Source organism: Coregonus lavaretus (genome assembly GCF_964263955.1).
Source record: "Coregonus lavaretus genome assembly, chromosome: 4".
In the NCBI taxonomy this organism is placed as follows: Eukaryota; Metazoa; Chordata; class Actinopteri; order Salmoniformes; family Salmonidae; genus Coregonus; species Coregonus lavaretus.
In genome coordinates this window covers 16,238,898-16,310,986 of record NC_139991.1, presented here as the reverse complement: position 1 = coordinate 16,310,986, position 72,089 = coordinate 16,238,898, and the positions used below count along the sequence as shown (strand labels likewise).

Here is a 72,089-nt window from a genome sequence, read left to right as displayed (position 1 = left end):
AAAATACCAGCAACAGTGTGTGAAAACCTTGTGAAGACTTACAGAAAACGTTTGACCTGTGTCATTGCCAACAAAGGGTATATAACAAAGTATTGAGAAACTTTTGTTATTGACCAAATACTTATTTTCCACCATAATTTGCAAATAAATTCATTAAAAATCCTACAATGTGATTTTCTGGATTTTTTTTCCTAATTTTGTCTGTCATAGTTGACATGTACCTATGATGAAAATTACAGGCCTCTCTCATCTTTTTAAGTGGGAGAACATGCACAATTGGTGGCTGACTAAATACTTTTTTTCCCCACTGTACATATAAATACATATACATACATATATATACACATCATGTTTTAAAAATATATTTTCCTTTATTACTTTCCAACCCCACCACTAGTGAACAACAACGCTTAGGCCTCTACTTCCAGCTTATACATACTATATACAGTTTATGGACACAGTCAATTTTACAATAATTATGTTTTGTTTGTTTTTACTCCTGAATGTCCTCTACCCTCAACCTCTCTGATCATTTTCATGATGTCCATCAGGTTTGCTTCTATATGCCATGTCTTTCTAACTGTTCTTTCACAAAAGCATTCACAGACTTGTTAAAATACCTTGCCCTGACCTTATTCCCATCCATTTATAAACCCTGGCTTCATCTTCACACTTTCATTCCACCTGAACCCTGGCCATAGGGGTTATTGCAAGTAGATTTTGACTCCATCTAAATGTATTCTTACTAATGCTGATTGGGGACAGAGCAGCGCTCGCTGGGTGCAGTAGAGGGAATTGGCAGCAACCCGAACCCCCATCCCCACCTGAGAGAGAGAGCAGGAAGCGGAGCACATTCCCATTCAGCTTTAATTGGGGGGAACATGAGGTGCCTCGGCAGCACTCGCTTAGTCTGGTAAAAGCGCCATCCCACTGAGGTCTAAAGATAATTAATAGTTCATTAGAAAATCTTGAAATAAGCAATCTCTCACCAGGAAAACAACCTTGGAGCCATCTTAGTGGAGCTCACTGCTATCTGAGCCAGCTGATGGGGAGGCGGATAGGGAGGTGAACAGTTCACAGTTTTAGACTTTTAGCTTGGGGGGGAAGTAGAGGTTGAGGTATACGTGAGAATCTCTTTCCCCATCTCCTCTCTTTCTGCTCGTCTCATACCGCTGTTTACGTCGACAACAGCGGCGAAGTAAAATGGAGTGTTTGCAAATGATGCTCAGTGGGAGCCTCCGGAAGTTTTTGAAATTGAAATGAAGGCTGCTTCTCACCATAGCAATGGTCCATAGACTAACACTAACAAGCACCTCGCGTTGTATCTGCGTGCCTGGCTGCAAATAAACAGTTTGTCTTAAATGAATATTGCTCTCTGAAAGTCAAGTGATTAGCATTCGAGCCAGGCTGAAATGGAATCGTTTTCTTTTCAAGATCTGAGGAAAGAGAAAAGCATGTTGCATAAAAACAAAAATCTGTTTCATTTCATTGGTATATCCTGCTTTCTAATGAAAACTGGCAGGCCTGGTGGATCCTGGGTAATAAAGGTGAGCTTCAACAGAAGACAAGATAAAGTTGGTCTCGTCATGCTCTTTTTGTTGAGCTAGGAGTTACCAGTGAGATTAGGACTGAGATCAATGGAGCTTGTTGCTGTTGTTGTTGTTGTTGTTGTTGTTGTTGTGAAATAGAGTGGAGAAAGATAGAGAACGAGGGAGATAAGAACAAAGATAGGGATAGGCCAAAGGACTGAGAGAGGTTGGTAGTGATGTGGAGAGAGAGAGAGAGAGAGAGAGAGAGAGAGAGAGAGAGAGAGAGAGAGAGAGAGAGAGAGAGAGAGAGAGAGAGAGAGAGAGAGAGAGAGAGAGAGAGAGAGAGAGAGAGAGAGAGAGAGAGAGAGAGAGAGAGAGAGAGAGAGAGCCCAGATGACCCACCCTCTAGAGGAAAAGTTAAAAAGAGAGTTGCTGAATAAATGGAGGCATATTGAATTCCCCAGGCCCTGATGTTTCCAATTATGGGGGTGGTATGTTTAATTCAGTTAGTGTGTGGCAGGGTCTTAACAGATCCAGCCCTCAATGATTATACTGTTTCCTCATGGTACCAGAGTCACAGAATCATCATCCTCCTGCCATTTCTCTTTCACTCTATCTCCTTCCTTAGTCTGCCCTCACATTCATGTGTATCAGAAGAGCTATGTTGGTTTATTGAGTGGATTGTCCAACTGCTATTGGCTTTGTTTACTGCATGTATACTGTATCTTACCTCTCTTGGTTGTTGTGTATAAGGGTTTGTTGGGGTGGACTGAAGAGGGGTCTCTGGAATCTTCAACGATAAAAAAGTATTGACTCTTGCGATTCTATGCGAAGTCAATAACCCCTCTACCCTCACCTCTCCTCTTCTCCTCTCCTCCAGATCTACAAAGGCCTGCTGTCTGTATTCTATAACTGTCTCTTCTCCTCCAGATCTACCAGGACCTACTGTCTGTCTTCTATAACTGTCTCCTCTCCTCCATATCTAACAGGACCTACTGGCTGTCTTCTATAACTGTCTCCTCTCCTCCAGATCTACCAGGGCCTATTGTCTGTCTTCTATAACTGTCTCCTCTCCTCCAGATCTACCAGGGCCTACTGTCTGTCTTCTATAACTGTCTCCTCTCCTCCAGATCTACCAGGGCCTACTGTCTGTCTTCTATAACTGTCTCCTCTCCTCCATATCTACCAGGGCCTACTGTCTGTCCTCTATAACTGTCTCCACTCCTCCAGATCTACCAGGGCATACTGGCTGTCTTCTATAACTGTCTCCTCTCCTCCAGATCTACCAGGGCCTACTGGCTGTCTTCTATAACCTGGGAGACGGAGACTACAACCTGACACTGCCCTCCTATCGCCTGGACAATGGCGAGTGGCACGAGGTCTACCTAGATCGCCACGACAACGAACTGACCCTGCGTCTGGACGGGGGCGGGGGCAGACGGGAGGCCAGCGTGGCGCCGGGCCGGAGCCGAGAGATCATCACCGACCCCGCAGTGGTGATGCTGGGAAACGCCTTCCCCTCAGGCTCCAACAAGAGCTTCCAGGGTGAGGAGACTGCAGGGAGTGGTGCATGATGGGAAAAGGGCTAGTCTGGGCGTGCGAGGCAGACAGTTAGTGACAGAAGGAGTACAGAGCTTTCTAATAAAGTGCAGCCAGAATTAGGGGCTTTATCAATTCATAATCCCCTTTTTAGTGAGATTACAAAGTATTGTATTGCCGATTATAAATGATTCACATGACTGGTGAATGAATAATTCACACAAATGCATCTTTAGAGTTAGGGGATGATGGCTGCCCTAGGGGAGGTTGGTATGAGACAGATAAAGTGTGAGGCGGCTATGAGAGTGTGCAGTGCAGTGCTCTGCAGTGCTGTGGAAATGGCATGTGACATACAGGGAGAGAGACAGTAGAATGTGCAAATACAAGGGCGGTCAGACAGCTTTGCCTCAGGCAGAAACAGACAGTGTGCGTGTTTATTAAATGGACTTTAAAAGCCTGTAAGGGTGTCAGAGCATGGCAAAGAAAGTAAATGGTGTGTGTTTGTGTGTCAGAGGTTCTTTCTGTGTGTGTGTGTGTATGTGTGTGTGTGTATGTGTGTGTGTGTGTGTGTGTGTGTGTATGTACTTGATTATCATTCTGTCCTCTCCTCTCTCTTAAGGTTGCATGCGGGACCTGAGGCTGAATGGTCGATACGTGCCTCTGGATGGCCAGCCCAGAGACGGGGTCTCCGTGGTCAGCTCCCAGGGGCTCTCCATCGGTTGCTCCTCCGACTCCTGCAAGAGGAACCAATGTAGCCCCCCCTTCACCTGTGTTGACCTCTGGAGAGTCCATGAGTGCAGGTATGCACACTCAAACACAATTATCAGATCTCTCTCTATATCTTATACAAACACACTGAGGCCCTCTCTGTCTTCTTCAAGGACTACAGCCTCAGAAGCCAGTGGCTCATCCTCTCGCAGCCTTTAATCTTAGATAAACATCCACTCATCCCCCATTAGTCACAGAGGCACACTGCAGGGGGCCTGGATAAACCAGGCCCTTTGATACACCTCAGTCCTGCAGGGCTGGCTGTAAACATGCCTGAGTCAAATGTTGACAGGCAGTGTGTGGGCAGCTATTCGACCCAGGCCCCCTGTTCTAGCTCCTCTCTCTGATCATGGTAATGGTGGTGATTTAAGAGGCTGTATAAAGACACAGGGATACATTGTTTTTCAACAGCCTGCAGGCTGCTCATCCTCACTGCTGTTCATCAGCCTGGTTAATGCTCTGTGTGAGTTCTGAAGGAGTCCAACTGGTTTCACATCATACATGTGTATGCCGATGTGTGTCTCTGTGTCTGTGCATATCTGAATCACAGAGCTACCAAAACGTAACACTTGTTTCACAGAAGGAGAAACAAGATAAGGGTAACATGGAAAATAGTCTAAATCACGAGTAACTATTTAACTGAGATACATAGCTTTTGACCAATACACTGTGTTATCCTCAGAATACATTGGAGGACCGAAATAGAATCAGGAAATCAGAAAGGAGAGATCTAACCTCTGTTTTATCTCTCTCTTTTAACCAAAATGTCTAACGTCTCCTCTTGCTCCTCCCTCCATCTTGTTTTTTAGGTGTCCCCCTGGCCACATGGTGAAGGTGAACGGTACGGGGAAGTTCTGCCTCTACACCCTGTGTGCCAGTCGGCCATGCCACCGGGGCACCTGCGTGGCACAGTCGCCCTCCAAGTTCACGTGCCACTGCCCCGAGGGCTACCGGGGGCGCCACTGCGAGGTGGCGCTGGCCATCTACCGAGATGACGTGGGCCTGAGCTTCAGCTCCCTGTTCGCTATTTGCATCTGCTTCATGGCTCTGCTAGGTAGCTATACCAACTACTGCCTGCTCTGGCTCTGGTGACCGACCGCCCGCCTGCCTGCCACCTGTCTGTCTGCCTGTCTGCCTGCCTGTCTGTCTGTCTGTCTGTCTGTCTGTCTGTCTGTCTGTCTGTCTGTCTGTCTGTCTGTCTGTCTGTCTGTCTGTCTGTCTGTCTGTCTGTCTGTCTGTCTGTCTGTCTGTCTGTCTGTCTGTCTGTCTGTCTGCCTGCCTGCCTGCCTGTCTGTCTGCCTGCCTGTCTGTCTGTCTGTCTGTCTGTCTGTCTGTCTGTCTGTCTGTCTGCCACCCGTCCATCCGTCTGTCTCTGTCTGTCTGCTTGTCTGTGTCATCTCGATAGTAACACTGGACATCAAATCCTCACTCTTTACTCATCTCCTCTTCCCATTCAACCTCTTGTCATGTCCATCTCCCCTATCATTCTATCAGCTGAAGTAGAGCACTGTACTGTAAGTCCATTGACAGGTCTAGTAGAAATGCCTGAGTCAAACAGTGACAGTGTGTGGGCAACTTATGGACAATGCTATGGTAGCAAACTTATACTCTAGTCATAACAGGCAATGAAAATGAGTCCCTTTGACCTTTGACCAGTACTCAGTAGTCCACCTTGATACGTGCCTTCTGGTCAATCTAGTGTCAGCCAGTCATAGTCAGTCACTAGATCAGGTGTCAATGTGCTGGCCGTCTCCCGCTGTCCTCTCCTCTATCCTCATTGGGCATTCAGCTTCAGCCGTCTCTCCAAGCAGACCAAAAACAATTGCTAAGCTCAAATGATCATTTCCCCTCTCGTACCTTTGCTTAATTTTAAAGGCAACATGACCTTGGTCATCCACAGCCACTGATGCTTTTTAAGTGTTAATTACTTGATTTGTAGGCGCACAATATGCTGTTTACCGAAGCCCAAGGAAATTGAGATCAATGCACTTGGACTTTAGATAGAATTTCAATTGGCCAAGCATTCCACGCACAGAAACTTAAGTATTGAGAGAGAGGTTTTCTTCCCAGCTGCATTCAATCCAGTTTGGAGTAAATACGAGCAGTTGAATAACTGGGAGTGTAAAGGGCTCTGGATCTCTTGACAGTATGCAGAGCAAAAAGCATCTCATTCTGAAGCTTCCTTTTCTTAATGGTTAATAGGTTTATGGCATGATGTGAATGCTATACGCCTCCACCTCCTCATCCACTCCAATTCCTCCTCTCACCCACCTCCCTCCTCCGCTGGATGTAGAAGGAACCTCTCCACTGTCTCACATGTTCTCAGCTAGCTACAGCTGTGAGGAAATAGCAAGCGGCCTACTCCCCTTGTCCGAAAAATAGATCTCAGTAAAGCTTGCCAAAACCATTTTGGAGAGGGAAGAATTGTATCAGTGAAAATTACCCAATGTTCAGTTTTGCTGAATTATTTTTGTTGGGAATAAGCTGTGCATTTAGACTGCAGTGTGTAGGTGTTCCTTTGTAGGATGGTGGTGCTCGGCTAATTTTAAGGGTCCAGCTTTTAGGTCTTGCTGTTAGATCAATGATCAATGCCTAAATAAAGATGAGTGTGTAGACCTAGAGGACCTGTTCAGGCCCATAGAGCCACAGAGATACTATCAGGTGTAGTGCACCGTGTGTGTGCTGCCAAGGTGTCTTATATTGAGGGGCAGAGAGGACATCTCTCCAGATACCTCCTGATATCTGTGTCATTTCCCCAATGTGAATAGGCAATAATGCCTTGTTTTTTGCAGACTTGCAGCCTCTCCTCTGGCTATGTTTGTTTGTATGTCTCAGTATGTCCCGTAGCCATCTGGCGGACTCTAACCTGTGATTACAGGAGCTTGTGCTCTGGCTTTACACGACTGTGCCAGAGGGCTCGTCATGGGCACCATAAATTAGTACAGTATAATGACCTCATCTACTGTATGAGTATGGTCATCTGTTAGTCTGCAGATGTTTCAAGGTTGTCCAGTGATCTCAATGATAAGAGACAAATGCAAAGGCACAGAGTCCACAATGTACAGAAATCCGAATATACAGAAAGAACCCCCTACATGGTGGAATGTACAGAATAAATCCCTGTTTGACTCCATAGTAGTGGTAGCTGATTGGGTACCAGGCTGTGGTTGCCGGCCTAACCTCTCCATCCGTGAGAAAAGCCTAGCTACCCATTGAGCTGGACTGCTTGGGCCATGTGGTGCCAGGCTCTGTTTGGGGGTTGTGTATCCGTGAAAACACTGATGGTTGCTGATGTGGAAGTGAATTGACGAGCAGTGTCTTACAGCCTCCTCTCCTCCTCACGCCAGGGCTCCTTATATAAACACAGTGAGTCAGAACTCTGAACCAGCCTACCACTGGGTCTGACAGAGAGAGAGATATGGAGAGGCCTCACACTCATCATCCTATTAATGCTAATTAAACCAAATTGCACCTCAAGTCCCTATACTTGAAGCACAATGTGCATGGCAATCCACACAATACAATGCACACAGCGTCTTATCTGAAATAGAGATTGATGTACTTCTCAATACATTATATTAAATGAAGGCATATAGCAAGACACATGTCCAACTGCTACCTGAATCTCTTAGTAAGACATTTATTTTAAAAATGGTGAAAGTGTATTTTAATCAGCGGCATCCCCAAATGGTTATGTCAGTGCGAGGATAAACAAAATGGAGAGGTCAGGGCTGAAATCAGGGAACCAACAAGTGGTTCTGTTTATGCCACTGCCAAATAGCTCAAATGTTGTTGTGACGCAGCTCAAATGTCCCCATACTTGTCAAAAGGCTACCTGTGTAAGGTGTATAGAATTACATTTAAAAAAAAATATATATAAATATGTTGGACGAATGTTAGAGTAGAGTGATACTATTCCATGTACTTTTGAAATTACTAGTGAATTACAAGCATCCTTTTATCCCTATGTAAAGCTCTGTGCCATAAGATATTTTAATCATATTTATAATAAAACACTATTCTCAAAACCCCTTTGTCTTTATCATTTGTTTTCCATACTCATATCCTCCTCTTTCTCTCTCATTTTCATTGTTCTGATTTAACTTTGTTCTTAAGGTTTCTTTGTCTTTAATCAGTAATATTTATGTTGTGTCTTCTTCCTACTTTGTTACTGAACTGCTTGTTGATTGATGTCTGCATAACCTATATTGTTTGTCCAATAATTCACAGTAAACCTGTTATTGACTAAATGTAAAATGTATTGATCTCTAACAAGATACATTATCCATTATCCATCATTAAGCTATAAGGCTACAGAGAGGATGTTTTGGTTGCTAACTACACTGGTACTGAGTGTCGTCTACTAGCTGTGTATAACAACAGGTACATTGATAAGAGATTGTAAACCTGGCAGGTGAGGCTCCACACTGAAAATGCATGGTGAAAGGAATGGAACAGCTTGGTTCTCCACTATTTCAAGCTGTTGATTGAGATTTCTGGATAACTGACTTCCACCATATACACACACACACACACACACACGCACACACACATGCACGTATACACACACACACAGACACACACACACATACACACACTGGGAAGTGAGACTGTACAGTCTGACTTCCCAGTGTGTGTGTGTATGTATGTACAGCGCCTTCGGAAAGTATTCAGACCCCTTGACTTTTTTCAAATGTTGTTAGGTTACAGCCTTATTCTAAAATTGATTAAATTGTTTTTTTCCCTCATCAATCTACACACAATACCCCATAATGACAAAGCAAAACTGGCTGGGCCACTCAAGGACATTCAGAGATTTGTCCGGAAGCCACTCCTGCGTTGTCTTAGCTGTGTGCTTAGGGTCGTGGTCCTGTTGGAAGGTGAACCTTTGCCCCAGCCTGAGGTCCTGAGTGCTCTGGAGCAGGTTTTCATCAAGGATCTCTCTGTACTTTGCTCCGTTCATCTTTGCCTCAATCCTGACTAGTCTCCCAGTCCCTGTCCCAGTCCCTGTCCCAGTCCCCTGCCGCTGAAAAACATCCCCACAGTATGATGCTGCCACCACCTTAGGGATGGTGCCAGGTTTCCTCCAGACGTGACGCTTGGCATTCAGGACAAAGAGTTCAATCTTGGTTTCATCAGACCAGAGAATCTTGTTTCTCGTGGTCTGAGAGTCTTTAGGTGCCTTTTGGCAAACTCCAAGCAAGCTGTCATGTGCCTTTTACGTCTGGTCACTCTACCATAAAGGTAAACATTTCTAAAAAACAGTTTTCGCTTTGTCATTATGGGGTATTGTGTGTAGATTGCTGAAGCTTTTTCTTTATTTAATCCATTTTAGAATAAGGCTGTAACGTAACAAAATGTGGAAAAAGTCAAGGGGTCTGAATACCTTCCGAAGGCACTGTATGTGTGTGTGTGCTTTTGTGTGTGTGTGTGCGTGCATGTGTGTGTGCAGTGTAGGCTCGGCCTAATCCCTTCAGTCCTGCACACGGTTCCAGATTAGATTAGCTTTTCATCCTAAAGTCTGAGTCTGTTGTGAGGTGGGGTTAAAAAAGTAGTCTCAGTCAGAGAGAGGAATACAACTCTAGAAGATATCCCTCTTTTATGTCTCCTCTTTATTGTCCCGCCTGTATCCGGATTAGTTTCCACGGTGACAGGAATAAATAGCACAGCTGTTACACGTTGATGTTGGCTGGAGCCTTTTAAAGGTGTCTCTGGACCTGTCGCTATTCACAATGTTGTCTCTTACAGTGACTGTGAGAGTAGAATATGCACTCATAGAAAAAAGGGTGCTATCCAGAACCTTGAAGGGTAGTTGGCTGTCCCCACACTAGAACCCTTTGAGGAACCCTTTTGGTTCCAGGTAGAACCCTTTCAACAGAGTGTTCTACATGGAGCCCAAAAGGGTTATACTTGGAACCAAAAAGGGTTCTACCTGGATCCTAAAATGGTTCTCCTATGGGGAAAACCGGAAAGAAACTTTTGGAAACCTTTTTTCTAAGAGTGTACACAGTGGGTTTGGAGCCTCAGCTGGCTCTTTGCTAGGGATGGAATGAGAGTTATATGGCAAACCATTTAGCCAGTGAGTGATAACCTGGGACCAATAGAGGTATGAGATGGGCAAAAAGTGGAGCAGAGAGAGAGTCAATGAGAGAGGACAGAAATACAGTGAGAGCGAATGTCAGAGAAACTAGGGATGGCAGGGTGGGAGAGGTACACAGACAGCGAAAGACAGCAAAAGGGATTAGAGGTACAAGGGAGAGAACGAGAGAAAGGGAGAGAGAAATGGAAAGACACACACACATTGAGTAATAGAGGGAGGAATGGAGGGAGCGAGAGCAGGCTTTGCTAGGCTCGCTGCAGTAAACAGCATTATAGTTTGATGGCCTTGAGCCTGCTCATTATTGGCTAGGATTTATTTATTTAGAGATTCTCATCTCCCCATGCTCTCACTACAGGGATGCTCTCACTATGGTGTAACAGAGGAGAGAGGAAAACAGGCTCTTCTTCCTTTATCCACGTTCATATGGGTCTGAGCTAAGAAAAGTCTACTCTATATACTGTCCTCATGCATTACTGTATACAGAATCTAGCTATCATTACACACTATGCTTTAGTGCTGAAATCAGAAATGTAACTGTTTCAGTATTTTGCCATACGGTATGCAAAACAGTATGCTTTGCTGCTGGTTGAATTATACACTGGTCTTATAATTAGGTATTTCATGACTAGTGAATTGCAACCTTTTTCCACTCAAAAAGACCCCAAGTGGTGCAGAAAAAACAAACAAATCATTCTTCAGTGAGATTTTTTTCTACTCCAAATGAATGCATCACAGGACTCAGCATGATGCACATGCCAGTTACAGCATCTATATTGCTTTTGTATTGGTGTGGTACAGACAGAATCAATCATCTTTAGTGATATTCCATAACCTGGTATAGAATGTGTTGTGTGTTAGACATTGGGATGCATGTTGTGTATCTTAGGGTTATGTTAGGTTGTTAGTTGGGTGATGCAATCGATAGTGCAGGCTTTGGTAGGGTTCTGATATGAGAGGAGAAGAGAGGAGGAGAGGAGAGAAAAAAAGTATTGGACGCAGACTGCAGCTAGCCAGCCACTCAGACCTCCTCTGCTTAGTAATCAGAGCAACAGTTCAGCTCCTGGAGAGAACAGACACACATCTCTCAATCGGAGAGGGCTTTTGAAGACAGACAACCCAATAGGGAAGTCTCTATGAGAGCTGACCTGAACTAAATTCAGAGTAATCTTTTTCTTAATCACACAACACTCTCAATCCAAGTGATGACAGACAGTCATACACAAACTCAATTACCTCGACTAACCTGTGCCCCCGCACATTGACTCAGTACTGGTACCCCCTGTATATAGCCTCGTTACGGTTATTTTACTGCTGGTCTTTAATTATTTTATTTATTAATTTTTTAGTTACCTATTTTATATATAACACTTATTTTTCTTAAAACTGCATTGTTGGTTAAGGGCTCGTAAGCATTTCACTGTAAGGTCTACACCTGTTGTATTCGGTGCATGTGACAAATAGAATTTGATTTGATTTGAAACACTGTGTTTTAGAGTTAGAGACGGTGGCCTTGAGATAACACACAGCTAGAACAGAATCATGTGTCAATCTCTGAGACTTTGTTAACACTACTCTCACCTAGATGAACATGTCTTTTCTAAAGACAATTGCAACATTTCACAGGAATAATAGAGTAACAGACAGACATGGGATTGCATATTCCTGTGCAATAGACCCAGCACTACAAAGCCCTCTAAAAGCGACTTCATTTGCTTGTGACACATTGTGTTCATAAATTGATATTGATTTTTTTGCCGGTGTTGCAGCTTGTTTCTGGCTGGGTACACCAGTACCTAACTTCTGAAGAGTGAGAGTTCACTCAGAGATTGCCCTGATAATTGGGAGATTTCAATTCGATCTGTCTCAGCCTGTCGACCTGGTCCCCTTGCTAAATGACACCTTATCAAACTAATGACAAGTGAGCCCACAACATCCAATAGATACAACCAAAACAAATAAGGGCAATTGGCAAAGGAGAGGGATAGCAAAAAGGAATTTGAACAAACTGAAGATGAGAGAGATGCAGGAGGGGGAGGAAGACATCTGAGGAATGATAAAAGCTGAGGTTGAGTCAAATAAGGCATGATGGAAGGGGGAGGGAGGGAGGGAGGGAGGGAGGGAGGGAGGGAGGGAGGGAGGGAGGGAAGGGTACAGTATAGAGAGATTTATGGAGAAGTACTGTATGGGTAGATAATATACTCTAAAGGTCACAGCAGTCTATAGGGGACGATTGATTTTGAGAGCACCACTTGCCGCTCTGCAGAGAGAGCCCTTATTGAGTAGCCGTCCCAGCAGTCAGCCAGCAGTCCGCCTGTCAGGCCTCTCAGCACAGCCATCATGCTGATAATGCAATGTCAAATCAACGCAGTGGAAACGGTTCACGCAGTCACTTCTAATCAAACTGAACTAGGAACTTTCTCTCTCCCTCTGTGTGCGTCTGTCTCTTCCTCCTTCTGTGCTCTCCGGCGCCCCCTAGTGCTGTTGCTGGGCATCTTCCTGTACACCCGCTGGCGCAGCTACAAGGGCCTAAAGGAGGGTGTTTACCACGTGTCAGCTCACAATGACGGCTGGGAGGACATCAGAGAGAACGTGCTCAACTACGATGAGGAAGGAGGAGGAGAGGAGGACCAGGTAAAAGCCAACACATCTACAGTATGTCTCCTACACACTTACAATGGGATACTGTGCATTTTGGTCCCTTGTCACAAATGGTGTCAATTAAGGCAGTTCCAGACTGAATCTGTGAAGTGAAGCAATTCAGGTTGGATTCCAGGCTAGGCATTATGGGTACTACACTAGCTAAAGCACACTCCTCTGAGGCCTACACTGGCTCAAGCACACTCCTCTTCCCCACCATGCCATTGTAACACCTTCTCACTCTGGTTCACCTCCTACTCCAACTAGAAAGAAACTAGTGGAGTGTTTGTATATTCATGATCTCCTTACACACAATGACACATAATGTGATTATCAGATGCTTGGTGATGCTGCAATCCTTTTAAGAGATCTTCTGGTGAATCTTTAGATGTGAGAGCTGCTTCAGCACACAGGCTTTGCACACTTTTCTCATCAGGTAATCAATTACAGAGCACACCCACACGTCATTTACTTCTCCACTCTACCATTCCTCCACCCTCCTTTCCTCCAGGGCCCGGGCTTCCATCTCTCCAGAGTGAAGCGCTGCCGTGGTAACGAGGGTGAATCAGTCTCGCCTGAATCAAATGAATGTTGAAGTGATTATGTGTTATATAAAAATGGATGTTCTCTAGCCCTCGTCCAATATTTTCCTGTGCTCTGTTGAAGTGAAACACTCCCCTCGCCCCCTTCACATTCCCTCAGATTACTTAGTGTACTCGGGTAATACAGTCTGTCAGGTCTCCACTAGCAGAGAATTAATCTGGATTTTGTTCACTAAGGGAGAAAATGAAGACAGAGTGTTAACGTAGCCAGGTAGAGCATACGGAAAATGGGATGATGCTGAGGAAGCTCTGATGTTCTCGTTTGTCTCCTCACTCACCATCACACTCTATGGTGTGATGTTTTATTTCTGTTTCAATCCCGGGAAGAGTAGCTGCTGCCTTGGCAACCGCTAATGTGGATCCTAATAAAATATGAAATACTCTCTATTGCTCCATCTGTCCATTTGTTCCTCCTTTCCATTCTCTATTTTGACATTCCATCCTGTCTCCCTCTGTGTGTGTGTAGAATGCCTATGATATGGCCGAGCTCCAGAAGTCTCTCCAGCCCAGTCCGGCCCAGTCTGTCCAGTACAGCCGCTCCAGAGCCATCCACCAACATCACCACCCCCACACCCAGCACCAACATCCCCAGCCCCAGGACACTCTTAGCAGGCTGGGTGCCAGCACCGCCCCCTCCTCCTTCACCACAACCACCACCCTGCGGAGGGACGTGCCCCCCACCAGGACCCCCGCCCAGGGCCAGAGCAGGCCCCTCCTGCTGGCCAGAAAGAGCCTGTCCTTCTCCAGCCAGGACCTGGCCCGCTACCTGTGTGAGATCATCCGGGACGCTGACCAGGCCCCAGAGACGGCCCCCTTCGACTCCCTGCAGGTGTTCTCCACGGAGGGGGGAGGCTCGCTGGCCGGGTCCCTCAGCTCCTTCAGCTCAGCCGGGTTGGAGGAGGACACGGCTAGGGGCCAAGACTCCCTGAAGGATTGGGGCCCACGTTTCGAGGAACTCAAAGCCCTCTATGAGAAAACCGAGGCCAGCGACCTCTGAACGCTGAGAGAGACAGACCAAGCTACCGTAGTGCAGAGACCACCAAACAGCAGAAAACTACAGAGCTACATGAAACTAATTGGAAGCATAGGAGGAGAGAGAAAAGTGCAGGAAGGAGAGAGAGACTGATGGAGAGCTTGGCCTCTCTCCTCTCTGGGAGTGACTTGTTCTCCACAGGGATTTTCCTCTAAACGGGCCTAGAGCGAGGCTGAGGCTGGGACTGACGTTAACCTAACCGGGCCTATAGCTGAGACTCACTGTTCACTGGATAATGGGAGCTGCCAATCAATGACATGAACAGATTAATGATGGCACTTACCGAGCATGGCACACAGCCCTATTGTAGTGACTTGCGGTTGACAATGATTCGGGTGAAAATGTTATTATATTTGTCAGTGAAATGAATTGCGATGATTGCCTGGCACCTCTTGGACCTTGATATACTGTATTCCGTTCTCTACGTCTGTAATATTTCAGTGTTTTAAAAACTGCTTAGACATTTGATACAGGAAGATTTTTCTGTGGCCTTCCAGTGGGCTATCTTTCTAAAATCACTTTGCTGGGTGTGCAGTCAACAGTTACCAGTTGTGCTCATAAGTTATACTTAAACTTCTCCTTACTTGATTTGGTTTTCTATTCACTCCACTCTCCCCTCCATTCATTGTTATTCACCGGAGGGAGAGAGCTCAGAAATCAAGCTGGAGAGTAGAAAAGAAAGAACGCACATAGGAGCCGAGGAAAGGGCCTTTTCTGTTTCTCAGCTTTAACCTTCTTTCTCAGGAATAACAAACATTCTGAACGCCACCACTCCAGCTGAAGACCATGCTATGAATACAAATGACAAATTCATTGTGAATGGCTGTCCAAGGTGAGAAAAGTACAGAGGGTCCCGCCGAAGCCTCCTACAGAATGAACAGTGGACACCCTCTGCTGTTGTTGCCATGGTGTTGTGATAGTAGAGGCAGCCATAGTTTACTGTATTCATTGATATATGTCTGAAAGGGAATGTTTACCAGTTGTGTTAAAGAGGTGGTGGGGGCTTTCACAGTAAACAGTATGAGCCCAGCAGTTTGAACGATCGAAGGGAAATGATCCAGCTACATGGGTATTCACAGGGGGGTTCAGCTATTTATCTTCCCCAAAGCTGGAGGTTGATGCACCCCCACAAACAGGTCCCTTCCACCATATCAACCAGGACCAATCTGCCCAAACTAAAAACCCTTCAGAAGCCAGCGTTCACTGCATTTGTGTTGTTCACCTCTGCTTTGAGAGAGGAGTGCAGAGTGGAGGTGAAATTAGCCATAGAATGCAGAAGGGAGGAAGAGTGGAAAGGAGGGAGGGTTTGGGCTCATTCAAAGCACCTCTGGGACTCTGAGTTAAATGTGCTTGTGTGAGGAGCTGTGAAGCTCCATGGGGAGTAGAGAAGGGGACGGGAAAGGGTTTTGGAAATGGTTTGTTGCACAGCAAATGGAATAAATAAAAAGTAATGTAACCTCCCTCTGCGATAGACTAAACGCCAACCTTGTATTTCATGTATTTCGAGATAGCATCAGTACACCCTTCTCATTATTTTGATTTAGTTTCTATTTTTTCAGTGCAGAGATACTGCATGTTGAGTGTGACGGCACAACAGTAAAGGGTAGGAGTGTGTTAAAACACATCAGAGCACTAATCCTAATGGGAGTTGATGGCAGCGCTGTCATGCTGTAAACTAAAGGATCATGGGAGTTTTAAAAGTCGATTGAGAAGTCGACATTCTGATTATGGATTTCAAACGTGCCAATTTTCTGAAGGCAGCAACAACATGAGTTTAAAATAGGATTGGGATGTGAGGGTATGGAATGCTGCCGCAATGCAATGCTTTTTTATAGACATCAAAAGCTCCTCGAGGGATGGAGTTATGATTCATCCTCCGAGCACGGTTGGCCAGGAACCTGGCTTATAGAGGAGCTAGTAAAAATAATAATGATTAAAATGTGAAGATTGTGTTTGGGATTCACGGGATTTCTCTGTGTTGGAGAGAAGAGATTCTACTTTAATTTGTATCATAAATGGCTTCAACATTGTCTAATGGATACAGACATATTGTGGCATTTTATGTTTTTACCTCATTTGTATATAGAAAGATAAATTAAGTCATTGCTTTTTTAATGTGTCAATGGAAGAACTATGGATCACGTACTGCTTCTTTAAGAAAAAGTGAACTTATCTTTTTTATCATTATCATGACCAGCTTTGAATATAGATATCTTGGTGTTTTGTATTTGCATCAATCTTTTTTTCTCAATAAAGGTTCATTTATTTGAATCAGTAATTGTCCTGATTGTTTCCATACAGCATGATGTGAGTTTATGGCAGGGTTCCCCAACTGGCGGCCAGCGGGCCAAATTTGGCCTGTGTGTGGTTTTATTTTTGCACCCCAAGTATTCTGAGCAAAAAAATAAATAAAGTGTTGTTGAAATGTCATTTTTTGCCATAAAATACTGTAAAAAATCACCAGAAAATCAGCTCCAAATTATTTTAATTTTAGAAATCTGTACCTAAGTATTCCCACAAATAATAGTCTTTGATCGTATACAAATGTAAGCAAGGTTTGAAATATATCTGTTTGGGCTTCTTGCGGTCAACTTGCAAACTACAAATTATTTGTCATTATGTTCCGGCCCCCCGAGCATCCACTCAAGAAAAAAATAATTGATTCAGCCCGCGGCTGAATCTAGTTGATGATGCCTGGTTTATGGTATACAGGAGTAGGAAAGAGAGTGAAAGCCTCAAGCAAGATTTCTTATTTTTGGACTTGGAATCTCCATCATTGCATTTATTCTGTCTGCCAATTATTTTTTTGGTGTGAACATCAAAAGAATGGACAAATGATGACAGCAGAATACCAAATGTGAAAACTTTTTTTATACAAAGCAACAGAGAAAACAAAGTCCTTTTCGATAAGAACATAGAACACTGATCAATGGCAAACTGCATTCACAAGGAAGATGAAACAACATAAAACAAGATATGCCACACCAACTAGTGCAATTTCTCCATAGGCACATCAAACAGGACCAACCCATTTACTGGGTGAACAGACATACACAGTTAGAACAATAGGAGAGGAAATATCACAAACACCAGATTAGCAGAGGGGTGTCTTTAAGACTAAAGACAGTGTGAAGTAATACAGAAGACTGGGCCATAGAAAATTGTCATCATGACTTTGAATGATTTTCAGATGGTATAAAATCTGATGCGGTCGACAGAATATTGGAAACATGCATGTAAACAGTCTGCATTCAATCGCCAAAATGATGCCCATTTGATATTTAAACCCCCCGTAAGATTTTGCCCTGTAAGGTTTCTCAAGTTGACATAAAGCTTAAATCATGCAGAATACAACTATGAAAATGACATGTGTAAAAAAAATTATTTCCCTTTTCAGCACTGCAAGCAACTGTTAGGTTCAATAACATTAGACACATTTTACATCAACAGAGATGAAAGACAACTTTGAAGGCACTTTCATACTCTAAAGTTGTTAAATGTTTAACTAATACCATGATGCAATCCACATTGCCAATACGCAATAAAATAACACACGAACCATTTACAGTATTGAAGAATTTGACATTACCCTGTTAAGTCTGAATTTGTTTACATCAGGATTCAGACTACAGTGCCTTTCATAAGTATTCACCCCCCCTTGGATTTCTTCACATTTTATTGTGTTACAAAGTGGGATTCAAATGTATTTCATTTTTATTTGTATCTTTACCTTGATTAGATAAGTATTCACCCCCCTGAGTCAATACATGTTTGAAACACCTTTGGCAGCAATTACAGCTGTGAGTCTTCTTGGGGTAAGTCTCTAAGAGCTTTGCACACCTGGATTGAGCACACCTCAATTTTTGTCCATTATTCTTTTCTAAATTCTTCAAGCTCTGTCAAGATGTTGGTTTTCATGGCTAGACAGCAATTTTAAAGTCTAGCCATAGATTTTCAAGCAGATCTAAGGCAAAACTGTAACAGCCACTCAGGAACATTCACTGTTTTCTTGGTAACCAACTCCAGTGTAAATTTGGACTTGTGTTGTAGGTTATTGTCCTGCTGAAAGGTGAATTCCTTTCCCAGTATCTGGTGTAAAGCAGACTGAAGCAGGTTTTCCTCTAGGATTTTGCCTGTGCTTAGCTCCATCCGGTTTCTTTTTATCCTCAAAATTTCCAAAGTCTTTGCTGATGTCAAGCATACCCATACCATGATGAAAATAAGTTACTCAGTGATGTGTTGTGTTGGATTTGCCTCAAACATAAGGCTTTGCATTTAGGCCAAAAAGTGTACTCCTTTGCCATTTTTTGTTGTTGTTGCAGTATTACTATAGTTTTGGAAGAACTGTACTTTTATTATTTTAAAGGGGGGATGATAGTTACTTGAAATGTTACAGATGCTCAACAGACTAGCTACTAACCCTAACCCTTATTCTAAACATAACCCTAACCGTAACATAACCCTAACCGTAACATAATCATAAGCCTAACCGTAACCGCAGTTGCTTATCAACAGATAGTATGACCATGTTTGATAGCATATTGACAGTATGACTGTAGAGCATCTACAGATGGAGTATCCGGACTATCCAAATAAAGTGTGACTATGTTAAAATACCTATCACATTACACATTTAGTAATGACAAATGCATTTGAAACTTCATGCACAGTAAAACATTTGTATGACTTAATACAAATATTTGATCAATAGGAGGAGCGGGGGAAAGGTGTTGATAACCACACCCAAGTAAAAAAATAAAGTATATTTCACACGATAGCCTGCTGAATTTGCTAGATCACTTTTCTTTCATTTTGATTTCGGCACAAATGAAAATATGGCACAGACTTTCCCATGGATTGATGTTTCAGCATTGTCTCAATGAAACATTTGGTGTTTGACTAGCCACGTGCGATTTGCACACGCAGATACAAGCCTGCTAGAGTTAGTGGCAGAAAGACAAGCAATATCACCCATCGTAGTACAGATGAAGCCTGAGCTGGAATGGGAAAGTAACAGAAGCTGGCTAGCTTTAGAAAACCCTGAGTAGATCGACTGTAGTATACCCATCTGGTCTTTGTAGTTGTATCTGTGCTTGAAATTCAATACTTGACTAAGGGACCTTACGAATGTTGTATGTATGGGGGACAGAGGAAGGGGTAGTCATTAAAAACCATGTCAACCCTTATTATTTCACACAGAGTGAGTCCATGTAACTTATGTGATTTGTTAAGCCATATGTTACTCCTGAACTAATTTAGGCATGCCTAAACAAAGGGGGTGAATACTTATATGCAACAACTATATTTTAGTTATTGCATTTTTATTAATCTGTATAAAACAATAAAAAACATTTCACTTTGACATTAGAGAATTTTGTGTAGATCAATGAAAAAAAATCACAATTAAATCAATTTCAATCCCACTTTGTAACGCACCAAAATGTGAAAAAAATCTGCATAGACCAGTTGCCATGAATATGTTAACCATTCACCTAATTCAACATTGGCCAGTGGTCATGGTTTACCCACAATGCAGTTCTACATAATACTGTATTATTCTGTGGTGTTGAGTTTTGAGTGAATACACACAGTTAATGAATGATTTGCTCTAACATTTCCTTATTTCATTTCCATTAAAATACTGTTGGTTTAAATGACCAATGCATCTAAATTGAATTATTAATAAATATGAAAATTAACAATGTCAATGCTCAACAACTACATTAGTATTCACTTATTAGGCAAACATAATGGAATTACTCCTCCCTCGTGGAAGAAACTCTCAGCCAACTCCTAAATTAAACATCCAATTTCAATGCAAGGGAATGAATAAGCAAATACTCTTCACAGTGATATGACTCTTATGAATTACAATGAGAATGGCACTTCCCCTTGATTCACCACAACTGACAACTTATGCAGAACTTTGTGTTTGTGTGAGCGAGTATCAAAAAACGAGTCCTCATTAACAAGTGGAGACGAGACATGGCACGGTTTAAAAATAAGGAAATGGCACAGGGTGCAGCTGTGCAGTCAGGCTGCAGACCCAGCCACCAAAGAGACCAGACTGGCCTTCGCAATAATGACCCACACTGCTCTAGCTTTCAATCAGCCCCCTCTCAAAGGTCCCTCTCCTCTTTCTTCTTTGCTCTGCCTTCAGTCTGGGTGAAAGCCAGAGGGAGCCGTGAATGTTGTTGTGATGCGCCTTCATCCCTCCTCTCCTGTTTAAACATGAGCCTCCTGACACAAAGCCCTGGTTTGATATGCATGTGCTCATCTGCTCGCCCGCCACAATCAGACGCTGCTCAAATCAGCGCCGTGTCAGCCAGCCGTGATTACCTGCCTCTGGCTGCCGTGGCGCAGGGAGGGACGGAAGGAGGGAGGGCGGCGGACGGGAGGGAGGGTGCAGCCATGGTTCCAGATGAAGTCGGGTAGACCAGAGAGCAGGAAGCACAGAGCAGTCATCAGGTTTTCAACATGACAGGGAGCAGGAGGCCGAGTCGGAGACTGGGCGTGCGGCTGGATAAGGGTGGGTGGGGGTTGTTTATGGGGTACCCAGGGTCTTCTTACTGGGTATTATCCTCCACCGGCTCTCTGTCTGCCTTGGTTCTCTTCTTGCCCTTCTTCAGCTTGTACACGTGGAAGGTCTTGTTTTGGAACACGCGGGTGAAGAGGGCTGTGTAGGCAGGGCCGTCTGTCTTGATGGACTCACAGAAGCGAGGGTGGGAGGCATGGACCAAGTCTGGGTCGTTGTCCCCAGGGCCATCCATGATCTAATACAAAAACACATTAGATGCATAGATGCATTCAACTGTCAGACATAATGTATTGTCATAAGTAAATAGTACCCTTGAGTTAGATTTGTACTTGTAGGTAAGATGGGGATAACAAACCACAAGGATCCAGGGAATTAAATAATTGACAAAAAAACTGTTTTTGTTATTCTCTCAATAAAGATTTCTTAGAGTTGCGCCAATCTCTACGTGATGTTGATGTGGGGTTCACATGCAGTGAAACATTGCCAGCCCTACATACACCACTCGTGAAGGAAGAGACTGTGTATGCAAGGCAAGCATGCCTCCGGAAATCCAAATAACCAGTGACTCATTTATTCCTAGTATCAAAAACGGAAGGAGAGAAAATACATCTTTCAACCAGAGGTGATACGCAGATCAGAGGAGGATGAATCTCGAGACCCAATGCTGCCTGTAATTGAGCCCTTTCAAAGCAATCATACTTTGAAGTGTCTTTGAGTGACAGAGGCTGACAGACAACATGTGATTTATAGAGAGCACATGCAAACACACACCAATCTAACCCCACATCAACATCACGTAGAGATTGGCGTGCACGCACACACACCCAAACAACCCTCCCCATCTCACTCTCACAAACACAGACACCCAAAGAATCCATCCCTCACTCCCTTTCTCTTATACTGAAGCAGTCCAATCAATATTCCTCCTATCAACTCTCTAAAAAACTATATTTTAACCAAACAATCTGCCTCCTGGTCAAACAAACACTTACACGTCAAACACTCACACGTGTACATGCATGCACGTACAGACATATATTTGTGAAAGAGCTGGCATCACAGAATCCCAACCCCTGCCATTACAGAACAGAAACAACACCTACATGTCCGTTGGACAGATCCAGCAGGTCTCTGAGCCTGCAGCCCCGGCCATGCCTCCTCTCGTAGCAGATGCTGTCCTCCATCACCACGAAATCAGCCCCCGCCGCACGCAGGATCCTGTGGACCTCCTCTGGGGATTGCTGGGCGTAGATCTGATACACCTGAAACGACACAGAGATTAACCAGGAGGAGAGAAACACACCTAGGGGATTACAGACACACCTGTAAACATGGAGGACAACACAGCACAAAACAACATCGGGCTCAGATAGACACACACACAGGCAGGCATGACTTTGGGGATTAGATAGAGGGCTATGAGAGGCCTTGCCATGAGGGTTAACAGTAAGCCGTGCTGGTGCTGGGGGGCTGAGTGGCAGAGAGCCACGCAGCAGGGTGATGTGGAGGGAGCATTCTGCTCATGTCCCACGGCAGAGCCAGAGCCCCCAACCTGAGGAGCCCTCCCACAGCTGCAGAGCTTCATTAGTCAGAGCTCTGCCTGGAGAGCTTCGTGAGCCCCACATCGCCACACGGCACAGCACCACAAGCCGTAGAGCACCACCCACAGAGTGGCATAACGCTCTGTACCCTACCATCCAGCAGCCCTGCACCATCTCCTCTCTGCCTGTCTGCCTCCCCCTCACCTAGCCCCACGCTCTGCACTGCCTAACAAGCTTTAGAGACGGTTCACACCACCACAATTAATCTCTGCATCTGACAAACGCTACTTGCTATCCCTGGGTGAGATGAAAACATGGCATTGTCTGGCTGATAAAGTCGCACGCTTCTGTAAAACTGAGGGGAAAGCCAGACAGGAAATATAAAAGTGACTGATAGCATGCTCTCATGTTGAGGTTTATGTGACTCCATTTCCCCGCCGCGGTTGACGTCCCCTCCATGCTAATATCACAGCACAGGTATATGGAAGTGGTGTCCTCTCCTTGATAGCATCATCAACGGAGTGGGGTCAATTCTATTACAATTCTGGAGATGATTTGAACACGGCCCTTTCTTTTCCATGTGGACTGTCTAATTCCCTGTTTGGACTGAATTCAAATGCAATTGACCCCCAACCCTGGTCTTCACATATTTACAGGTGTACTGTTTTCTCCATATTGCTCTAATCTCAGGTCTTGTGTAAAAAAGAAACATAATTAAGTAAAGTATAGAAGTAGGATCAGGATAAAGGGTTTGTTTTACCTGTCTGGTCCGCTCTCTCAGGGCTCGGTCTTCATAGTGTGGGTGGTTAGTCAGGACTCTCCCTGTGCACAGTTTGATCCCAGCCAGCAGCTGCATGCTCCCAGCAAACACCGCCTTCTTGGGGGTCTTTGAGCTGGAAGACAAGGAAGAAGAAGTGTTTTCTGGGAGATCAGCGTTTATACTGCTGTATGCTACACAGAGGGCAATGACGCATGTGAGCATTATTCACTACAGAAGCTCCCCGTCAGCATGCTACAGCCGCTTCTCAAACCTGGATAGAAGATGTTAACATGCTGTAGAGCCAGTGCATCTTTGTATTTAACAAGAGGGGTTATTGTTGTTGGTTTCTCATGACTCAGTAGCAAGCTAATACCATACTGATATCTGTATTCTTTACTCAATGCCATCAAGTTCTTTTACAATAATCTTTGCAGATGTATTATATGTTTTCTTCACAGCTACAATGGCACTTTTTCTCTTCTATTAGTAACAAATACTTTGCGGAGGCACAACTTCAATGAGAGATTCTAAGCCTAGTGAAAGGACAGCCTTCAAAAATTGCTGCGAACATATCATTTTTCTCAGACAAATAAACCATGTCTCTTTCTTTCGCAAAGGAATCTTTCTCAAGGTGTTCTAGAGAGGTGGTGAGTGAGGACTCACAGGAAGGACGAAGCCCAGTGTGGAATGTGTTGTATTAGTACAGCTTAGAGAGACTGACTCTAAGTAGAGCCTTGTTATTACCACAGCCCGTCCTTGGCCTTCTCTGTCTCATAACACTGATCACCGCTCATGGAGACAATGACTCATCCTGCACCTGTACATGCCTGCGACACCATCTGACTAGCTACACAACCTGGGGGCATTTTTTACTCAACACGAGCCACAACTCAGAGGACAGAACAATTGTCTGGGCTGTATACACTCTCCCTCAACCCGGCAAGTCTGATTGCATGGATACACTCGTGTGGAGAGAGGGCGCGTTTCCACTCATAGCACCCATTTCCAGTAATAAATATATTGGTGGTAATTGTTGGTAACAACTGAGGAATCAGGTCATTTGAGGCAGAAACAAGCAGCACAGTGTGTGCATAGTTGGTTGAGAACCACCTGTGGAGCTGTTAACCTGTGGAGCTGTTGTTCATGTATTTCACAAATCAAATTAGGCAGTCGAGAACAGCACAAAACAGCATAAGAAAAAGGTATTTTGCTCAAACACACACACACACAGGTAGAATTAAATCATTTCAGTTTAATTGACTATTCCCTGGTGGAGGAGCCATTGTGTTATCTATATTAGAAAAGGAAATCAAATCACTCACTAACTCTGTAAGAGATCATAGCAGAGCCTCTTTCACAGCAACTATTATTTCCTCAATTCCTCCTCCAAACATGTTGATTTGCCATTTAAATCCACATTACAGAAAAGGGGGGTATGTTTAGAGTGCTGGCTCCCTCTGGGCTGCGGGGGGAGCGATGGGACGCCCCCACTAGGAACATTAGCAGCTTGCGGGGCTAATCGCCAGCCACCCTGGGCTGTGTGTGACAGGGTGATGGGACTGACCTCTGACCTGCTCTTCCGGGTCACTTCCTCCTCTCCATGGGAGTTTGCTTTTAATTACTGCATATTCAAGTGGGATTCCTCAGCCCTCAGCTGATTTATATTTCATTTCAGATTTATATTCTGGTATGTAAATGCCTGCCGCCCCGGTGACATTATAAAAATGTATTAATGCTGTTAATAGTTGGTGGAGGAGGACACTGATGGTGACTAAGTGTGAAATTGGTATGCATGAATGTGCCTGTGCATTAGTTACGCTACATGGAAAGGTGGGACTATGTCATGTATTACATTAACACCATTGTACACCTGTTGATGCACACTAAAATTATTATTTATTTGTCTTTAAAGTGGTGCAGGCAGAGAGGGAAAGAGAACAGATAGGTGAAACGTTTCAGTGTCTATGAATCAGATAGTTAAGGAGGAGGATAGCCTACTAATGTCTACACAGCATGAGTCCAAAAGAGGCAGGTACGGGAGAGAGGGGGATGCTAACAGCTCTGAGATGCTAACGGTTGTGATTTGTTGGGAGCGCAGGTACGGCAGAGATGGAGATAGAAACAGAGATGGGCCTGTCACGTCCCATCCTAAGATCCTACAGCTCTGCTCATCCTGTCTGACTGGCCGATCTGCTCTGCTCTGCTCCCAGCTAGAAGAGATGGATCAGCAAAGATATCGGCTGTTACACCAACCAGCCACTATAACGGCCAATTCAACCGCCACGGAGTTCGGAGACAGAGTGGAGGGTGATGATGATTGATTGACTGACTGATCGGTTGAGAGAGGGAGAGTTGGCTAAATTTCATTATAATGCAATTTCACAGTGGGCGAAGTCATAAGCTATCTATTGATAATATCCTGAGGGGGAATAACTGTGGTTCATACAAGGATAGACAGAGTATGACTTACTGCTACTGAGATCCTCTGGGGACTATGTATAATAAATAAAACTTATACAAGGAAGAGAAAAGGCAAGCTGACAGAACGACAATTAGCAAGGAGTGAAAGTGGAGGATATGAGAGTGTCAAAAACATGACGAAATCCACAGTTTACAGCGTGAAAACGTCTTCTTTGTTCCAGTGGAGAGCAGAAATTATAGCTGCTCTTACAGCTACAGAAGTTTCCCTGGGAAAACAAAAGCTTCGTTTGTCTTCATTATTCAAAAACAAGGCAACATTCTGAAATAACTCAGCTTTTCAGAATCAAAGGATGGCGTGACAATATTAACCACCAAACAAAAGAGGGGAAATTAATTGCATGGCAGCCAATGCTCTAAATGATAAGGGTGTCTGTGATGACGGTGCCTCACAATGCTGTCAAAGACCGTAATGACAAGACACCAGCACAATTTAAAGGGCACCATCAAGCGTGGAGCCAGCAATGTCAAGAGAGAGAAATTATCAAGCATTTTCATACACAATGGTGAGCTACCACTGACTTCTGAATGTGCATTTAGCAGGAGGAAGCTGGAAGGACTCACAATTACAGACTCAGCTTTAACTGAAAAAGAAACAGTCAGCAAACCAGTTTCATCAAGAAAGTCTGGAGCTGTATGTTGTGTTTCCTCTTCTCTCCTTAATGTCTCTGTTGCACTGATTAAATCTCCTGAACTTCAGATGTATTACAATGGAACTATTTTAAAAAGTGCCCATGGATACATGGTATGTTCAAGTACATTCCCCAGCAAGATTACCCTAACAAACCAATGAGTACTTCATGTAAATACTGTGAATGAGACAGAAATATATGTTCCCAGTTTTTCGTTCACATTCACTCTGAATTTGTGATAATCTACAAACAAGAGCAGCTATGCCCGAGTCTCATGAAACACGATCCCTGCTTAACTCTTTCATCTTAAATGTAATTAGCGCATGGCAAGAGGCTTAATGTGCCAGCACCAGAGAAGGTAACTCTACACGCTAATCCGCCGAGCAAATTGGATTTTCTCTGGAGGCAGAGAACCTGTGTCATTTCACAGAGTGAATCTTTTTAAGGTCTGTCCTCCCCAGTCAGTCTCTCTCAGAGCCAAGGAGCCACGCCAAATTCACCTCCATCTCTGATCACATCAGGACTGATTGGCTTGATAAAACCCTTCCACAGGGGCCTGGGCCATGGGCTGAACCACTGCCAACAGCTGGGTCCTCTCCAGACCTCCATGTCTTATTCATGCACCACAGCTCACCAAATCTACATTTCACATAAACACATGCAGTCACAGGCAATGATGGTGGAACTTGATCTGTGGAACAAAGCTAACCTGATTTGCGTTTGTATGACATCTACGCCTGTATGTGTGCGTGCGTATGTGCGCACATTAAAGCAGAGGTACCGAGGATTTTACCTAATCCAGGTCATCAGCTCAACAGTGTCAGGGTCGTAGAATTCTCTCAGTTCTGATACTTCCGTCATCAGTTTGGGCCAGAACTATAGAGAAATAGCACAAAGACAAATACTCTAAATAACCAAACTTCACAGAAACACATCAGCTCACGATAATCACTTTCATATAAACTAAACACATCCATTCACACATCCCAATGACTGCCAATTCCTCTGCACTGTTGATAGAGTGAGGAGAGGAGAGAGCCAAAGTCCTTAACACACTAGTCACCAGCCGGTAGTTGCTTCCATTTTTAACTCCATCTCAGTTCACAGTAACTGCAATTTCTGTGGGTGAGAAAATATTGTACTGCAAATTGTGATTAAATAGCAAGGCAAATGTCTCACCTTGTAATATAGAAAGCCCAGAATGACAAGTGGAACCGTGTACCTGATCAGCCTCAGCTGCAAAATGAGAGAGAAAATAACCAGGGTGAACATTACAATCTGTTGCGATATTTAGTTTCTCTCTACAGACATGTTGGTGTCAGTTGGTTGTTACCATATTGCCACCTACTGGATTAGGTTGTAACTGTTCAGCACAGAACAAGCAGGCTACCATTCCAATGTGTTCCTACTGCCTCAGTGTAGGACTGGGCCATCTCATGGTGGAATCCAGAACCTGCTAACTGTGCTCATTCCTCTGTAAAAAAACCTTAGGGATCTGAACTGTTGCCTTTACCTTTGTTTTAGTGTTACAGCGGATCATGTTAAGGCAGAGGGACCACAGCTCCTTGCCACACACGCCATAGGCAGCAAAGGCACACATATGGCCAGTCCACAGATATTTCATTCTGGAGAGAGGAGAAGGGCAGTGTATTTAAAAGATCAGAACAACCTTTTTTAAACAAAATGTACTTTGCATTATAAGGATATTATCAGCAGCGTTCTCCTTATATTATGGGGCAGCAAAATAAACATCACAAATTGGAAATGGTGTGTGATCAAAACATTTGGCAGATAAGGTAAGAGCAGTTTGGAGAGAGCAAGACAAGTGGAGAAAAAAAGAGAAGAACAGGGGTAAGCCAACTCAAATGGAGGACAGATGGGTAGATTAAACTGAAAGAATAAGGAGAGAGAGATAAAGAAAGTAGATGTTGGTTATTCAGCATAATTCCAGACCTGTCTGGAGAGATATCATCTTGAACAAGCAGCGGAGCTCACCTCATGGTGCTGAACGCCAGGAGGCCGAAGAAGACAGTGTGTAACAGATTGTAGGCGACATCTGCCCGCATACAGATCATCCGCTCCTCGCATCGGCCTTTCAGCGGCCGCCCAACCGCTGAAGACTCACTGAGAATAGGAAAAACATTGATGCATAATACATAAAGGCGAGGGCTGGTGACATTAGGCAGATTATTCCGTTTGTCTTTCGCTCTCCTCCAAAAGGTTAACTGGTGTATCTGCAATGAGCCTGTAATGATTAGCTTGTGGGAGGGTTGAGTGCCTAGGGGTCCAGACTGGGTTCTGATAACTGGAATGAGAATGGGACAAAAGGATAGGAGCAGGATTCTCTCTCTCTCTCATCAAACAGGGAAGGAACAACACAGTGAGACGTGACATGCTCAGATATTCACAGGGCCTTAGGGAGAGGACTCAGAGGATTGTTGTGATGCTGTCTGCCACCCACTACCTCAATATGTTCTATTAGGTCTCCACACAGTTAGAGAATAACGGAACTAACTGACAGCAGTGGCATATGAGTGGCTAAATCATTATTATATGTGCAAAGACTGTGGTCGAGTAGTAAGTGGGCTCTAAATATATCCTGTACCACGACCCCAGAGACTGGGGTTCAATCCCTGTTCTCCTCCTCATCTACCTCACCGTCAGATGCTAAACTATCTAAATAAAGCATATAGAAATACAAAAAGGAGAGCCTCTTTACTAATTATTAAGAACAATAATTAATTACTAATTACAAATAATTATTATGTGATAGATGTGTGGGCTACCAACAAGCAACCTCTTGAACTCTACTCTATCTCAGTGTTTTGTAGCCAGATAAGACAGGTGTCAGCATGACAGATGGTGAAGGAATTTAAGGAAACAGAATGAAGAAAATAAATGACAACAACAAAATGTGGATAAGCGTTGCAATATGCACATGGGATTAAGGCTGATAGCGCTTGGAAGCCAGGGACCCGTTATGTCCGGGGCATGACTCAACCATATGTGGGCTGTGTCCGAATGTCATTCTCAGTCCATAGCCACAGGAGGAGATCCAACTTACCAGAGGTTGGCCAGTGTTACCAGCGCCAGCATCACCAGGAGCACAATCAGGGTGACGAGGTAAGGGTATGCCAGCAGAGTGCCAGCCAAGCGGTCAAACGTGTCCAAGGGAAGCATCCCAAAGGCTTCCTCACACAGGTACAGACTGGCATCGAAATCTCTGAGAGAGAGAGAGAGAGAGAGAGAGAGAGAGAGAGAGAGAGAGAGAGAGAGAGAGAGAGAGAGAGAGAGAGAGAGAGAGAGAGAGAGAGAGAGAGAGAGAGAGAGAGAGAGAGAGAGAGAGAGAGAGAGAGAGAGAGAGAGAGAGAGAGAGAGAGAGAGAGAGAGAGAGAGAGAGAGAGAGAGAGAGAGAGAGCTCTTGTTACACTGTGGCTTTGAGTATTGACATAGTAGTTGTTTCCCTCAGTTTGTTGGATACTTAATCTGAAATACTACAGCACATTTCCTCTGGGTGTATAAATTATATTTAATATGCGATTAATGAAAGGCGTTTTATCATCTCAGGATTGTACACTAGGTACTTTCTGAAGTGTCAGTTAGTGAGTCATTAAAACATGGTAAATTAACTCAGTGTATACTCTACCTCGTAGGCCCCAAGCCAAACTTGGACTTTATGAATTTAAAGATGTGTTCATCAGATCGGAGCTGCAACGCTTGCTGTCCAAACATGAAGATACACAGGGAAAAAGAGATAAGGTCAGGTTATGCATGTCTGAGTCAACATGAAAGAGCCAGACATTTAAAAACAACTTCCTTAGACGCAAGTTAGCATAATGTACATTACAGATGCATAGTTATTCCCATGTAAGTGTCAGTTATATGCTGTATTTTGAAACAGCTGGAAATAAATGTTTTCACAATGTCCTCCCAACTCCTGTGCGCCTTTCTCCTGGCTTCTCCACAGCTCATAACACACAGAGGACTTCTTATTCATTCCTGGTGACAGGAGGAGGATGTAGTACAAGTCTCAGGGCTCACCTTGGCTAAATAATGAATAGTGAATGTAAGTGCAAGGACGAGGACGGTGTGAAGGAGCAGCTTTCCCAGCCGCGCTGAAAGACCTCCCGTCTTCAGCCCTCTCTCCATGGAACACAAGGCAAAAAGACAAAGAGCTTTCAAACATACAAACAGTATATCAGTATATCATGACCACATTGCACTTACTGTATATCAAGACTGTCAAATAAACCAGTCAAATCCCTGGGTGTTACGGATACAGGTATCCTGTGTTTTTGTGTGTTTCTCTCCTTCTGCCCTAATCACAGGTGTCCTGTATGTTCCTGATTGGTGGTCGTTGAGGTGTCTGCTGATTGGACCAATCAGTGAACATTCCTGTTAATTGCACCACCTGTTATTCGTTTGTTCAATCACACCACCCATTGTATAAAAACTAGACTTGTGTTTGTTGCAAGAGAGAGAGACTTTTTGCCATATGTGAGTATGGACACGGTGGTGTCCTGTGTGTTGTGTACGCACTAAGTTGTTGGTTACCCTATTGGTAACATTATTAGAATATATTTCTTTACCTGAGTGTGGATACTGTTGTATCCTGAGTACTTATTTAATTGCTGATTACCCTGTTTAGTAGCTTTGTGTGTTTTTTGGGAAAAGGGGGGTTTAAGCTAGTTGCCCTTGGGCGTACATTACCCGTAGGAAGAAATCTGTCTATAAACACCAGTTAGACCTGAGCGGACCACCCACTGTATTTTTGTATGGTAGCAGTAGCCTAGCGGTTCTTCAGGCAGGCTAGATCAGTTTAGGGGGTTTTACACTATTGTTTCATTTCTTGGGTCCTGCTCAGCCCTTTTTCCCAAACCTTTACCGTGTGTTTAGCAATAAACCATTTAAGTTTGACGGTAGTTCATGGTTGTTGTGTCATTTTTGGTTCTCACTGTTCCATGTCACACTTATAATTTGCATAATTTATGTTACGGGTCTCATGTCCATCCACCCTAGACGTTTAGAGCCACGGGGTTCGTAACATAAAGTGGGGGCTCGTCTGGGATCTATCCCATGCTACTCGTGCAAATTAGTAAGTGTCTGGTTCAGTGTTGAGCTTGGCAGCTGTACTACCTGTTTTTTTTTGTGTTCAGTAGTCGACGGCTCGTGTTGCTAGTAGGATGGCTACTTTTGATTTGGAAGCATTTTTGGAAAACCCTACGTGGGAGATTTTTGAGAATTGTCGTAGAGTGGATCTACAGGCTTTGGCTAGCCACTTTTCTGTACCCATACCGAGGGGTTTAGTGAAAGCAGAAGTTAGGGAAGTAGTGCTAGCGATATTGTTAAACGAGCGAGTGCTTGAGTTACCGCCGCCTGAGTCTGCTGCTCCTGTAGGGGATGTGGTTGATGTTTCTGTAAGCCCATCAGTGTCTGAGGACGAGACTAAGGCTCCAGCCACATTGCCCCGTTATGACCCCCTCTCCCCACTGACTGACAGTGATGCCAGGATGGATGTCCGCTCGACACGGCTCCAAATAGAGGCGGAAGAGCGGGCACAAATCAGGCAAGACAAGCTGGAGATGCGTAAAATGGAGCTAGAGGCAGAACAGGAGACGCGTAAGATAGAACAGGAGACGCGTAAGATGGAACTGGAGACGCGTAGGCTTGATCAAGAACTGGAGACGCGTAGGCTTGATCAAGAACTGGAGACGCGTAGGCTTGATCAAGAACTGGAGATGCGTAAAATGGAACTAGAGGCAGAAACAGCGAGGTTAGTCTCTGCTAATACTATGCCTGCTAGTGAGCCATCCTCACCAGCTGTGTCATCTGCTACGTTTGATATTAGTAGGCAGATCACCTTGGTACCTGTGTTCAGGGAGTCAGAGGTTGATTCCTATTTCAGTGTTTTTGAACGTATAGCGGTAGCATTGAAATGGCCCGACGAGGTATGGTGCCTATTACTTCAGTGTAAGCTAACAGGTAAAGCCCAAGAGGTTCTGGCAGCGCTACCTCTTGAAGACAGTTTGAATTATGAGGTGGTCAAAGCTACTGTTCTTCGTGCCTATGAGCTTGTTCCTGAGGCATATCGACAGAGATTTAGGTCTCATAAAAAGTCTCCTACTCAGACTTATGTGGAGTTTGCTAGAGACAAAGGAAATCTGTTTGACAAATGGCACAGTGCTAGTAAGGTAACTGATTTTAACTCTCTACGGGAGTTAATCTTGTTAGAAGAGTTAAAAAATTGTTTACCGGAACGCATTGTAGTTTATCTGAACGAACAGAAAGTATCCTCACTGTCGGAAGCGTCTGTATTGGCAGACGAGTTTGTGTTGACGCATAAGAGCGTGTTTTCGGCTCGTACGGAGAGCAGGGCTGCGGAGTTGCTAACTTCTAGTCCTAGTCGACCAGCAGTACATCCCGCACGCCCAAAAGATGTGCGTCACTGTTTCTATTGTCATAAGGTGGGACATATAGTTAATGATTGCTTTCTGCTAAACGCAAACCGGGGATGCCTCAGCACGCCAGGCCGCCAACGGGTGTTGGGCTGATTCGTACGGTTGTAAGGCCGGAATCAAGACAGAAGCCTCATAGTGAATGTGGTTTGAAAGTCCCTGTCCCAGATCACAGTTATGAACCGTTCATTTTTGAGGGGTTTGTTTCTATATCAGATGATGAAGCGTCTCAGCGTCCAGTTAGAATCCTCAGAGATACTGGTGCGGCGCAGTCGTTCATACTAGCTGATGTGTTGCCCTTGTCTAATAATACATTATGTTGGTTCCAGTGCATTACCAGTGGTAGTGTATACTGACCATAACCCCTTAGTTTTTCTCCACCGGATGTACAACCGGAACCAACGCCTTATGCGTTGGGCACTTGTCGTGCAAAATTATAATTTGGAGATCCGCCACAAAAAGGGGTTAGATAATGTGTTGGCAGATGCTTTGTCTCGTGTGTAATGATCTAGGTTTTTTTTTGTTATCCCGGCAGGATGATTATTGAATTTTGGGTGTTGTGATAGTACGTGTGTCGCAAACCATTGTGGTTTACTCTTTTAAGGGTGGGAGTGTTACGGATACAGGTATCCTGTGTTTTTGTGTGTTTCTCTCCTTCTGCCCTAATCACAGGTGTCCTGTATGTTCCTGATTGGTGGTCGTTGAGGTGTCTGCTGATTGGACCAATCAGTGAACATTCCTGTTAATTGCACCACCTGTTATTCGTTTGTTCAATCACACCACCCATTGTATAAAAACTAGACTTGTGTTTGTTGCAAGAGAGAGAGACTTTTTGCCATATGTGAGTATGGACACGGTGGTGTCCTGTGTGTTGTGTACGCACTAAGTTGTTGGTTACCCTATTGGTAACATTATTAGAATATATTTCTTTACCTGAGTGTGGATACTGTTGTATCCTGAGTACTTATTTAATTGCTGATTACCCTGTTTAGTAGCTTTGTGTGTTTTTTGGGAAAAGGGGGGTTTAAGCTAGTTGCCCTTGGGCGTACATTACCCGTAGGAAGAAATCTGTCTATAAACACCAGTTAGACCTGAGCGGACCACCCACTGTATTTTTGTATGGTAGCAGTAGCCTAGCGGTTCTTCAGGCAGGCTAGATCAGTTTAGGGGGTTTTACACTATTGTTTCATTTCTTGGGTCCTGCTCAGCCCTTTTTCCCAAACCTTTACCGTGTGTTTAGCAATAAACCATTTAAGTTTGACGGTAGTTCATGGTTGTTGTGTCATTTTTGGTTCTCACTGTTCCATGTCACACTTATAATTTGCATAATTTATGTTACGGGTCTCATGTCCATCCACCCTAGACGTTTAGAGCCACGGGGTTCGTAACACTGGGGTATTAAGAGGAACATGCAGTATGTGTTTGGGCTCACCTGGAAGTGCTTGACAAAGAGAGCGGCCACAATGAAGCTGAGAGCCAGAGAGCCCAGGATCATGGAGTTACAGAACTGCAGCAGCCACACAGATAGCAGGCTGCTTACCTGGACTAGGTACAGGCAGGTCACCTGGAGAGAGGAATCGGTAATAACATAATAATATACAGTATGCCAATTATCAGACGCTTTTATCCAAAGCCACTTACAGTCATGCGTGCATACATTTTACCTATGGGTGGTCCCGGGAATAGAACCCACTACCCTGGCGTTACGAGCACCATGCTCTACCAACTGAGCTACAAAGTCCACATCCTGCCTCAACCCTAACTTCATGTCCACATCCCAGCTCTACTCTAACCCTAGCCTCAAAGATTTGGCATGGGCCCGCAGATCCTCAAAAAGCTATAAAGCTGCACCATGAGAGCATCTTGACTGGCTTCATCACCGCTTGGTATGGCAACTGCTTGGCATCCGAACATACGGCACTACAGAGGGTAGTGCGTACGGCCCAGTACATCACTGGGGCTGAGCTCCCTGCCATCCAGGACCTCTGTACCAGGTGGTGTCTGTGGAAGGCCCTAAAAATTGTCAAAGACTCTCTCTGCTACCACATGGCAAGCTGTACCAGAGCACCAAGTCTGGGACTAAAAGGCTCCTGAACAGCTTCTACCCTCAAGCCATAAGACTGCAGAACTGTTCATCAAATGGCTACCCGGACTATTTGCATTGACCCCCTTTTTTTGGGGGGCACTGAATCTCTTGCACTGGCTCTATGCACACTCACTGGACTCTACCCACATACTACACTGACATTCCAACACACACTACATACGCTCACACGCACAAAACACACACACATGCTTCTGCTACTCTGTTTATTATATATCCTGATTGCCTAGGTACATATTACCTCAATTACCTCGTACCCCTGCAAATAAATTGACTCAGTACCAGTACTCCTTGTATATAGCCTCGTTATTGTTATTTTATTGTGTTACTATTTGCAAGTCTACACCTGTTGCATTTGGCGCATGTGACAAATAAAATAGTATTTGAACCAAACCCTAAACCTAGCTTCACGTGCACATCCCGGTTCAGTCCTAACCCTAGCCTCAACCTGATTGCTTGAGCTGCCATCCACATCATCCTCTATCATCATGCACAGGTCCTTCATCTGTGACAGATTGAATCTCGGCCAAAGACACTTTAGGAACAAAATAATACAACACATATTTGGCTGAATGCTGTGACGTGCATGATGAGAGATGAATGATGTCACAGACCTGTTCTGTGGAGATGAGGTCCAGACAGTCCAGGGTGAAGATGATGAGAGCCTGAACCAGCAGGATGAACTGATTAAACTGCCAGGTGAGGCAGAAACACAACGTGGCCAGGAACATCAGCCACAACACCACCTTCTGCACACAGGAAAGGAGTGGACAGAACAACACAGACCCCATTATAAATCAGCCACTTGACTCCAAAACAACTTCTAAGAGAATATACTTCATTTGATAGTGATTCGTTACCTATTTCAACAGATTTTCTCTTCTCTCCTATTCTGGTCTAATCGTATGTATATGTGTGTAGAGCACAGAGGAGATGGTGGTGTCCTCTGCTAGGTTGAGTGTCTACCTGCTGGATGGTTTTGAGGTGAGGCCTCAGGTAGCAAGTGATGGCAGCTATCTGGAGAGCGAAGAAGGGAAGGGACCAGTTCTCCCTGAGAGAGATGGTGAACTCCACCCGCGTTGTGTCCACTCTGGAACACAAATGACACATGGAACGCTCAGACCACCAGCATTTCATTTTCCATTCAGATCTTAGGTCAAAGTGGGCGTTTTAGGATTGGCCTTGTGACAGCTTGCAGTAGGACATCAAGTTTGTCCAATAGCTATAATTGTATAACCTGTATGCCCGTTTGTTTCTGCTCTCTTGCCAACTCAACTCCTTGTGTCATGTTTAGCTTGACATTGACAATGGAGTAGGCAAAAGCGGCAACATATCTGGGACCAGGCTAATACGTTTAGCCTTTTAATGAATTATTAGTTGGGTGTGCGTGGTGAGATGTATACCTGTTGAGGATGTACCAGACTCCAGTGAGAGCCCCTGCTAGCCAGGAGCCACTGAGCAGCCAGCTGGTGATGAATAGGGCAATGACATACACCGCCTGGAGGGAAAACACTGTGTAGATATAGAAATACACTGGCTCCAGGTAGGCCTGAAATAAACACACACACAGACCATGAAATAATGTCAAATTATCTCCATTATTATTTGAAATAGACAAGTGTGCTCTCTGTATTACCTGTATGGGTAGAATCCTATAGAGAACACCTAGGAACACCTCCTGATAGATGTTCATGCGTTGCAGGAGGTTGATGGTTCTCTTGGATTCAGTGGCATTATCATTGATGAGTTCTGAAAGACCTGATCACATACAGACAGAAGGAAAGAAGGTTCTTTCTTAAAATAACTGTCCAGTGTTTCAAGATTTTTATTAAATCTATCTGCCAATTAATTACAATATGAGTGAAATGGTTCTCCTTCCAAAAAATTGTGATTAATGTTAAGAAGCAGCTTTTCTGTGTTGGAATGGTGTAGGTGTACACCAACAACAGAACAGAGTGGTGAGGAAGAGGAGTCTAACGTGTCCGGAAGCGACTTCACCATTCATTTTCTAGATTCAGGTTCACACAAACATAATTTTAAGCTTTGTTTTACTATTGACAGCTGATTTCGGGACTGTACATCGATTCGCTCTCCTTAAATATTTGTCATCTGATGTATTAGTTTCAGTCTCAAACTTTTCGCCGCCAGCTCCTGATATCAGGGCATAAAAACTACAATCTATACCCTGAATTAGCCTAGTGCACATGTGCGCCCAGCTACAGTATATCCTGTCCCGAGCTCGTTTCCCCCGGTTTTCCCTGGCTAAACTAGCTGAACTATGCTACTAGTTATCGTCCTCATTGCCAAACTTATGCACCCTCAACTTCAAAACGTATTTGCTAGTTATACGTACAATCATGTAACTAAGAAATTCGCTGGAAAGAAACTATATTGTTTTGTTGAATAGCCATGACTGGTTTGAGCTATCTGTCATGTTGTAAGACAATGGTGGCAAAGGATATCATTTCTACTTAACATGGCATCATTGGCTGGACGTTTCTAACTTTCTGTGACTTGTCCACTTTCAGTATGTAGTGTAATACAGCAACTCATTCAAACTAAGTAGGCTCTAACTTCTCCGGAGTTATAGGGTCTGAGATACTAATGCCACATTTGCGTGACAATTTAAAAAACGTGACGCTTCACTCCGATCTTATATAAACTCTGCTGAGGTATAATTCCGGGATAAGATCACCCTAACTTGAGCAGATGGAGTCATGTAAACAAAGTGTGATCATGTTTCCAGTCTGTTGGGCAAGAGCATTATTGAATTACGTTTGGTTTGAGCAAATAGTACCTCGTAAATAGCAATCAAGATCTGAGGTTTCGCTCCAGGCCTGGCAATGTCATCACAGTTTTGATTATGCCTTTGATTAGAGCCAGGCAAAATGACTGAGCTATATATCCATGCATAAATACAACAGCACCCCATCCTGAGAGGTCCTGTTAAAAGATTAAGTACGACACAGGTCACTTACAATGCCATAGTTTTTTTTCTTCCTTTGTCTCCCTTTTAACTAGCTTTGTTACCATGGTTACATAACAAGCCATTGGTCAAATAGCTCTCCCATTAAATTATGATGAAGGGACCCGACCAGACAGACAAGTGGACCGAGGGGTATGCCAATGCCCTCTGTCTCGCTATTTAAGGACCTCGATTTCAGCAAATGCTGTATAATTAAAATAAGGGGAATTCATTTAATGAGGGCGAAAAGATTACTGTCCAATGTTTCCGAGCGAAGGAAATGTTTTAAAAGTGAATGGGCTCATTTCCAGGGCATTGAGTTCTGAAAGAGCACTTGTGACCATAAAAGGTTAGGATTCTCATTGGACTCTGTGTTATTTCCCCTGAGATGACCAGTAGATTAACCTGAGGATGTGGGAGTAGGGGGGGCTAGCCTATATCTACTGTGACGTGCAGGGAGTAGCGGTCATCGTACCATACCTTGCAGTATGGAGGGAGCTCTCAACATCTGTTTATAGTACGAGTAGTACAGGCCACATTCTGTCCGAAAGGAGATTTCACGCTCAACTTCCTGAAATATAAGTAGAGATAGAAATACATTTACAAAACATGAAACAATATAAAACACAAAGATCGAGTGCATTTGGAAAGTATTCAGACCCCTTGACTTTTTCCACATTTTGTTACGTTACAGCCTTATTTTAAAATTGATTAAATTGTTTTTTTCCCCCCTCATCAATCTACACACAATACCCCATAATGTCAAAGCAAAAACAGATTTTTAGAATATTTAGCAAATGTATTAAACATTTCAAAACTGAAATATGACATTTACATAAGTATTCAGACCCTTTACTCAGTACTTTGTTGAAGCACATTTGGCAGCGATTACAGCCTCAAGTCTTCTTGGGTATGACACTACAAGCTTGGCACACCTATATTTGGGGAGTTTCTCCCATTCTTCTATGCAGATCCTCTCAAGCTCTGTCAGGTTGAATGGGGACTGTCGCTGCACAGCTATTTTCAGTTCTCTCCAGAGATGTTCGATCAGGTTCAAGTCCGGGCTCTGGCTGGGCCACTCAAGGACATTAAAGACACTTGTACCAAAGCCATTCCTGCGTTGTCTTGGCTGTGTGCTTAGGGTCGTTGTCCTGTTGGAAGATGAAACTTCACCCCAGTCTGAGGGCCTGAATGCTCTGGAGCAGGTTTTCATCAAGGATCTCTCTGTACTTTGCACCATTCATCTTTGCCTCGATCCTAACTAGTCTCCCAGTTCATGCCACTGTAAAACATCCCCCCAGCATGATGCTGCCACCACCATGCTTCACCGTAGGGATGGTGCCAGGTTTCCTCTAGATGTGACGCTTTGCATTCAGGCCAAATAGTTAAATATTTGTTTCATCAGTCTGATGGTCTGAGAGTCCTTTAGGTGCCTTTTGGCAACTCCAAGCGGGCTGTCATGTGCCATTTATTGAGGAGAGACTTCCGTCTGGCCACTCTAACATAAAGGCCTGATTGTTGGAGTGCTGCAGAGATTTTGTCCTTCTGGAAGATTCTCCCATCTACACAGAGGAACTCTAGAGCTCTGTCAGAGTGACCATCGGGTTCTTGGTCACCTCCCTGACCAAAGCCCTTCTCCCGATTACACAGTTTGGCCGGGCGGACAGCTCTAGGAAGAGGCTTGGTGGTTCCAAACTTCTTCCATTTAAGAATGATGAAGGCCACTGTGTTCTTGGGGACCTTCAATGCTGCAGACATTTTTTGGTACCCTTCCCCAGATCTGTGCCTCAACACAATCCTGTCTCGGAGCTCTACGGACAATTCCTTCGACCTCATGGCTTGGTTTTTGCTCTGACATGTACTGTCAACTGTGGAACCTTACATAGACAGGTGTGTGCCTTTCCAAATCATGTCCACTCAATTGAATTTACCACCGGTGGACTCCAATCAAGTATAAAACATTTCAAGGATGATCAATGGAAACAAGATGCACCTGAGCTCAATTTTGAGTCTCATAGCAAAGGGTCTGAATACGTAAATAAGGTATCTGTTTTTTACTTCTAATACATTTGCAAACATTTCTAAAAACCTGTTTTCACTTTGTCATTATGGGGTATTGTGTGTAGATTGATGAGAGAAAAAAAAATATGTAATCAATTTAGGAATAAGGCTGTACAGTTGAAGTCGGAAGTTTACACACACCTTTGCCAAATACATTTAAACTCAGTCTTTACACAATTCCTGACATTTAATCCTAGTAAAAATTCCCTGTCTTAGGTCAGTTAGGATCACCACTTTATTTTAAGAATGTGAAATGAATAATAGTAGAGAGAATGATTTACTTCAGCTTTTATTTCTTTCATCACATTCCCAGTGGGTCAGAAGTTGACATACACTCAATTAGTATTTGGTAGCATTGCCTTTAAATTGTTTAACTTGGGTCAACCGTTTTGGGTAGCCTTCCACAAGCTTCCCACAATAAGTTGGGTGAACTTTGGCCCATTCCTCCTGACAGAGCTGGTGTAACTGAGTCAGGTTTGTAGGCCTCCTTGCTCGCACACGCTTTTTCAGTTCTGCCCACACATTTTCTATAGTATTGAGGTCAGGGCTTTGTGATGGCCACTCCAATACCTTGACTTTGTTGTCCTTAAACCATTTTGCCACAACTTTGGAAGTATGCTTGGGGTCATTGGCCATTTGGAAGAACCATTTACGACCAAGCTTTAACTTCCTGACTGATGTCTTGAGATGTTGCTTCAATATATCCACATAATTTTCCTTCCTCATGATACCATCTATTTTGTGAAGTGCACCAGTCCCTCCTGCAGCAAAGCACCCCCACTGCATGATGCTGCCACCCCCGTGCTTCACGGTTGGGATGGTGTTCTTCGGCTTGCAAGCAGCCCCCTTTCTCCTCCAAATATAACGATGGTCATTATGGCCAAACAATTCTATTTTTGTTTCATCAGACCAGAGGACATTTCTCCAAAAAGTAAGATCTCTGTCCCCATGTGCAGTTGCTTTTTTTATGGTGGTTTTGGAGCAGTGGCTTCTTCCTTGCTGAGCGGCCTTTCAGGTTATGTTGATATAGGAATTGTTTTACTGTGGATATAGTTACTTTTGTACCTGTTTCCTCCAGCATCTTCACAAGGTCCTTTGCTGTTGTTCTGGGATTGATTTGCACTTTTCGCACCAAAGTATGTTTATCTCTAGGAGACAGAACGCGTCTCCTTCCTGAGCGGTATGACTGCTGCGTGGTCCCATGTTGTGTTTATACTTGCGTACTATTGTTTGTAAAGATGAACGTGGTACCATCAGGCATTTGGAAATTACTCCCAAGGATGAACCAGACTTGCGGAGGTCTACCATTTTTTTTCAGAGGTCTTGGCTGATTTCTTTTGATTTTCCCATGATGTCAAGCAAAGAGGCACTGAGTTTGAAGGTAGGTCTTGAAATACATCCACAGGTACACCTCCAATTGACTCAAATGATGTCAATTAGCCTATCAGAAACTTCTAAAGCCATGACATCATTTTCTGGAATTTTCCAAGCTGTTTAAAAGGCACAGTCAACTTACTGTATGTAAACTTCTGACCCACTGGAATTGTGATACAGTGAATTATAAGTGAAATAATCTCTCTGTAAACAATTGTTGGAAAAGTTACTTGTGTCATGCACAAAGTAGATGTCCTAACCGACTTGCCAAAACTATAGTTTGTTAACATGAAATGTGTGGAGTGGTTGAAAAACAAGTTTTAATGACTCCAACCTAAGTGTATGTAAACTTCCGACTTCAACTGTATGTTTAATGCATGCACAGCCGTTAATATCGTCTGGGCCATAAACATGTTGACTATAATAGACAGGTGCAGTAAAAATGCGTGGTTCAGAATGGGAAAGTGAAATATAACGTCCTCCCCTGAGACATTGTGCTGGATACACAACATTAGATGTCCTTTGGGAAATGACAGATAGTAGGAGGCCTGCAAATGGATGCACATCAGAAGAGTATAAAAGAGATTACACCTTTTTATAACTTCATTATAGAATTAAAAAAAGAAAAACACCAAAATAATTTCACCGCAATACAACCCCTGCTATCTTCCCAATAATCTCTCGTGGACAATCAATCAAATTGTATTTATAAATCCCTTTTTACATCAGCAGATGTCACAAAGTGCTATACAGAAACCCAGCCTAAAACCCCAAACAGCAAGCAATGCAGATGTAGAAGCGCGGTGGCTAGGAAAAATTCCCTAGAAAGGCAGAAACCTAGGAAGAAACCTAGAGAGGAATCAGGCTCTGAGGGGTGGCCAGTCCCCTTCTGGCTGTGCCGGGTGGAGATTATAACAGTACATGGCCATTAAGGCCAGATTTTTCTCCAAGATTTTCAAACGTTCATAGATGACCAGCAGGGTCAAATAATAATCACAGTGGTTGTAGCGGTTGCAACAGGTCAGTACATCAGGAGTTGAAATAGAGAGAGAGTTGAAAACAGCAGGTCTGGGACAAGGTAGCACGTCCAGTGAACAGGTCAGGGTTCCATAGCCGCAGGCAGAAGAGTGAAATGTAGAGCTGTGTGTTGTCCGCATAGCAATGAAAGTTAACATTGTGTTTCTGAATGACATCACCAAGAGGTAAAATATATAGTGAAAACAATAGTGGTCCTAAAATGGAATATATTTTTTGGTGGGGGTATTTTACCCCCTTTTTCACCCCAACTGGTAATAGTTACAGTCCCTGTACCATTGCTGCAACCCCCGTATGGACACGGGAGAGGTGAAGGTCGAGAGTCGTGCGTCCTCCGAAACACAACCCAACCGAGCCGCACTGCTTCTTGACACAGTGCCAGCCGCACCAATGTGTCGGAGGAAACACCGTACACCTGGCCACCAAGTCAGCGTGCACTGTGCCCGGCCCGCCACAGGTGTCGCTATAGCACGATGGGACAAGGACATCCCTGCCTGCCAAACCCTCCCCTACCCTGGACGACGCTGGGCCAATTGTGCGCCGCCCCATGGGTCTCCCGGTCGCGGCCGGCTACGACAGAGCCTGGACTCGAACCAGGATCTCTAGTGGCACAGCTTAGACCACTGCGCCACTCGGGAGGCCCACCTAAAATGGAATCTTGAGGAACACCGAAACTTACAATTGATTTGTCAGAGGACAAACCATCCACAGAGACGAACTGATATCTTTCAGACAGATAAGATCTAAACCAGGCAAGAACTTGTCCGTGTAGACCAATTAAGGTTTCCAATCTCTCCAAAAGAATGTGATGATCGATGGTGTCAAAAGCAGTACTAAGGTCTAGGAGCACGAGGACAGATGCAGAGCCATGGTCTGACGCCATTAAAAGGTAATTTACCACCTTCACGAGTGCGGTCTCAGTGCTATGATGGGGTCTAAAACCAGACTGAAGCGTTTAGTATTAAATGTTTTGTCTTCAGGAAGGCAGTGAGTTGTTGCACAACTGCTTTTTCTAACATTTATGAGAGGAATGGGAGATTCGATATAGGCCGATAATAAAATAAAAACTTTTTCTGGGTCAAGGTTTGGCTTTTTCAAGAGAGGCTTTATTACTGCCACTTTTAGTGAGTTTGGTACACATCCAGTGGATAGGGAGCCATTTATTATGTTCAACATAGGAGGGCCAAGCACAGGAAGTAGCTCTTTTAGTAATTTAGTTGGAATAGGGTCCAGCATGCCTACAGATTACCTACATTTATACAACGGGTGGGTCTAATCCTGAATGACGTTAAAAAGCCTATTTACTATGTTCCATCTGACTGCGCAATCCACTGCCTCATCAGCCCAGCCAGGCAATTTATGAACTTGATCTCCACTATAAAAAGTACCTAGACATTATCTCACATACAGTGGGGGGAAACAGTATTTAGTCAGCCACCAATTGTGCAAGTTCTCCCACTTAAAAAGATCAGAGAGGCCTGTAATTTTCATCATAGGTACACGTCAACTATGACAGACAAAATGAGATTATTTTTTCCAGAAAATCACATTGTAGGATTTTTAATGAATTTATTTGCAAATTATGGTGGAAAATAAGTATTTGGTCAATAACAAAAGTTTCTCAATACTTTGTTATATACCCTTTGTTGGCAATGACACAGGTCAAACATTTTCTGTAAGTCTTCACAAGGTTTTCACACACTGTTGCTGGTATTTTGGCCCATTCCTCCATGCAGATCTCCTCTAGAGCAGTGATGTTTTGGGGCTGTCGCTGGGCAACACGGACTTTCAACTCCCTCCAAAGATTTTCTATGGGGTTGAGATCTGGTGACTGGCTAGGCCACTCCAGGACCTTGAAATGCTTCTTACGAAGCCACTCCTTCGTTGCCCGGGCGGTGTGTTTGGGATCATTGTCATGCTGAAAGACCCAGCCATGTTTCATCTTCAATGCCCTTGCTGATGGAAGGAGGTTTTCACTCAAAATCTCACGATACATGGCCCCATTCATTATTTCCTTTACACGGATCAGTCGTCCTGGTCCCTTTGCAGAAAAACAGCCCCAAAGCATGATGTTTCCACCCCCATGCTTCACAGTAGGTATGGTGTTCTTTGGATGCAACTCAGCATTCTTTGTCCTCCAAACACGACGAGTTGAGTTTTTACCAAAAAGTTCTATTTTGGTTTCATCTGACCATATGACATTCTCCCAATCCTCTTCTGGATCATCCAAATGCACTCTAGCAAACTTCAGACGGGCCTGGACATGTACTGGCTTAAGCAGGGGGACACGTCTGGCACTGCAGGATTTGAGTCCCTGGCGGCGTAGTGTGTTACTGATGGTAGGCTTTGTTACTTTGGTCCCAGCTCTCTGCAGGTCATTCACTAGGTCCCCCCGTGTGGTTCTGGGATTTTTGCTCACCGTTCTTGTGATCATTTTGACCCCACGGGGTGAGATCTTGCGTGGAGCCCCAGATCGAGGGAGATTATCAGTGGTCTTGTATGTCTTCCATTTCCTAATAATTGCTCCCACAGTTGATTTCTTCAAACCAAGCTGCTTACCTATTGCAGATTCAGTCTTCCCAGTCTGGTGCAGGTCTACAATTTTGTTTCTGGTGTCCTTTGACAGCTCTTTGGTCTTGGCCATAGTGGAGTTTGGAGTGTGACTGTTTGAGGTTGTGGACAGGTGTATTTTATACTGATAACAAGTTCAAACAGGTGCCATTAATACAGGTAACGAGTGGAGGACAGAGGAGCCTCTTAAAGAAGAAGTTACAGTTCTGTGAGAGCCAGAAATCTTGCTTGTTTGTAGGCGACCAAATACATATTTTCCACCATAATTTGCAAATAAATTCATAAAAAATCCTACAATGTGATTTTCTGGATTTCTTTTCTCAATTTGTCTGTCATAGTTGACGTGTACCTATGATGAAGATTACAGGCCTCTCTCATCTTTTTAAGTGGGAGAACTTGCACAATTGATGGCTGACTAAATACTTTTTTCCCCCACTCTTTTACACTAACATTTAGTTTTCAACAGCGGAGATTTTAATAAACCTTGCTGTCTGTCTCGCCGACATTTGCAACATTGTTTCAATATTCAAATTCGATCTCCAGCTGTCACACAGTAATGAAAGTGTCAGGAGTCAGGATGAGACAGCCTAGTTATAATGGTTAAATAAAAGAAATAAAAGACAGGCAGGCAGCTTTTTTCAGCCAGTCAAAATCACGAATCAGCATCATGATTAAATAAAATCAAACTTTATTTGTCACGTGCCGAATACAACAGGTGTAGACCTTACCGTGAAATGTCAATGTAAATAGTCCGGATGGCCATTTGATTAATTGTTCAGCAGTCTTATGGCTTTGGGGTAGAAGCTGTTAAGGAGCCTTTTGGTCCTAGACTTGGCGCTCAGGTACCGCTTACCGTGTGGTAGCAGAGAGAACAGTCTATGACTTGGGTGACTGGAGTCTGACAATTTTTTGGCCCTTTCCTCTGACATCGCTTAGTATATAGGTCCTGGATGGCAGGAAGCTTGGCACCAGTGATGTACTGGGCTGTACGCACTACCATCTGTAGCGCCTTACGGTCAGATGCCAAGCAGTTTCCATACCAGGCGGTTATGCAACTGGTCAGGATGCTCTCGATGGTGCAGCTGTATAACCTTTTGAGAAACTGGGGACCCATGCCAAATCTTTTCAGTCTCCTGAGGGGGAAAAGGTGTTGTCGTGCCCTCTTCACGACTGTCTCGGTGTGTTTGGACCATGATAGTTTGTTGGTGATGTGGACATCAAGGAACTTGAAATCTCTACCCGCTCCACTACAGCCCTGTCGATGTTAATGGGGGCCTGTTCAGCCCGCCTTTTCCTGTAGTCCACGATCAGCTCATTTGTCTTGCGTACAATGAGGGAGAGGTTGTTGTCCTGGCACCACACTGCCACGTCTCTGACCTCCTCCCAATAGGCTGTCTCATCGTTGTCGGTGATCAGGCCTACCACTGTTGTGTCATCAGCAAACATAATGATGGTGTTAGAGTCGTGTTTGGCCACGCAGTCGTGGGTGAACAGGGAGTACAGGAGGGGACTAAGCACGCACCCCTGAGGGGCCCCAGTGTTTAGGATCAGCTTGGCAGACGTGTTGTTGCCTACCCTTACCACCTGGGGGCGGCCCGTCAGGAAGTCCAGGATCCAGTTGCAGAGGGAGGTGTTCAGTCCCAGGGTCCTTAGCTTAGTGATGAGCTTTGTGGGCACTATGGTGTTGAATGCTGAGCTGTAGTCAATGAACAGCATTCTCACATAGGTGTTCCTTTTGTCCAGGTGGGAAAGGGTAGTGTGGAGTGCGATTGAGATTGCGTCATCTGTGGATCTGTTGGGGCGATATGTGAATTGGAGTGGGTCTAGGGTATCCGGGATGATGCTGTTGATGTGAGACATGACCAGCCATTCAAAGAACTTCATGGCTACCGACGTGAGTGCTACGGGGCGGTAATCATTTAGGCAGGTTACCTTAGCTTCCTTGGCCACAGGGACTATGGTGGTCTGCTTGAAACATGTAGGTATTACAGACTTGGTCACGGAGAGGTTGAAAATGTCAGTGAAGACACTTGCTAGTTGGTCCGCGCATGCTTTGAGTACACGTCCTGGTAATCCGTCTGGCCCCGCGGTCTTGCTCACATCGACTACCGAGAGCGTTATCACACAGTCGTCCGGAACAGCTGGTGCTCTCATGCATGCTTCAGTGTGGCTTCCCTCGAAGCGAGCATTAAATGGCATTAAGCTCGTCTGGTAGGCTCGCGTCACTGGGCAGCTCGCGGCTGGGTTTCCCTTTATGGATTATGGATATATACAAAGAAATATCAATAGAAAACAGGTCAAATGAAATGAAATGCAGCTAGTTTGCTGTCTTTCCAGCTTCAGTTTGAAGTAATTGTGTTAGCTGTGCTGTTGGCTAGCTCCTCTGAACAACAGTGTCCTGACGAGAGAGCACATTTTCTATGCCAGGCGAAATCAAGCATCATTAGCTCATTGTTATGGGTGTATCCAAATAAATGTCACTAGAAAACAGCTTAAACAAACGCAAATGCAGCTACTTTGCTGTTATTCTGGCTACACTGTTTGACGTGATTGTAAATTAGCCGTAGTTGGCTAGCTAGCAAGCAAGGGATAAGAACGTTGCCTGCCAGTGTGGCAACCCAACCATTTACATTTAGCAGACACTCTTATCCAGAGCGACTTACAGGAGCAATTAGGGTTAAGTGCCTTGCTCAAGGGCACATCGACAGATTTTTCACCTAGTCGGCTCGGGGATTAGAAGCAGCGACCTTTCGATTACTGGCACAACGCTCTTAACCACTAAGCTACCTGCCGCCAGGTAGGTACCGATTGAACAAACGACCAGCCGGATTGGGTAGCAACCCTAGATTTGTGTCGGGACAATATCTTGTGGAATGATTAAATAGTATGAAAATATGTAAATCATTATTTGAATATGTTGGTAACCCGTTGTATAAAAGTGATAATGCCCTCGAAGCCGGTGTTTGGAGGATATATTGGCACGGTTTGCCAGCCTTCGACTTCGTCTCGGGCCTAACAACACCCGTGCCAATATATCTTCCAAACACCGGCTTCTCGGGCATTATCACAAATAGTACCGTAGTCGAGCATCTGACCAAATCGAGCATCTAACCACATTACACAAGATTTTAGTTCTGGGATAACCAAGGTTATCTTCTCAATGAACGGTAAGTCACAAGTTGAATATTTTAAAGAAGATTAACCTGTATTGCAAGGACTTTTCAGAAAAGGCAACATCATCCCATTAAACAAAAGGGGTGTACCGGGCTCCCTGTCAGGGTTGATGACATCAGCAGAGCACAGCTTACCTTGAGGTGAGAGAACCACAGCAGGTTCTCATGTATGGAGTAAACACACCAGGCATGAGCCAGACCAGTAAGCACAGCCAATACCAACCCTGCTGGTATGACAACAGACTGCCAAGGCCACAGAGGTGGAATGCTCAGACGGTACCAATTCTGGGAATCTCTCCCAGAGTCTTCACTTTCACTGACCCTTAAACCCCCTCTTGCTCCACCGCAACTTTCAGCAGACACATCATCCTGAGAGATGCCCCAGTAACTCTCCAGCTTGCTCAGTCCTCTCTTGCGTATTTCCATGTCTGGATGCAGGGTTACTCATGCACGTCTTGCCTCTAACATCCAGTAGTCACCCACTGATGAGAAAGTACCCAGTTTGAGTCATAATAACAATCTCTCCATGTGACCAAGGCTTACTCCCAAGCTCACTCCTCTCATGGTCCAGCAAACAGTCTGAGAAAAACAGGCCTCTCTCTCACTGTGTTTGTTTTCCCAGTCGCTCTGTTTAACTGCCCAATCTCTGTCTAATAACCAGTTGATAAAAAAAAGAAAAGAACGCAATCACATTAGTTTTACAAGGCCATTAAAAAGCAAAACAATCTGCAGCCAACACGTCAGAGGGACCAGCTCGGTCCGTGATCTGGAAGACAACTGAAATTGCCGGATAGGGAAGGCGAATCAGCTCACAACCACAACTGGTGACCTCTCGGCACATCTAGAAAAAAAAGAGAGAAAGAAAAAAGCCGTAGAAAGAAAGCCTAGAACATCATTTGGAAAATGTTGAGACCGTTTGTCAGACCGCTTATATATTTCTAAAAGTGGAGTGAGAGAGAAGTGGTCTGAAATAAGCTATAGCTCCGGTAGGTGCTATAACTGTCATGGACATTACTTTACACGTGATGAATTTAGTAGGCCCGGATACAGCTGCCTCCTTGTGAACAGCGATGTCCCATAGGAAATAACTAAAAGACATGCCTGCCTTTCAGAAACGCTACCGTAACATTCAGTCAACGCTGAGCCAAAACTGACCGAACATGTGGACGGTGCTTAAAAACATATGGATTCATTAAAGTCGGTCTCATTCAAAATGAGCAGACATGGCCGGCGTTCTCCCATGCAGCCTTCTGAAGTCACAATAGATTAACTGCAACAACCAATCACCACTGACTCCAAGAAAATGAAATTAATATTCAGCATGTTTTACTGCACTTAGTCCCCACTAAACCCTGATTCAGTCGAGGCATTGTTCCTGAGGAAAGCTGATGAAACATAAGGAGAGGAAAAACGTGGATCATGTCTTAGTGCTGAGAGCATTGCTTATCCCAGTCATGGTCATCTCTACCCGAGGTCAGAACAAAGCATGAATCATATAAGGTAGTACCAGTAGTCATAGGATACCACAGTCGTCTAGGCTGTTCAGTGTTGTTGCTTTTTCCACAGTGTGGATTTAATATATCTTGGAAAGCCAAGACTAGAATAGCATTAACAGGCATCAGGCTTCTCTCACACACAGACACACACACACTTTTCTGGGAAACTGAAGGGCTCACAATGTGCAGTGATGTCATTCTCTTGAACACTGTGTTAAATAAACACATGGTGTTTGAATACAGGGGAGTCCCTGCTGCCAGCTCTGTAAAGTGACCCATATTTATTATAAATGAGAACATCTGTCTACCTACTCTACGTTCACAGAGAGACAGAGGCAGAGAAGGGGGAAACAACACAAAGACAAAGAAACAATAGAATCAAATATGTGCATCCATGCAGGTTAGCTCAATTAGGTGTGCGCTTTGATTTCCATGACACACTAGCAAATTATTCACAGCTTGGATGCGTGTGTGGGCTGAGTTGCGCTGTGCATTTGTGTGGGAGGTATACACCTGGACTCTCAAAGACAAAACACAGCACCGTGAGAAGAGAGCACTGTGAGGAAAACCTGTTGAGTACCACTGCTCCAGACAAAATCAACACCTGGGAATTATTGAGGAGGGAGGCCTGACAATAAGCTCAAAATGTGGTCCATTTAATGACGTCCCAGACCACGGGAAAGGCACTTCGCGTCAGATTGAACATTACATAATATTTTTGGGCAGAATCATATGTTCTTTTATACTGTTTTGGAAGGCTCCGGGTGGATGTGGTAACAACCATTGGCTTGAATTTCAGGACTTTGGTTATAAAGGTGTGAAAAACAATCCTATGTGAGAGACATGGGGAGACTGTTCCAGCTTGAGGTGTTTATGACATTAGGAAATCCAACAATGGAAATAGATCATAACTCATGATATAAATTACACTTCATGAAGATCTTACCGTCTAAACCCAATTCATTATTGGCAACAACTTGACTATATGATTCCAACGTGAACTTGATGCGGGGTGGGGTGCAGGACAGTCAAGTAACAATGGTCATACAATGAGGCCATATTTGGGGTAATCTTTGGAGATTCTCACCTTAATGTTGGAAAACCACAGGTCATTTTCATGGAGAGTAGCCACATAGATGCAGCACAGCATGCCAAGACTAATTCCCACAATCCAACCTATGGCAACCCATAGCACTGTCCTCCATGTCCATACGCCTGAAGAGAGAATAGCATAACACAAAACAATATTAATGTCTCCATTGATAGCCTATACACCTTTCTCTAAACAAGGTTCTCGTATGTATGCAATATGAGGCAATTATAAGCATGTTACGTTGATCAATGTGACACCATGCCTAACAGGGGGTTAGGGATTACCGAGGAGGCAACGAGAGATACTGAGATAGGGTGCAAAAAATGTAGGGATTTCATTTCTCAAATTTGCTAAATACAAATGACAAGAGAAAATAAACCAAAGTGATTTAAAATAGACAAAATTGATAAATTAACTGAAATGAAAAACAGACTGTCCTAATGTCTCAATTTTTTAAAAGAACAAATCTAAGGTGCAGGAACAGAACGTACACCACCGGTCAAAAGTTTTAGAACACCCCCATTTTTCCAGTTTTTATTGAAATTTAAGCAGTTCAAGTCCAGTGAATAACCTGAAATGGTACAAAGGTAAGCGGTAAAATGCCAGATGTAAAAAAAAAAAAAAAAAAAAATGTGGCTAGCAAAAACTGAATGATAATGTACATTTCAGAGTTATAAAAAAATGCCTTTTTCAGGGAACAAGTAATGGGTTAACAACTTACAGCTGTTCTGCAGCAATGGAAGTTAATTAAGCCTTGAAAGTTGACGCTAACAATTCCTACAGGTGTCCCAACTGTTGTTGATTACTTTCAAACCCTCTGTCTGTATAAAAGCAGTGTTGGAACAGACTGTGTTACTACACCCTCTTAAGCATTATCTGGACAGTATTGTACTGCAGGAAGTAGTATATTGCTATCATAATGGCGAGAAAAAGGCAATTAACAAAGGAAGACAGACCATTATAACCCTTAAAAGTGTCAGTCTTTCCTTTAGAGAAATTGCAAAGAAAGCCAAGGTGTCAGTGAGTACAGCTTTCCTACACCCTCAAAAGGCACTTGGAAACTGGAGGAAACAACAGGAAGAGGTCTAGCAGACCCAAAGCCACAACAGAATGAGAAGACAAGTTTCTGAGAGTGAACAGCTTGCGTGATAGGCGGCTCACAGGACAACGGCTTCAAGCACAGCTTAACACTGGTCGATGTAAGCAAGTCTCAGTTTCAACTGTGAAGAGAAGACATGGAGCTGCAGGTTTGACAGGTGGAGTGGCAGTAAGAAAGCCATTGCTAAGATGGAAAAGTTGGTCAGGGGTTCATCCTACAGCAAGATAATGACCCAAAACACACCTCCAGGCTATGTCAGAACTACCTTAGAAGAAAAGAACAGGATGGTAGGCTTCAAATCATGGAATGGCCAGCACAGTCTCCAGACTTAAACCACATCGAGCTGGTTTGGGATGAACTGGGCTGAAGGGTGAAAGCAAAGCAACCTACAAGTGCAACACATTTATGGGAACTTCTGCAGTGTTGGGAAGAACTTTCCGAACAATTTTTGATTTCCATTGTAGAAAGAATACCACGAGTGTGTTTGGCTGTTATGTCTGCAAAAGGTGGCTGCTATGATGAGTCAAAAATGTAGATTACATTTTGTTAAACAAAATGATTACATTATTTTTTTGTCTCTAATTGTTTATTTGGTCTACGTTTTAATTTCATAGTACATTAAGACATTAACAACTGTGTGACTTTCAATAAAAACTGGAAAAATTCTAAAACTTTTGACCGTTAGTGTACATAAATCAACTGACAAGAAGGGGTTTGACAGAGAGAATATATGGGGAATGGCCAGCTCCATTATCTATTTTAGATACACATCATCATGATATAAAGTGTGAATGTACTGATCAGATTTTAAATACATAAAGTTATTTTAGCATTAGCAGTACTTTGCTATTTTAACACTTCAAGTAAAAAGAGTTCCCCCGCGGTGAATAGAGGGATGGCATTTCCCAACGCATACCCAAGGTACTCAGTCTTGGAAAAGGCACATTTGGATGCGTTGATGGTGAGGCCGGCTGCCTGAATGTGCTGAAAGACCACCTTCAGATGCTTTTCCCAGGTGGAGCTGTGGATGACAACATCATTGAGGTAGGCAGAAGCAAAATCAGACAGACCGGATAGTACCTGATCGATGAGCTGCTGAAAGGTTGCAGGAGCTCTGTGACATCCAAATGGCATTTTCGTGAAATAGAACAGGACCCAGGTGTCCTGAACGCTGTCAGTTCTCTGGGCCTGGAACTCAAGGGAACTTGCCAGTAGCTTTACACAAGTCAATGGTTGTCAGGAATTTGGTTGCCTTACCCAAGCATTCGATGAGGTCGTCATTGCGGGGGGTTGGATAGAAGTCAAACTTGGACACTAAGTTTAAGTAGTGGAAGTCAACACAGAACCTGAGAATGCCATCCTTCGGAACTGGAACCACAGGACTACACTACTTCAGGGATACAGTAGCTCATGCGTCTGGCAAGAGCATTTTCTTTCAGCACTATGTCGTAATCCACCAGGTCTGTGTGCCGGGCACTTACTGGAAAATAACTGGATCACATAAGGCTCTCACCTGGGCTTGCTGAAGATGGAGCTGGAGGGGGTCTGACCAGGTAAGTAAGTATTGCTCTTCCAAATCCTCCTCATCCTCCACTGCCCTGATTATTAACACGTTTCCCATCTGTCTGCTTTTCAGGTCTTGTAAACCACTCCTTCCTGAGATTCACATGCAGGACACTGTGTGAGCGTGCCTCTCCAGATGTGGCTCTCATACGTGGAAGGCCCCAGTTTTTGGGTGACCTCAAAAGGCCTTGCCATTTGGCAAGCAAACTGCTGTTTTCTGTGGGGAGCATTACGAGCACCTTCTGACTGACTGGTCACTCCAGGTCTTTTGGCGCGGATGTGCTCATGGGCAAAAGTGCTCATCTTCTCCAACCTCTCTCATCTTCACAACATAGGAAATTACATTTTGGGGCTCTACTCTCACCTGCTCGTTTCCTCCCCAGGTTTCTTTCAGCAGAGTCCAGGGTCATCGCACATCATAGCTATAGAGCAACTCAAAGGGGAGAAGCCAGTAGAGGCCTGTCTTAATATGTAAAGAAAAGGTAGGGGATCCACTGATCCCAGTCTGAGCCTGTCTCATTGACAAACGTACGGAGCATCTGTTTCAAGCTCTGAATAAACCTCTCAGTCGGATCGTCAGTCTGTGGATGATACCGAGTCGTTCATAGGCCCTTGATCCCCAGTAGTTGGTACACTTGCTTCAGCAGTTTGGACATGAAGTTCGAGGCTTGGTCAGTTAAAACTTCTTGGGGGAAACTTATGGGTACTTTGTAGCATAGTCATGATGACAAGTATGAAACGGTGCCCAGACTTGCTCTTCTCCACTTGACCCACAATGTCCATTCCAATACGCTTAAATGCTACATCAATGACAGGTAAGGGATGCAAGACTACTTTGGTTGGGCCTCTGGCTGAGGTCTGTTGGAACCTCCTGCAGAAATCGGCAATGTCAGTCCATAGGCCTGGCCAGTGGAAGTGGCGCATGATACAGTCTGTGGTTTTGTGCTTTCCCAGATGGTTTTCCCAAGGGATGGAGTGACATAAGGTAAGTACTAGCTCACAGGCCTCTTCTGGGACAGCCAACTGCTGGTCGAACCTTCTGATGGTACAACACTCCATTCTGAAGGTAGTAACCCTCCTAAGTGCTACTCTCAGCCTTAGCCTGGCCTGACTGCTCCTTCACTAGGGCCTGTTGATACAGAGGGCCCAGTACTTTGTCTTGTTTCTGTTGCTCTACAATGTTGCTATGGACCCTAAAGCCTAAGGGTACGTCTAGACATGTTTTCTTGAGGTTTGGCAACTGTGCGCTTGAACTTGTCTTGCATGCACTGCATCTTAGACTTATGAGTCTTGCCTGGCACTCCCTCAACCAGCCACCGGGTTGGGGGAGGGGCATCTGAGTGGTCCCCCATATTATTTAGAATTTTACAGTAAGGGCTAATCAGTTCAAAAGTAGCTGGTATCATGAATGCATTAATGTTCGAATGGTCGTCAATCATCATTAAGTAGGCCATACCTGTACCCGGATTATCGAACGCACAGATTGATACAAGGCAATGTGCAACGAGCAGGTCAAGTCAGAACCATGGAGAAATAATTAGACCAAATGGTTTGGTGCAGCCATCTAAAGTTACAGTGACTTTATATTCACACAGCTTCTAAATGACATATACAGTTGAAGTCGGAAGTTTACATACACTTAGGTTGGAGTCATTAAAACTCGTTTTTCAACCACTCCACACATTTCTTGTTAACAAACTATAGTTTTGGCAAGTCGGTTAGGACATCTACTTTGTGCATGACACAAGTAATTTTTCCAACAATTGTTTACAGAGAGATTATTTTCCTTATAATTCACTGTATCACAATTCCAATGGGTCAGAAGTTTACATACACTAAGTTGACTGTGCCTTTAAACATCTTGGAAAATTCCAGAAAATGATGTCATGGCTTTAGAAGCTTCTGATAGGCTAATTGACATCATTTGAGTCAATTGGAAGTGTACCTGTGGATGTATTTCATGGCCTACCTTCAAACACAGTGCCTCTTTGATTGACATCATGGGAAAATCAAAAAAGAAAATCAGCCAAGACCTCAGATAAAAAATTGTAGACTTCCACAAGTCTAGTTCATCCTTTGGAGCAATTTCCAAATGCCTGAAGGTACCACGTTCATCTGTACAAACAATAGTATGCAAGTATAAACACCATGGGACCACGCAACCGCCATACCGCTCAGGAAGGAGACGCGGTCTGTCTCCTAGAGATGAACGTACTTTGGTGCGAAAAGTGCAAATCAATCCCAGAACAACAGCAAAGGACCTTGTGAAGATGCTGGAGGAAACCGGTACAAAAGTATCTATATCCACAGTAAAACGAGTCCTATATCGACATAACCTGAAAGGCCGCTCAGCAAGGAAGAAGCCACTGCTCCAAAACCTCCATATAAAAGCCAGACTACGGTTTGCAACTGCACATCGGGATGAAGATCGTACTTTTTGGAGAAATGTCCTCTGGTCTGATGAAACAAAAATAGAACTGTTTGGCCATAATGACCATCGTTATGTTTGGAGGAAAAAGGGGGCTGCTTGCAAGCCGAAGAACATCATCCCAACCGTGAAGCACGGGGGTGGCAGCATCATGCTGTGGGGGTGCTTTGCTGCAGGAGGGACTGGTGCACTTCACAAAATAGATGGTATCATGAGGAAGGAAAATTATGTGGATATATTGAAGCAACATCTCAAGACATCAGTCAGGAAGTTAAAGCTTGGTCACAAATGGGTCTTCCAAATGGCCAATGACCCCAAGCATACTTCCAAAGTTGTGGCAAAATGGTTTAAGGACAACAAAGTCAAGGTATTGGAGTGGCCATCACAAAGCCCTGACCTCAATCCTATAGAAAATTTGTGGGCAGAACTGAAAAAGCGTGTGCGAGCAAGGAGGCCTACAAACATGTCTCAGTTACACCAGCTCTGTCAGGAGGAATGGGCTAAAATTCACCCAACTTATTGTGGGAAGCTTGTGGAAGGCTACCCGAAATGGTTGACCCAAGTTAAACAATTTAGAGGCAATGCTACCAAATACTGACTGAGTGTATGTAAACTTCTGACCCACTGGGAATGTGATTAAATAAATAAAAGCTGAAATAAATCATTTATTTATCTATTATTCTGACATTTCACATTCTTAAAATAAAGTGGTGAATTTTTACTAGGATTAAATGTCAGCAATTGTGAAAAACTGAGTTTAAATGTATTTGGCTAAGGTGTGTGTAAACTTCAGACATCAACTGTACATAAGGTTTACATACCAGATTTCATGGCCCCATGTCCATCAATTCAGTTCTTATAGCCCTGGAGTCATATGGTGCCATCTATAGGTGTAGCGTGGCTGACTTTGAATGCAGCAACTAATCATTCTCAAATTCATTAGAGGCCAATTCATTGAGTATACAGTGGGGAGAACAAGTATTTGATACACTGCCGATTTTGCAGGTGTTCCTACTTACAAAGCATGTAGAGGTCTGTAATTTTTATCATAGGTACACTTCAACTGCGAGAGACGGAATCTAAAACAAAAATCCAGAAAATCACATTGTATGATTTTTAAGTAATTAATTTGCATTTTATTGCATGACATAAGTATTTGATACATCAGAAAAGCAAAACTTAATATTTGGTACAGAAACCTTTGTTTGCAATTACAGAGATCATACGTTTCCTGTAGGTCTTGACCAGGTTTGCACACACTGCAGCAGGGATTTTGGCCCACTCCTCCATACAGACCTTCTCCAGATCCTTCAGGTTTCGGGGCTGTCGCTGGGCAATACGGACTTTCAGCTCCCTCAAAAGATTTTCTATTGGGTTCAGGTCTGGAGACTGGCTAGGCCACTCCAGGACCTTGAGATGCTTCTTACGGAGCCACTCCTTAGTTGCCCTGGCTGTGTGTTTCGGGTCGTTGTCATGCTGGAAGACCCAGCCATGACCCATCTTCAATGCTCTTACTGAGGGAATGAGGTTGTTGGCCAAGATCTCGCGATACATGGCCCCATCCATCCTCCCCTCAATACGGTGCAGTCGTCCTGTCCCCTTTGCAGAAAAGCATCCCCAAAGAATGATGTTTCCACCTCCATGCTTCAAAATCAAATCAAATCAAATCAAATTTTATTGGTCACATGCGCCGAATACAACAGGTGCAGACATTACAGTGAAATGCTTACTTACAGCCCTTAACCAACAGTGCATTTATTTTAAACAAAAAAAGTAAGAATAAAAACAACAACAAAAAAAGTGTTGAGAAAAAAAGAGCAGAAGTAAAATAAAGTGACAGTAGGGAGGCTATATATACAGTAAAATAAAGTGACAGTAGGGAGGCTATATATACAGGGGGGGTACCGTTGCAGAGTCAATGTGCGGGGGCACCGGCTAGTTGAGGTAGTTGAGGTAATATGTACATGTGGGTAGAGTTAAAGTGACTATGCATAAATACTTACTTAACAGAGTAGCAGCAGCGTAAAAAGGATGGGGTGGGGGGGCAGTGCAAATAGTCCGGGTAGCCATGATTAGCTGTTCAGGAGTCTTATGGCTTGGGGGTAGAAGCTGTTGAGAAGTCTTTTGGACCTAGACTTGGCACTCCGGTACCGCTTGCCGTGCGGTAGCAGAGAGAACAGTCTATGACTAGGGTGGCTGGAGTCTTTGACAATTTTGAGGGCCTTCCTCTGACACCGCCTGGTATAGAGGTCCTGGATGGCAGGGAGCTTTGCCCCAGTGATGTACTGGGCCGTACGCACTACCCTCTGCTTCACGGTTGGGATGGTGTTCTTGGGGTTGTACTCATCCTTCTTCTTCCTCCAAACACGGCGAGTGGAGTTTAGACCAAAAAGCTCTATTTTTGTCTCATCAGTCCACATGACCTTCTCCCATTCCTCCTCTGGATCATCCAGATGGTCATTGGCAAACTTCAGACGGGCCTGGACATGCACTGGCTTGAGCAGGGGGACCTTGCGTGCGCTGCAGGATTTTAATCCATGACGGCGTAGTGTGTTACTAATGGTTTTCTTTGAGACTGTGGCCCCAGCTCTCTTCAGGTCATTGACCAGGTCCTGCCGTGTAGTTCTGGGCTGATCCCTCACCTTCCTCATGATCATTGATGCCCCACGAGGTGAGATCTTGCATGGAGCCCCAGACCGAGGGTCATTGACCGTCATCTTGAACTTCTTCCATTTTCTAATAATTGCGCCAACAGTTGTTGCCTTCTCACCAAGCTGCTTGCCTATTGTCCTGTAGCCCATCCCAGCCTTGTGCAGGTCTACAATTTTATCCCTGATGTCCTTACACAGCTCTCTGGTCTTGGCCATTGTGGAGAGGTTGGAGTCTGTTTGATTGAGTGTGTGGACAGGTGTCTTTTATACAGGTAACGAGTTCAAACAAGTGCAGTTAATACAGGTAATGAGTGGAGAACAGAAGGGCTTCTTAAAGAAAAACTAACAGGTCTGTGAGAGCCGGAATTTTTACTGGTTGGTAGGTGATCAAATACTATTTCTGCTCAATACCATTAAAGACTGATGTAATGAGTCTAAATACAAAATCTGGAGTGAATCTGACGTTAGGTTCATGAAGAGAAAATTATTGCAGATGATTGAGCATTAGCATTACATATGCATATAATTAGTTACATATGCATATAATTAGTTGTTAATAGTTTACAGTAAAACTTCAATTAAAATCAAATCACATTTTATTTGTCACATGCGCCGAAAACAACAGGTGTAGACCTTACAGTGAAATGCTTACTTACAAGCCGTTAACCAACAATGCAGTTTTAAGAAAGTAAAAAATACTATATAAAATAATGTGAAATAAAAGTAACAAATAATTAAGGAGCAGCAGTAAAATAACAATAGCAAGGCTATATACATGGGGTACCGGTACCGAGTAAATGTGCGGGGGCATCGGTTAGTCGAGGTAATATGTACATGTAGGTAGAGTTATTAAAGTGACTATGCAAATTAGAGTGGCACTTGCCAGTTGGTCAGGGCATGCTCGGAGTACATGTACTAATAATCCGTCTGGCCCTGCGGCCTTGTGATTGTTGACCTGTTTAAAAGGTCTTACTCACAGTCGTCCGGAACAGCTGATGCTCTCATGCAGGTTGCAGTGTTACTTGCCTCGAAGCGAGCATAGAAGTAATTTAACTCGTCTGGTAGGCTTGTTTCACTGGGCAGCTGTGCTTCCCTTTGTAGTCTGTAATAGTTTGCAAGCCATGTCACATCCGACGAACGTCAGAGCCGGTGTAGTACGATTCGATCTTAGTCCTGTATTGACGCTTTGCCTGTTTGATGGTTCGTCTGAGGGCATTGCGGGATTTCTTATAAGCTTTCGGGTTAGCGTCCCGCTTCTTGAAAGCGGCAGCTCTACCATTTAGCTCAGTGCGGATTTTGCCTGTAATCCATGGCTTCTGGTTGGGGTATGTACATACAGTCACTGTGGGGACGACGTCATCGATGCACTTATTGATGAAGCCAGTGACTGATGTGGTGTACTCCTCAATGCCATCGGAAGAATCCCGGAACATATTCCAGTCTGTGCTAGCAAAACAGTCCTGTAGCTTAGCATCTGCTTCATCTGACCACTTTTTTATTGACCGAGTCACTGGTGCTTCCTGCTTTAGTTTTTGCTTGTAAGCAGGAGGATAGAATTATGGTCAGATTTGCCAAATGGAGGGCGAGGGAGAGCTTTGTACGCGTCTCTGTGTGTGGAGTAAAAGTGGTCTAGAGTTTTTTTTCCCCTCTGGTTGCACATTTAACATGCTGGTAGAAATGAGGTCAAACGGATTTAAGTTTCCCTGCATTAAAGTCCCCAGCCACTAGGAGCGCCGACTCTGGATTAGCGTTTTCCTGTTTGCTTATGGCTGTATACAGTTCATTGAGTGCGGTCTTAGTGCCAGCATCAGTTTGTGGTGGTAAAATAGACAGCTACGAAGAATATAGATGAAAACTCTCTTGGTAGATAGTGTGGTCTACAGCTTAAAATGAGATACTCTACCTCAGGCGAGCAAAACCTCGAGACTTCCTTAGATATCGTGCACCAGCTGTTGTTTACAAATATACATAGACCGCCACCCCTTGTCTTACCAGAGGCAGCTGTTCTATCCTGCCGATACAGTGCATAACCCGCCAGCTGTATGTTATTCATGTCTTCGTTCAGCCACGACTCGGTGAAACATAAGATATTAGAGTTTGTAGGATTTTCATGCCTGTAGTTTGTCCACTTTATTATCAAGCGATTGTAAGTTGGCCAATATTATCGATGGCAAAGGCAGATTAGCCACTCGTCGCCGACTCCTTACCAAGCACCCCGATCTCCTTCTGCAATATCTCCTTTTCTTTCTACTGCGAATGACGGGGATGAGGGCCCTGTCGGATGTCTAGAGCAAATCCCTCTGGTCCGACTCATTAAATAAATATTATTTGTCCAGTTCAAGGTGAGTAATCGCTGTTCTGATGTCCAGAAGCTCTTTTCGGTCATAAGAGACGGTAGCAGCAACATTAAGTACAAAATAAGTCTAAAAACAATGCGAAAAAACACACAAAATAGCATGGTTGGTTAAGAGTCCATAAAACGGCAGCCATCCCCTCCGGCGCCATCTTCAAACTGATTAAATGCAGAGTCTCAAATAGCCACCTGTCCCTTTTAATAGCCGGGCAACGGCACACATTTCAACAAATAAACGGCAGGTCTAAATTAACTGTTTACGAGGTTACCATGATTGAGTAATTACATTAAGTAATTCAGTAATGACTCGAAACAATTATGGCAGTCATCCATTTTTATCGTCAATAAGAAACTTCTAGCCATTGGCTGCTAACTGCTGAGAACTGCTAGTTAACTGGCAAGCACAAAAACAGTCAACAACTTCGGGAGTACAGACCCCTAGAAATCAGAACTGCCAAAAACTGGTCGAAAGAACAGACAACTCTTGGTCGACTAAGATTTTTTTTTTGTCAGGGACAACCTTAAAATCAACATGGGCCAGCATGTTGGTGACGTAACAATGCAATATGTTTTTATTGATAGCATTCGGGATGATGTGTATCCAAGTCTTGTGTCAACAAATTGCATATCTGCTTACACTGGACATCTTCATAGGTTTTGAAAACTATCAGAAATAAACAGCACAACGCGGAAGCATGAATTATCACTTAGCAACGGCTATGGAGGAGAAAGAGGTGCTCTCGGAATGTTCAACTGCATTGGCCTAACTCTCTCTATATACAGTATAGTTCTGGTTCAACCTAATAATCTAATTAAGCATTCAGGCCCGAGGGGGTGTGGTATATGGCCAATATTCCACGGCTAAGTGCTGTTCTTAAGCACGACACAACGCGGAGAGGCTGGATACAGCCCTTAGCCGTGGTATTTTGGCCATATACCACAAACTTCTGAGGTGCCTTATTGCTATTATAAACTGGTTAACAATGTAATTAGAACAGTAAAAATAAATGTTTTGTTTGATATACCATGGCTGTCAACCAATCAGTATTCAAGGCTCGATCACCCAGTTTATAATACAGAATAGACTACTTTTGCTTTCAGATTACATTTAAAGCAGCAATCAGCAGTAGAAACAATAACAAAGTGACCTCCAACTAAGCTCAATTTAACCACTCTCAAAGTTATGGATGCAAGGACTGACCATCCATGATATAGACATTCAAGTTAACCATGTTGAGGTTATATAGTGTTTGTTTACATTTACTGTATAAAAATATTGGGAGTAAAAAAAACATTTTGGGTTCTGATGGGGTACGGCAGTTGAACTAAACTCATTGGGCATTTAAAGTTATATTCTTTAAGAATCAATGGGTACATACAGTGAGGGAAAAAAGTATTTGATCCCCTGCTGATTTTGTACGTTTGCCCACTGACAAAGAAATTATCAGTCTATAATTTTAATGGTAGGTTTATTTGAACAGTGAGAGACAGAATAACAACAAAAAAATCCAGAAAAACACATGTCAAAAATGTTATAAATTGATTTGCATTTTAATGAGGGAAATAAGTATTTGACCCCCTCTCAATCCGAAAGATTTCTGGCTCCCAGATGTCTTTTATACAGGTAACAAACTGAGATTAGGAGCACACTCTTAAAGGGAGTGCTCCTAATCTCAGCTTGTTACCTGTATAAAAGACACCTGTCCACAGAAGCAATCAATCAATCAGATTCCAAACTCTCCACCATGGCCAAGACCAAAGAGCTCTCCAAGGATGTCAGGGACAAGATTGTAGACCTACACAAGGCTGGAATGGGCTACAAGACCATCGCCAAGCAGCTTGGTGAGAAGGTGACAACAGTTGGTGCGATTATTCGCAAATGGAAGAAACACAAAAGAACTGTCAATCTCTCTCGGCCTGGGGCTCCATGCAAGATCTCACCTTGTGGAGTTGCAATGATCATGAGAACGGTGAGGAATCAGCCCAGAACTACACGGGAGGATCTTGTCAATGATCTCAAGGCAGCTGGGACCATAGTCACCAAGAAAACAATTGGTAACACACTACGCCGTGAAGGACTGAAATCCTGCAGCGCCCGCAAGGTTCCCCTGCTCAAGAAAGCACATATACAGGGCCGTCTGAAGTTTGCCAATGAACATCTGAATGATTCAGAGGAGAACTGGGTGAAAGTGTTGTGTCAGATGAGACCAAAATTGAGCTCTTTGGCATCAACTCAACTCGCCGTGTTTGGAGGAGGAGGAATGCTGCCTATGACCCCAAGAACACCATCCCCACCGTCAAACATGGAGGTGGAAACATTATGCTTTGGGGGTGTTTTTCTGCTAAGGGGACAGGACAACTTCACCGCATCAAAGGGACGATGGACGGGGCCATGTACCGTCAAATCTTGGGTGAGAACCTCCTTCCCTCAGCCAGGGCATTGAAAATGGGTCGTGGATGGGTATTCCAGCATGACAATGAACCAAAACACACGGCCAAGGCAACAAAGGAGTGGCTCAAGAAGAAGCACATTAAGGTCATGGAGCGGCCTAGCCAGTCTCCAGACCTTAATCCCATAGAAAATCTGTGGAGGGAGCTGAAGGTTCGAGTTGCCAAACGTCAGCATCAAAACCTTAATGACTTGGAGAAGATCTGCAAAGAGGAGTGGAACAAAATCCCTCCTGAGATGTGTGCAAACCTGGTGGCCAACTACAAGAAACGTCTGACCTCTGTGATTGCCAACAAGGGTTTTGCCACCAAGTACTAAGTCATGTTTTGCAGAGGGGTCAAATACATATTTCCCTCATTAAAATGCAAATCAATTTATAACATTTTTGACATGCGTTTTTCTGGATTTTTTTGTTGTTATTCTGTCTCTCACTGTTCAAATTAACCTACCATAGAAATTATAGACTAATCATGTCTTTGTCAGTGGGCAAACGTACAAAATCAGCAGGGGATCAAATATACAGGGCCAAATACTTTTTTCCCTCACTGTATCATTCATAATGTATAAATAAAAAAATTGATGTATCAACTGCTGATTACACCATTAAAAAACAAGTTACAAGGAAAAACACTATAGTAAGCCTGCTCACCAAACAGATGTGTCGTGTCATGTGGTAAAAGGTCATTCATGCGCAATCATGGAATAGGCAATGTAAAATGTTCAATACATTTGGAAATGTCCAAAGAACAGGCAGAACCTAATCCAAAACTAAGGTCGAAATATTTTATTGAAAAGATGGATAACAGGAGATAAGACTGCCCCTGCACTTTCAAGTAGACCTCGGCTGTGGGGTAATGTTTCTCGTCACCATGGTCCCACATGTGGGTAGGATTCAACTTATTCTGCACCAGAGTCTGCATACTGCCAGTGTCTATCAGTGCCCTGACCGCCTGGCCATTGAGTGAAACAGCAATGTCCTGCAAAGGGGGATTCTCACCCTGCTCAATGACTTTGGGCCTTGGCACAACACACGTGGGCTACTTTGGCATTGTTCCTGGGGCACAAGGGCTTAGTATGACCTTCCTGACCACACTGGTAACAAATTGTAACTATGTCTGGGGCCTAGAGGTAGGGCTTTGATTAAAATGGGTTAACCATGGTTGGTGTGGTCTTTGGGGTCTGGAAGTACAGTGTTTGTTGTATCCTGGGTTCTTTGGCTGTTTGCCACTTGGCATAATTCCAGGGTTGGGCTCGGCATAGGGCGGCCACAAAGGTGTTGGCATGGGCTGCATATTCAGCAGCGGTTGCAGGGTCATGCTCCCTGATCCACGCATGCAGCTCTGGCTTCATGGTCTTGTTGGTGGGCTGCACACACTTTCCATAAAAGTCCTTCAAAAGGACATAGAGCTCATTGGAGTGGAAAAAGCTGTTTGTAGGTCTCTGGGTCATCAGGGCCCAGAGGTCCGCCGGGGAGGGAGCCTGCAGCTCCTAGGAGAGTGTCCCTGTCATCGGCCTCGGGAAGAGCCACCTAGTGCGTGGTCAGGGACAGGGGTCATCCTGGTCTCGACCTCCAGCTGCAGAAGCCTGAATTGGTGCTGTATTGCTTTCCACCTTTGCTCCATTCGTTCAGCCTCCCGATCCAGCCTGATGTCGCACATCTACTGCATTTCAAGGCCCCTCCTGAACAGGAGGGTCAACTCCTCCAATGAGGTCACACTTGGATTGTCTGGTATGGGCTCTCCTCCTTCAGCTCTACCTTTGAACACACCTTCCACATGGAGAGGTGGTGCCGGTCCTGATTTGTCTTTGTCCCTTTTCAGTCCCATGGTTTGGTTGTCTTGTTTTGTCAAAAACATAAAGAGATTAAAATAATTTAAACTAAACTACCGCTACTCACTGCCCTCTACTGGTCATCCCACCATATGTTAGGGATGACCAAGGGGGCAACGAGAGACACTGAGATAGGGTGCAAACAATGTATGGGTTTTATTTATCAAATTTGCAAATACAAATGAAGACAAACTGGATAAATTAATTGAAATTAAAAAACGGACTGTCCTAAAGTCTCAACTTAAAAATAAAAAAATAAACGGAGATCTAAGGTGCAGGAACAGAACGTACATAACTTAACTGACAAGAAAGTGGATTGACAGAGAGAATATATGGGGAGTGGCCAGTTCCATTCTCTACCTGAAGGGAGGTTCAGAAAACATTCATTTTAAATACACATCATCATGATATAAAGTTTAAATGTATTGATCAGATTTTAAATACATAGTTATTTTAGCATTAGCAGTACACATAATCAATGAATGAAAGGTACTTTGCTATTTTAACAAGTCAAGAGAAAAGAGTTCCCCCGCGGTGAATAGAGGGGTGGTATTTTCCAACGCCCCTCCGGAAACATACTTCAGTATCGGAATTCCACTCTGACCTCCTTAACCAGAACACAGCCGGCATCCATGCTGCGCAGACATGGTGCCGGTAACCACAGAGACAAGGCGGTAAACAACATTTAACATTTAAGTCATTTAGCAGACACTCTTATCCAGAGCGACTTACAAATTATATAGACATTATATAGAACTTTTACTGTTCGTTGATAATGATAATGGTTAAATTAAAGTTAGATGGAGTTAAATTATACCAGTGACTGTTACAATGTAAACTATGAAGCAAGTAAATAAAGTGATGTATGGTATAAAAGAAACAAAAACAATGTGTCACATCGTTATTTATATATTATGTGTATCGCCATGTGTATACGTAACTGGGGCCATTGTGCTGCTAACAGCTTAGCTTCCTCCACTGTCCGACTGCCCCATACTGGGCTCGAACCAGTGATCCTCTGCTTCGCAACACACGTGACTGTTCTCCTTGACAACATTCAAATGGGTTTCAACATTTCAAGCTAGCTGTAGAGTGAGCTTACGGTACATTCTTAACTCCGTTACACTCACCCCTTCTAAACTCACTACACAGCGAGCTACCCCTGCCGTTGAGCTGAGCCCAACTGCCAATCCGGGTCACGGCACCACTGTAAATGGCGTCGGTGTGCTGCTAACAGCTTAGCTTCCTTCACTGTCCGACTGCCCCATACTGGGCTCGAACCAGTGAACCTCTTCTTCGCAACACACGTGACTGTCCTCCTTGACAACGTTCCAACGGGTTGAGCCACCCAAATACCAATTGGATGGCTCCATCCGCGACATTTCAAGCTAGCTGTGGAGTGAGCTCACGGTACGTTCTTAACTCCGTTACATATTGTGTAAAGTGAGTGTTAACGCGCATATATGATATCTGTAAGGCAGGGTTTCTGCTGTGCAGTCCGCGATGCGGCCGTCACACAGGGATTGGTCCAATATGGTGATATGAATACTGAGCATGACACTAACCGTCTGAAGTCCTCTCTAGGTGCTCTGCTGAAGAGTTGAACCTCTGGTTCAGGACCTCTGGACCAGGCTCCTTACTTCCCTTGCTGCCCTTCCTCTGCCTAAGGGCAGTCATGGTGGCTCACTGAAAATGGAGGGGCAGCTATTAGTCTTCCACACAAGATAGGGACACACACACTGCCAAGTACCTCAACTCCTCCACGAGTTCAGAGCAGACTAGAGTTTTTTTTTATGAATCTCCGACTCCGAGTCTCTACTCGCTTTGCACCGATACTTCAAAAATGTTAACTCTTAAACCCTTACCGTGTACCTATGTTTGTCCTCTGTTGTTGAATGCCTTTCGTTGTTTGCCGAAATCCATACATTTTCATAAAACGTTAATCAAATACAACCACAGACTGTTTCCTCATACAACCACAGACTGTTTCCTCATTGCTGTTGCTCTAATATAGCAACTCTGCGCGAATGCACATCTGCCAATTGAATCTCAACAAGGAAACAGTCTTTAGTTGTATTTGATTAACATTTTCATCAAAAGTATGGATTTCAGCAAACGAAGAAAGGCACGCAAAAACAGAGGACAAACATAGGTAGACAGTAAGTGTTTAAGAATGTACATTTACACACCCACACAGAGTAGAAAGTACATTTAAATGCCTTACATGCTAAGAGGGAACCACCCATTCACACACAATAAGAAAATGACCAGTTAAAAAAAACATAAAAGTATAACGCTGGGAGGCTGTATGTTGCTCCTTGCCTCCTTCAGTAGGCTATTGTCCAATGAGATTCTATCCTATATAGGCTATGGAATTGGAATCATAATGGACACCAGGAGTATAAAGCAATGCATCTTTTGTATTTATCATTTGTCATTTTATAGGTGCTATTGACTTAATTTGAACAGCAAACAGCAATGTTTACACCGTTACCCCATGGGACAGACTGCTCCTCAACATGTCCCCTGATGTCATCAAATAGTGACTGACGTCTATCTATCGAAAGTGTGTCGAGTCTCAATCATCCTATGCTACCGTTACAGTTTTGCAAAAAGAAAAACAACTAAACACAAACACATTTTTGTGGTAGCCGTGAAAAACCGCAAACAAACTACACAATTGTCTCTTGCTTTTCATTCATTCGCTTTTTTCATTCATTCACACAGGCCTGGGTTGCAGCGGCATTTCCTACTCACGCCGCTGCTAGAATATCATGAAATATCAGATCGCATCACTCGCTAATCTCGGTCTCTTCGAATGGACAGCCTCAGCATCGGTTTCATGCTCGCTCGATAGTGAATGTCGCTTTTGATAGCAACAAAAAAGGATTTGATTACACTTGTTCATACATTTAAGCCTCACCCTCAACAGTGCTTGCAATCCCTTATCGGATGTCCAATGGTTTCTCCTCTCTCCCTCCCACGGACACTCGATACATGCGTAGTCTCTAGTTCAGCCGAACACAGGCTTGAAACAATGTAGCCAATTTTCAGACCCGGCGCCTTCTATGTCGCCTACAACGAGTAAAACATTGATTTGGTTAATATGCAGAGATGAAAAACGGCTACTTTTTTTTATGTATAAATTAATACATAAATGAATATAAATAATTCTGGTCCTACAAAAATCGATACATAGAACACACAATAGCACAGCGCCACGTGGTAATCGAATTGCTTATTATTAACCTGAATGTCAACAACAATGAAAAAAGACAGCAACTCACATTTGTAAACAGTTAGGCTACATTCTGGCTGTAAAATGTATACAAAGTACAACCGCCACTATCAGCTTCCGGGGAAGCTGCTAAAGACCCACATTGGGTCCTCGGGCATCGGACAACTTCATGCAACAGATTCTGCACACCGTCATCAATTTTAGATCAAAGACTGTGAGCCGTGTATGTCACTCATTGATTTATTGGTTGCAAATGGCAAGTTTTTCAGTTTGATATTGATATATTTTTTTGTATTGTGTATTGTTGGGTAGTTATTATTAAATACTGGACCAGTTTCTTATGAAAATAGTTCATTCAATTGCATGTCATCTTTATTATACTTAAAATGAATACATCACCATGGGTGAAAATGAATTCTCCATAAACCCCAGGACAGTGCATAGCCTATTCTTTGACCTGGTTGTTATTTTCATCTGAAAGTCCCCATTAGAATACATCTCGTACTTAAATTACCCAATAATCACTGCATCAATCTGAAAGAATGACCACTCCATAATTCATTGTGCCATATACATTTTTAAAGATCAAGTTCTGTCACTCCAAGATGGGGAGTAAACAGGTCCAAATTGAATCATTACATTGTATGGAGACCCCATTGAATTTATTTGTGATAACAGACACTGTAGAGGACAAGAGAGAAATCTCTGGGCATCCAGATGGAAAAAAATAGAAAGTGCAGCTGCTGACATGAAAGGGCTGAAGATTATCAAAGAGATTTAAGAAAATAAATTGGCAGGCCGCTTGTAGGCGCACAGGATTATGGGGGAAGAAAAGCGTAAATGTTTAATGGCTCTCCTTTTTTTCTTGGAAGGTGCTTGTTTGTCTTGGTTTATTTCTTGATAGGCACAAAGGAGAAGTAGGTTGCACACTCTCTCCCTCTCCTCTCAATTCCCCAACCCACTCATGCCATCTCTGGGAAGTTGGGTTCAAGAAGTAAGAATTCGAGTGAGAGGCCTTGGCCTATTAAAATTAAGCCTCCATCTTTCCCAGAAGACCCTATTGGAATTCTTAAGCCATGGGATAGAAACTTCTCTGTGATTTCTTCTTTTTGCTTACTTGAACACAAAACAGGGTTTTTAGAGCTTGGCAATTTGGGATCTAAATGTTACACAATTGTAAAGGCCTAAGAGTCACTTGAATTGAGTGTGTGTCCAGAGTCCTTATTTTCTAGATTTTTTTTCAATTTTGTCTTGATCTCCACTTTCACGGGGCCCATTAAAGGTTTAGGTAAAAGCTTGATCTTGTAAACGAGTGAGTTGGTGAAATTATTTTTCTTAGCTGCTCTGAGAGGCAGTCAGGGTTTCATGTAAAATGAAGGGATTATAGAAGCAGACATTCTTATTCCCAATGAGGAGAATCCATCATCTGCTTATCACTGCACTAGCAGTCCGGGGTTACCGCACTTTAGAGGGGAGAAGTACAACCATATGAAAAGAAAGCTTCCCTATTGATTTCAATTCCAGATCAATTTGTTCTGCTCACATGCATTTTAATATTGGCTGGACACCCCCACACTGTATGTGAGCCTAGGTTTGAATTAGCCTAAATGTGAACTTGAAAAGAACACTGCTAGCATCTTGCAATAGTCAGCTTGCTTCTTCCCTTCAAAACTAATGTTACCACTATGAGATGGGGACCACCCATGTTGCTGGATTTCCATATCTAACATGTAGTTTCTGTGGTATAATTTAAAAAGACAATCTGCAGTAGAAACAATAACAACGCGGCACCCTGCCCGTTTTGGTAAAAAGCTGAGGGATGGGGCTGGAGAAATGTAACCACTCTCAAATTCATAGATAGAGCTATGGAGGCAAAGACTTACAATCCAATATATATAAAGTATAGTTTCAACCATGTTTTGAGGCAATGCAGTATTTGTTTACAATGACATTGTTTAAAAAACAATGGAGTAAAGCAAGCTTATATTTTGGGTTCTGATGGGGTATGACAGTTGAACTAAACTCATCAGGCATTTATAAGTTTCACTACATGATCAAAAGTATGTGGACACCTGCTCGTCGAACATCTCATAAAAAAATCATGGGCATTAATATGGAGTTGGTCCCCCTTTGCTTCTATAACAGCCTCCACTCTTCTCAGAAGGCTTTCCACTAGTTGTTGGAACATTGCTGCGGGGACATGCTTCCATTCAGCCAAAAGAGCATTAGTGAGGTCGGGCACTGATGTTGGGCGATTAAGCCTGGCTCGCAGTTGGCGTTCCAATTCATCCCAAATGTGTTCGATGGGGTTGAGGTCAGGGCTCTGTGCAGGCCAGTCAAGTTCTTCCACACCGATCTCGACAAACCATTTCTGTATGGACCTTGCTTTGTGCACGGGGGCATTGTCATGCTGAAACAGGAAAGGGCCTTCCCCAAACTGTTGCCACAAAGTTCAAAGCACAGAATCGTCTAGAATGTCATTGTAAGCTGTAGCTTTAAGATTTCCCTTCACTGGAACTAAGGGGCCATCCCGAACCATGAAAAACAGATGCAGACCATTATTCCTGCTCCACCAAACTGTACAGTTGGCACTATGCATTGGGGCAGGTAGCGCTCTCCTGGCATCCGCCAAACCCAGATTTGTCCGTCGGACTGCCAGATGGTGAAGCGTGATTCCTCACTCCAGAGAACACGTTTCCAGTGCTCCAGAGTCCAATGGCGGCGAGCTTTACACCACTCCAGCCGACGCTTGGCACTGCACATGGTGATCTTCCAGAGGCAGTTTGGAACTCGGTAGTGAGTGTTGAAACTGGTGCCGTTCTGTGTGGCCTACCACTTTGCGGCTGAGCATTTGTTGCTCCTAGAAATTTATATTTCACAATAACAGCACTTTCAGTTGACAGGGGCAGCTCTAGCAGGACAGAAATTTGACGAACTGCCTTGTTGGAAAGGTGACATCCTATGACGGTGCCACGTTGAAAGTCACTGGGCTCTTCAGTAAGGCTATTCTACTGCTAATGTTTATCTATGGAGATTGCATGGCTGTGTGCTCGATTTTATACACCTGTCAGCAACGAGTGTGGATGAATAGCCAAATCCACTCATTTGAAGGGGTGTCCACATACTTTTGTATATATAGTGGATATTCTTTAAGAATCAATGGGTACATGTCTTTCATTTAAAAGTCCAAAAATGGATGTAGCAATTTCAGATTGCCGCTTTAAGGCAGGAGGTCCAGTAATGAAGGCTAGACCATGCACCAAAATATTATGTTGGGACATTTCGGGAGTACATAATCTAATCTGTTTTTGATACGTTGTTTGGAGTTTGCTATTGGTTTGTAGTTCCTTAAGTGCTGGGCAGACCACTTTTAGTTTATCAGTTTACTGCAGGGTTAGGTATGAATTACAACTGTGGCTGGGAACTTGGGAGGATTAAACTATGAATTACAACAGGAGAGAAGGTCTGTCTTTGTCCCAGAGAGGGCTAGTTCATGGGAAGCTCTTGTTCTAAATGAGAAGCAATTATCTTGATATGCCCTAATTATCTCGACTGAATCAAATCAAATGTATTTATAAAGCCATTTTTACATCAGCAGATGTCACAAAGTGCTTATACAGAAACCCAGCCTAAAACCCCAAACAGCAAGCAGTCCAGATGTAGAAGCTAGGAAAGACTCCCAAGAAAGGCAGGAACCTAGAAAGAAACCTAGAGAGGAGCCAGGCTTTGCCGGGTGGAGATTATAAGAGTGCATGGCCATTAAGGCAAGATCGTTCTTCAAGAATTAGTTTGGGAAATCTCCAACTTACAGTGCTATTGAACTCAATTAGCTGCAATTTCCCAAAATTGATAGTGCTCGTTCCATGTGGTTTCAATCACTTCCTGACTGCACCCCGTTTGATTTGAATGAAACCTTCTATACATGTTTGCCCATGGTAGAAGTGGTCAGAAAGTGACATTTTGGACCTGAATACCAAAACAATCAGGAGATAGA

General features: G+C 43.8%; 2 protein-coding genes across 3 annotated transcripts in view; one reads left to right on the top strand and one right to left on the bottom strand.

Annotated features, from left to right (window-relative positions):
• The window catches only part of LOC311127608 (neural-cadherin-like), a gene marked incomplete at both ends in the record, with an annotated part of 196,071 nt that extends 181,899 nt beyond the window's left edge, over positions 1-14,172 (top strand). The window contains 5 exons of the mRNA XM_084159431.1: positions 2,810-3,074; positions 3,688-3,868; positions 4,646-4,890; positions 12,413-12,567; positions 13,642-14,172. Coding sequence (XP_084015557.1) covers positions 2,810-3,074; positions 3,688-3,868; positions 4,646-4,890; positions 12,413-12,567; positions 13,642-14,172 — 1,377 coding nt within the window. The remainder of the gene's footprint in view (positions 1-2,809; positions 3,075-3,687; positions 3,869-4,645; positions 4,891-12,412; positions 12,568-13,641) is intronic.
• A 2,894-nt stretch (positions 14,173-17,066) lies between these two features.
• On the bottom strand, positions 17,067-67,728 carry LOC311128685 (protein C-mannosyl-transferase DPY19L3-like). 2 transcript variants are annotated; one of them, XM_084160896.1, is made up of 19 exons: positions 67,615-67,728; positions 66,423-66,543; positions 50,479-50,606; positions 38,162-38,252; positions 36,353-36,474; positions 36,120-36,265; positions 35,683-35,806; positions 35,331-35,465; positions 34,045-34,176; positions 30,199-30,300; positions 29,804-29,877; positions 29,222-29,380; positions 28,153-28,281; positions 27,671-27,782; positions 27,337-27,393; positions 26,951-27,033; positions 23,048-23,180; positions 21,850-22,008; positions 17,067-20,981 (listed from the first exon to the last, which is right to left on the bottom strand). In XM_084160896.1, exons 2-19 carry the CDS (start codon positions 66,532-66,534, stop codon positions 20,775-20,777), a joined length of 2,205 nt encoding a protein of 734 aa, XP_084017022.1. In that variant the 5' UTR covers positions 66,535-66,543; positions 67,615-67,728; the 3' UTR covers positions 17,067-20,774. The 2 variants fall into 2 exon arrangements, with proteins under 2 accessions (XP_084017022.1, XP_084017023.1); XM_084160897.1 differs by lacking the exon at positions 67,615-67,728 and adding an exon at positions 67,082-67,141.
• Positions 67,729-72,089: the final 4,361 nt, after the last annotated feature.

Coding starts and splice junctions, on each gene's coding strand:
- LOC311128685 (XM_084160896.1), bottom strand. CDS start 66,534: ATGACTGCCCTTAGGCAGAGGAAGGGCAGCAAGGGAAGTAAGGAGCCT. Junction 29,381..29,803: donor TTTGGCTTGGGGCCTACGAG/GTAGAGTATACA, acceptor TCTCTCTCTCAG/AGATTTCGATGCCAGTCTGT. Junction 23,181..26,950: donor GAGCTGATGACCTGGATTAG/GTAAAATCCTCG, acceptor CTTGTCTTCCAG/CTCAAAGACCCCCAAGAAGG.